The 70,914-nt window shown below is 43.1% G+C and overlaps 3 protein-coding genes across 7 annotated transcripts; 1 reads left to right on the top strand and 2 right to left on the bottom strand.

The window, feature by feature from the left end:
- Nucleotides 1-6,210: 6,210 nt before the first annotated feature.
- RBX1 (ring-box 1) lies at nt 6,211-16,267 on the bottom strand (the record flags this gene model as incomplete). Of its 2 annotated transcripts, XM_082758327.1 has the most annotated exons (5): nt 16,138-16,267; nt 14,679-14,757; nt 8,624-8,694; nt 7,231-7,316; nt 6,211-6,373 (listed from the first exon to the last, which is right to left on the bottom strand). In XM_082758327.1, exons 1-5 carry the CDS (start codon nt 16,213-16,215, stop codon nt 6,361-6,363), a joined length of 327 nt encoding a protein of 108 aa, XP_082614453.1. In that variant the 5' UTR covers nt 16,216-16,267. The 2 variants fall into 2 exon arrangements, with proteins under 2 accessions (XP_082614453.1, XP_082614454.1); XM_082758328.1 differs by lacking the exon at nt 6,211-6,373 and having other exon boundaries at nt 7,227-7,316.
- A 14,986-nt stretch (nt 16,268-31,253) lies between these two features.
- Nucleotides 31,254-50,345, bottom strand: XPNPEP3 (X-prolyl aminopeptidase 3). Of its 4 annotated transcripts, none has more exons than XM_082771410.1 (10): nt 50,047-50,345; nt 48,409-48,525; nt 45,561-45,968; nt 43,099-43,301; nt 42,550-42,612; nt 39,682-39,795; nt 37,378-37,463; nt 36,519-36,702; nt 34,888-35,008; nt 31,254-34,031 (listed from the first exon to the last, which is right to left on the bottom strand). In XM_082771410.1, exons 1-10 carry the CDS (start codon nt 50,093-50,095, stop codon nt 33,865-33,867), a joined length of 1,512 nt encoding a protein of 503 aa, XP_082627536.1. In that variant the 5' UTR covers nt 50,096-50,345; the 3' UTR covers nt 31,254-33,864. The 4 variants fall into 4 exon arrangements, with proteins under 4 accessions (XP_082627536.1, XP_082627538.1, XP_082627537.1 ...); XM_082771412.1 differs by having other exon boundaries at nt 50,072-50,345; XM_082771411.1 differs by having other exon boundaries at nt 49,973-50,072.
- Nucleotides 50,346-50,460: 115 nt separating this feature from the next.
- ST13 (ST13 Hsp70 interacting protein) lies at nt 50,461-70,655 on the top strand. Its single transcript, XM_082777606.1, has 12 exons — nt 50,461-50,687; nt 53,998-54,055; nt 55,343-55,412; nt 55,508-55,578; nt 56,160-56,226; nt 56,715-56,799; nt 60,156-60,266; nt 61,610-61,712; nt 63,631-63,747; nt 64,434-64,497; nt 65,498-65,598; nt 68,849-70,655. Exons 1-12 carry the CDS (start codon nt 50,578-50,580, stop codon nt 68,975-68,977), a joined length of 1,086 nt encoding a protein of 361 aa, XP_082633732.1. The 5' UTR covers nt 50,461-50,577; the 3' UTR covers nt 68,978-70,655.
- Nucleotides 70,656-70,914: the final 259 nt, after the last annotated feature.

The raw sequence follows: 70,914 nt of genomic DNA, 5'->3' as shown, positions 1-70,914 counted from the left end.
CTCTCCACAGGCAGACACCGCATAAAAATGCACTTTCCACAGAGCCTTTCACAAGCAGTTGGAGCTTTCTGAGCCTACTTTGTCCAAGAAAAAAATAAAATAAAATAGATCTGGATCAAGGAATTTATTCCAGATCTTTTTCTATTTTGTATGCAATGTTTTAGATCTGGCTCTGCCCTTGCCAACATTATGGGTTGTTATTTTGTTGTCGTTCCTGCTAATGAAGTAAATAGCTTTGCGTTCCAGCTCACGATAATAACACAGCTATATCCCTAGTTTGTCTTGGCCAAGACAGGCTATTAAAATGAGTTTTGTTTTGTCATGTTTCATTTTCTGAATCACCTTCAGCAGGAGAAGAGCTGCTGGAAATACACCAAGCAGGCTGAGAGTCAGAGGGAGGAAAAACATCTGAGACCAACCCGCGGCTCCAGGCTCCGCTGGGACAAAAGCAATAACGCTGCTCGTTTCCTACCACGGCACAAAGATGTGTGTGTGTGTGTTGGGATGGGATGGGGAGGTCTCTGGGCTCACCACGTGAAGCTGCCACCTTCTGCTGTGCTAGGGATGAGGAAGGCTGGAGCCCACACCCAGCACGGGCACCACACCAGGTGCTCTTCAGCCTCGTTCCTCCACCTTTGTGGGGTTGCATCTCCACCTGGGTCCCTCAGGACCTCGGTACAGATCCAGCATCATCACATAGGTAAAGCTTTTTCTGAAAGGGACCTGCAAATTTTAGGGCAGCCAGGAAAAAAAGGCCTTCTCCTCAGCAAAATAAGCTTCTGAGAGGTTGCCAAGTAGCTGCTGCAATAGCTCGTGATGTCAGGTAGTGTTTGAAACCCAGAGATTTATAATCCTGTGTCACGTAAGGTCTGTGGCAAATCAAATCTGTGTTAGGAAAAAAAAAAAAAAAAAAAAAAAAAAAAAAAAAAAAGCAGCCTGTAATAAAAAGATTCAACACAGGAAGTCTGATAAACTGTTAATTTTACCTAGGATAATTATAGTATTTACATCTAGGTAGCGCTGACAGCTCAGGGCTTTGATATACTCTAATGTGATTTATGGGCAGCAGAGAGGAGCTGGGCTGAGGTCACCCTCCTCGCCCCAGGAATATCAGCAACCCGCGACTTCAGGTGCCTCCCATCCAGCGCAGGCTGCTTGTACACTGAGCCACCAGTGAGCACAAGGGAATGAGGCAAAAATCGTGGTGATCCTGGAAGAGGCAAGTGGGAAAGGAGGGAAAAAAAGGAGGCCACGTGATTTTCCGGGAGGTGCTTTTGGTGCTTCAGAAGATGGTTCTCCAGCAGCGGCAGCAGCCCTGGGTGTAAGGAGGCCGCTGTCAGCACCCGTGGCTCTGTTCTGCCAGCGCAGCCTGCAGCACTGCACTGAGGGAACAGCCACAAAACGAGCAATGGTTGCAGCTCTAATGTTGGTTTTCAGCAGAAATAATGCTGCTGCTGCTTGGGAGTTTGAGGATTTGCCGTGTCCCCTCTCCTGGACATCATCCTCCCCCTCAGAGGCCTCCAGCTCTGAACAGGACCAGCTGTGTAGGTGAGGTGCTGGGGGTGGCAGCAACCCAGGGCAGAGATACCACACAGCGGTTGCAGAAAAACTGCTTTGGGGATGTTTTTATGCTGTATGTGACATAGGAGCAGAATAAGGATGGGTTCTGTTTCTCCACCAGCAGTAGGAGCACTTCTGGGTGTCAGGCTCAGGTTTTAGAGGCAGGTAGCGTATGGACCACAAAAACTAAATAAATAAAGAGTCTGCTGCTTATCAACAGCCGGTGACTGACTGGAGAAGAGGCCCCTGTTCATAGCAGACAGCAGGAGGGAATGGGGACAAGGTCTGGGAAATTCTCGAAAACTGAGGCAAGGCCAACACAGACCTCCCGTATTTCAGCCTCCTGACGGCGATGTCCAGCACACCGGTGGGGATCCACCTTCACCCCAGCCCTTTCAAAAAGATCTTGCATGGATACAGCGAGATCTGCCATAAGCCTCCTCCTCTGTGTTCCTAAAGTGCCTGAAGGAGGATGTGGTGTCTCACTCCTGCCTCCTTTGCTCCTGCCTCCTCAGCCTGCGCTGAGCTGGTGGCTGGCAGGGAGGTGAGGAGCAGGGGGTGCCCGAGCCTGGCACCCGAAGCCACCTCTCTCCCCTCACCCCAAACCCCGGGGTGAGTGAAGGATTTGGTGAGCAATGCAGTGCCTTACGCCCCGGAACTGCACAAAGCTGAACTTTTATAGAAAGGGCTGCAGCTGCTAGCTGCATTGTGGCAAACACACACCCAGCAAAAAAAGCCACAATACTGAAATTCGGGGGTGGGGGGAGAGAGGGAGGGATCCAAAGAGTAAAAAATAGAGGCTTTGCATTAAAAAAAAAAAAAATCATAATCTTTCTTGTCTAAAACATCAACATGATTCATTCCCATGCATCCGATGCTACTGTGAGGAAAAAAACGCTCCAAGGAAATGCCGCCTCTCAACAAGCGGATGGGAGACGAATGCCTGTTGGGGTTTGCGTTGTAGCTGATGTCTTTTAGGACACGGAGGAAGGATGAAAAGGGGAATAATCAGCCTGTTGCATCTGGAGAAGGCCTCCTTTAATCCCCTTCCCCAGCACCTACATACAACGGGGTACTCCTGGTGGCTTTTCAAAGGCAACTGCTGGGCCTTCTCCCGGCTTATGTGCTGGAGTACTGAGGCCAGGACTGACCTTGTGTGTGAGGAATGAGAAAGCAGGTGACCAAGATGTGGAAAAGGCAGCAAACAAGCAAACCACAGGCTGCTGCAGGTCTGGGAGTGGGTAAACACAGGCCTCAAAAAGGTGGGACAGCAGGCTGAGAGCCTACCCTCGTGGAGGGGGTAAGTGGTGGAGACACCAAAGAGACCTTCTGGTAACTTGTAGCTTGACTTCTGGCATCGGTTAAAGGTTTGGCCCAGGCGAGATAAAAATCTTCCCACCAACCCTCCCTCAGGCTGCAGAGGGTGGAAGGACACCGACCGTTCCTCAGGACCTACACGGGAACCAGATCAGAGGGGGGGAGAGTGGAAGATGGGGGCAGTGTGGTGGTGGTGGAGGGGGTGAGCAGCACAGGGAAGCGCCCAAGATGCCCCGTGGAAAGCAAAACAGGCTCGCTGCAAAACCTGTTGCGTAGGGGAAGAAAACGAAGTTAGACAAAGTGTGTGGTGGTGGGAAAGTAAAAGCAAAAGCAGAAAAGAGCCTGCTCTTCCCAGTTTTTTGTGGAGAGGAAAAGAATGGGGTAAGCAAGGCAGGGAGAAGAGGGAAACTTCATCACAGACATTCTCCTCAGCCCCTTCACCCCCTGGGAACCTGCTGTAGGAAACCACCCTCAGCAGTGCCATCTCCTCTGCTTCTCCCCAGCCGTGGCCTGGGGGGCTCCAAGGTGAGACAGCTTCCACCCAGGCGAAAGCAAACCTGGGGCACCAGTGCCCAGAGCAACGCGGAGCAGCAGGGGCCGTGCCAGCCTTCCCAGGGAGGAGCCTCTGCTCGCCAGGACGTCAGCTCGCTGACGAGAGCAGTGTCTTGGTCTCTGCCTCTGTCCTCTTCACGTTATCTTCTCGCCCAGTCTCTTTGTCTGCTCATTTTTAGCGATGGGAATGAACCACAGCAGCCGTCAGTCGGGGAAGTGGTTTCACTGCCATGCTCTGCCCTGATGTGCCCGGAGCTGGGGGTTCTTCAAAAGCAGCGCACGTCCCCCCACTGCCTCCACGGCAGCTCCCTCCTGGAAGCTCCATCTGCCCACACGGGCACTGTGTGACACCGATCCCACTCAGGTCACCTTCATCCCAGCTTTGCCGAGCATTTGGTGGCCCCAGAATACTTCAGGATGCCATTAGCTTCTTCTCAAGGAGCCAGCAGGGGCGGGCGGGCAGACTGCAGCGCCTGCTTGCCTGCACACACGGGTGCAGGAGGCTGCTCCTGCCTCCCCTCCCTGTATCACACGATCACACGTGTCTTTGGGGTCCCACCACCACGCTGCAGTCAGAGCAGCTCCCAGGGCTCCTCCACAAGGGATACGTGCCACTGGGATTCCTCTACTTCTTCACATACTTCTCATGTACTTCTCTCACGTGCACGTGCTCCCCTCCTACTTCTGCGGGTGTCTAGCAGGGACTACACCACCCCAGCACCTGATTCTGACACTTTTATGAATTAGCAGCCAGGGACGCGGTGCAGCAGGCACTGCTGATGCCGGGCAGCATCTGAAGTTCATTGCCTCCTCCCCACAGGATGGGAAAGGAAGCTGCTGTCTGGCCGCAGCGGCATGCCCCAAGCCCTCCCCGTGGGGCCCGCTCAGCACCGCAGCCGGCGACGTTGGGGAAAGCAGCAGGACAGCAACATCCCTGTTCTGCTGCAGGCCCATCGGCGATTTGTTTTCCCCTCAGCTGGACAGCTGCAGCCCTGTGCAGTTTGATCCGCCACCTCCTCCTGATTTTATGCTGGGTTCACAATCCAGACACGTTCTGCATTTACAGAGCGGGCAAACGGCACTGCCGTGGGTGAGTGGCAGCAACGGTTGCTTTAGGGAAAAAGGACAGCGGGGACGAGGGGGCCTTCCCCCTCCCACCACCTGCAGGGATGGGGCCATGCTGCCAAAGTCAGCACAGAGCGATGCAAATCATAGCAAGAGCCATGGAACAGGGCTCTGTGTGCCCTGGGATAAAACAGATCCCCCTTCCCTTCACTTTATGCTCCCCACAGCTGCTGAGATCGCTCACCGAAGCTTTTCCCTCTCCCCCCAAACACAACCTTAATGCACGCTACCAAAAACGGCACGGCTACGTGCTGGAGCTGCCTCAGGTCACGACAGAGCCCAGAGCTTCACCACAGGTGAACCAGTGGCAGGGATGCGTTGACCTGCAGCAGCTGGAAAGCCAGAAAGGAAAGGGAAATTCCTGGATGGGACATTCAGGTGGGAGTTCAAATCCCAGGGAACAGCATTTCACTGCCTATCCCACCACCTGGATGAATGCTTCGACCACCATTGAGATCATCTTTCCTCTCTTCTGCTTCACTCCTGTCCCCCCACCAAAACTACCTTGTGAATTCAGAATGAGCTTTCTGCCCGCTGAACCGTGTAAATAAGCTGTCTAGCGATAAAACTCCCCTGATTCTGCTCGTTCCATTTTCTTCTTCAGGGTGAAAACCAGTAAACCCTATCATTTCAGAGCGCTGACACCAGCTGGTAAAATCATCCCGATATTTGCTTGCCGCAGGTTTAAAAAAGCTCCAGCAATTACCGAAAAACCTGCAAGTTCTGCTTCCATTGATGACAATCCTTTCCCTATAGCCGTAGTACATTCACGTTTAACATCAGCCATCAGATGTCCCATCCTCAATAGCGAGGAAAAACGTGTGGATGAAAAGGTAACATCACAAATAACACAAAAAAATTATCATTATTACTGCTGTGGATGTGAAGGGACACAGCCTTTTGTAGCAGGAAGGATTCCTCTGACCTTGTTCAAATCCCTGGCATCTGCTGAGGCTGTCAAGATGGGAGCTAAATTTTGATGCAGCGAAGAGGACACCAGTTGGCACAGCAGATACCGAACAAAACATGGTGCAGTTTTCAGAGTCACAACATCTGGCCCGTAAGAGCTGTGGGTTGGGAAAATACCAGTAAAAAGCCAACCCAGCATGAGTCTGTTCATACACCGCTTATTTGCAGCTCTGCAGTCAATCTATCGGGTGAATTTCCCAGGTTTACTTGCACCTGACACACAGAAGTGCTTTATGACCACTGATAAAAAAAAATCTGAACATTTAGTTAACATTTCCCAGGCTCAATAGATGGAACTGCAAACAGGTACTGAATTTTTCCTCTGCAGGGGAGCTGGTTTAGTCAAACTAGAGAGCCGAAGCAAGAGAGAATAACTTCTAAGAGTGACACAAGCCCTAACTGTACAGATCACCATTTCAGCCCAGCCGCAAGAAGCAGGTCCACAAGAAATGCCATTTGCATAAATTACTCAGCCAGGCATGCCCCGCGCCCAGCTCGATGCTGACTTCAGCGGGCCAGAGGCGTGGTTCTGAGTCACGTGGGAGAGCGACCAAACCCGCAGTCAGGAGCTGGGCACGCTGACAGGAGGAGCTGCCCAGCTTAAGGGTTCCCTGGCTGAAGTCTACAGATAATCCTCCTTCCTCGTTCACCGACTTTCCGCTCACGAAAGGAGGGCACACTCAGACGGGAGGCTCCGGCAAGATTTTATTCAATGGTACACAACAGGGAGGAGTTGGGGTTACATGGCATACGCTGCTGATTTTTCAAGTTGCTAGGACAAACCCAGAGGGACACGAACAACTGAGGGTGACGACGTAAGAAGCGTGACGACCATCTCTAGTGTCCGTACCTGCAAGTATACAATAGGTTAATGCTTTTTTTAATAATAAAAAAAAAGAGAATCCTGAAGAGTTTTATTATGTTCTGCTTTGTTTTAATCTGGACTCTAGTTAGAATTAATATGCTTTAAAAAAGGGGAAGGAAAAAAAGAGCGTGAACCCACAGTTAAGAGATAAATGGCACAGGATAGGGATAAACGAAGCAGGTGACAAACTTACTACCCACTGCCAACATACAATTACCCCTCAAAAAACACCCGTGTGTTTCCCATTCTTAGTCTAACAAAAGACCTCCAAAGAATACAAAATAAAAAGTATAAATCACGAATAAATGGGTCAAGGCTGTGGCAGTGGCTATGTGGACACCTACAATTAAGACGCCAGGAAAGAGCTGTATTAATCTTTGATCCTATTAGAGTTACAAACCAAATTGTCACAATGCAGAGGGCCTCAACAAGACTTCTGGCATTTTGGTATAAATGCTTCGAAACAGAAGCTAAATTCAGGTCATTTTCTAAGCCCAAACAGCTCATGCAGCAGTATTATATTCACCTGAGGCTCCACTGTCAGTGAATTCCATTTCTCTTCTGCTCTCTGTTCTTTACAGAGAAGGTCGATAGGAATCGCTACTTTCTAACAACTCCCATGTACCCCACAGCTACTTGGGCTTCCTTCAGAGCTCCTCACCACCATGGGACTAAGAGAAGGTCACTATACAGCAAGGTGGAAAAGAAAAAAACCCTTTCCCAACAGCAGCTATGCCCTCGGACCCACAAACACGAGATTACCCTCATAAATGACATCATTACTTCCTATTAGCAGGAGGGCAATTAGATTTTTCATCTCCAAATCTCTGCAGGATACCTACTTTTGGAACTCCCATTCCCTGTTGTCCAGCGGACATACTTGGCGAGTTTTGAGCCAGCGAGAGATGCAGTGGAAGTGGAAAGCATGCTGGAAGAGAAAACGCAAACCACGTTATTTCAGAACACGCTAAGGCAGCTCGATGTGCAAACTACCACAGAAAGCATCGTGGTAAGAAAAGAGCAGCAAGCGTCTGCAGACAAAGGTGGGGAGGATGGATCCTCCAGCTCACTGGGAGAACCGAGGAACCGGTCTGCATTTTCAGAGAGAAATCAAAGGATTGAAATGGCAGCAGGCAGCCCGTTTCTCAGCACACGCAGTGGCAAGCAACTGACTTCTGATGAAGGAGAGAGCGCGGAGTTTAGCAGCTGCTAAAATTGGCAGAGCAGATGCTGATAAGCAGCAGCATCAGAAAGACAAGAAAGAGAGTTTCACAGCGAGTAGCAAGGACGATACATGTGTACACGCTGCCGCTCTCCAACAATCTTCTGGACAAACTAACACTTGCATAAAAATGAACTTGCAAAATTAGAAAGAAAAAAATAAAATCTCTGTTCTGTGCCTAGCACAGACACCCTCTTCCATACCCCAAATAGCTACTCAAAGCCAAGGTCCCATTCGTGGTAACTTTTGCAGGCAGAAATCTTCATTTTGACACCAGAATATTCTCATATGATTAAAAATTTGCTCTTGTCCTTTACAGAGGGAATTGGTACATTTATAATCCTATTTCAGCCTTATCTCACTGTAACTCGATCCCACAGCACAGCAAGGATGGGATGGGTGAGCAGGGAGTTACTCCATTATGGAAAAATATGTCTTCGAGCTCAGGTCCAGGCTAGCTAAGAGGCAGGCAGGTTTGAGTTCACGTACTACTGGGACCATGTACAAAGGAGCATTTCTGGCCACAAACGAAGAACTGGAGATTATACACTAGAACCAATTTGGTCTGCCTCCAAAAGGGAAAGCAAATCACCTAATTACCCCATATGGATTCCTTGAATCAGCCTGCATAAAGACAAATCAAGCATGGTGACATTCGATAATCCTATTATCTGGAAAGAAAAAAATTAAAAGGCATGGCCCCTACGCAGGACCTTGATCAGGAAAATCCTGCTCAAAATTAAAGATCTGTTCTGCTTCCAGAAATATAGGTAAAGGCGTCCCTTCCTCCCTTCTCTTCTGTGTCCTCCTCATACACCTCTTGAACTCAGTTTTTTCCCCTTCTCTCTCCTTTTCACACACTACTAAACAGACGGTGTTTAAAGTTGTGTGTGCGATGTTTTTTTTCTAGTGGATTATCTGAAACGTTTTAGAGAACTAGCTTTGTCCCAAGTCAAGAGAAAAAGGGGTAACATCACTGCATGTGAGCTCAGCAAACAAAGACTTTCCCTTACATTGCAGACGCCCCATGCAACTGTGCACTCTTCAGAGGTAGCTGACGCTTGGTTTGCTTGACATTCTATGCCTGTGGAAACAAAAATTCAACACATATATACAGGAGAAAAAGATGTACATGCAACACCAGCCAGTAGTATCCTTCATTACAACAGGGTTGTAATTGCATTTATTACATCAGAAAGTTTTGTTGCATTTATTACATCAAAAAGTGGCAAGAGCAGTTGCTCTCATGCATAGCGTTTTTCTAAAATTATTAGATCAAAACATATTTCATCTCATTTTCCTTCTCCCTCTACATTTTTAATATTCCGAAGTTCCAGATGGCAGCAGTACTTAGCTCATCCACCAGCGGCATGTGTCTGTTTTCCAAATTTGAAGGATAAATATTTTTATTTGGTTCCCCTTGTGTTTTAACGCATCTGTTCTGATTATCAGTCGCAGCAGAGCTTTGAAGAAAAGTTTACTGAAATTTCTTATCCAGGTTTCTCAGAATATAAATTCATTCATCTTGTCAGACGTTTGGTACCATTAGTTACATTTACAAATTAATTTGCTCACATAATGATGGGCTTTGTCTGTCTCCTTCCCATGGTCTTGTGACTGGTAAGTATACCGCCAAAAACAACACAGTAAAAAAAAAAAAAAGTTTAAAATGTGTATTTTGAACTCTTTGTACCTGACAGATGAGTACATGGGATGACCCCAAAAAGGATAAAGACTACTTTTGGCTTTGGGTTAGGTTTTACGTTTTGTCTCAGGTGGCATGGGTAAGAGACTGAGGAAGGAAGAACTGCTCTAGGAAAATAAATCCAACAACCTGATTCTCTGTTCTAAAGCTTGAACAATTTACTTCTGGTCCAGCTCAGGAAGAAATTTCAGAAGAATAAGAAAACACTTCCAACTCCTCCACAGGCAGCAGCACAAACCTGTGACCAACGATTTAATCTAGCTTTCTGCTAAAGGATGCTTCCTTTAAAAGTCAAGCCAAAATGGTTTAAGAAGGCGTGCTGATAGACGATCAGCTTAGGATTTGATACATGGGCTTGTTGCTTTCTTTTTTTTTTTTGCAGATCTTTTTTTCCTGGCAAAGATAACGTCTGAACGAGCTCCAATTTGCTGTTTGCGTTTCGTTTGCTCAAACATGCTCTGAGGAAAAGGAATCTGATTCACAAATTAAGAATTCAAAAAACTTTCATGCCCCACAGGTTTAGCTGAAAAACCTGATCTTTATTTTTTCCGTCCTATTTATCCCTTCCTCCGTTTTCTACTCTCTTTCAGCTGTGGAGATGAACGAAGTTAGAGAAAAGCCAACTTCTCATGACATGCAAGGGAGATGGGTTAACCTCAGTCACGGGAAGTTACTCACAGCAAGACTCAGGTCTAAGAAAGCTCAGTAGCAACAACCGTTCAGCACGGTTTGAATGAACCTCTGTTAATTGTGTTTTACATCTCGATACGATACACGACAGAAGGTCCAAAGCTCAGTCCTTGGCCAGCCCACAGAAGAGAACAAAACCAGTTCAGCTGAAAAGTACGGCTGAAAAGTCTGATGACTTCATGCCTTCAGCCGTCAACACATGCAGCAATAAAACTAAATCTGATTAAGAAAATGGAAGGCGTTCAAGAACCTTGAAGAGCCTCAATCACTTTGGTGAAACGTGCACCTTTTTACAATTTGCTGCAGAAATCTCACTGTTCCTGTGATACAGACTCGTGGTCCTACTGCTTATCCTACATATGTTAGCTTGAAATACTTGGCCCAAGTCTGTACATTAGTAGAAAATGGTGAAAAGATGAGTACTGAAAGACGGAGAGGAAATCCATTTGAAGCAAAAAAAAAAAAAAAAGTCAACTGGCAAGCAACCTTTAACTGCAGAAGTCTACGAAAGCCAGAAAAATATTGCAGCACACGGTATCCTTATTTTGTTTCTTCTCTTTCCCTGCTGGAGACAGGATACTGGGCATATTAGATCTGAAATCCATCTAGCCCATTCTTATGTCGCTTTGCCTTTTTACCCCCTATGTGGCCCTAACCTGTTAGCTGGGCCCTGTGGATCACAACCCAGATTTTTTTTTTTTCCAAGCTTTAAAGGATCCCACGTTTTGAGTGTGAATGAGGGGGAAGACAGACGGTTTAGGTAAAGGAGAGGAGCAGGACCGGAATTCATTTAAGCGTCACATGCTGACCAACAAGTGCTGTCTAAAATATAACAGTCCCAAAAGCTTAAGAGGACAGATGAACTTTTGCAGAAATAGCTGAAGAGGAGTTCTCTCACGGTGATGTAAGGCCCTCCCAACAAGGCAGCCAGATTTAACTCCCCCATCAAACAGGCTGGAGACTACTGCTGGCACTGCTACCTTCAGCTGCCAAAAAAAGAAATCCCTAAAGCTGAAGCACTTCCCGGACTCCCACTATCCTAATTTCAAAAAAGGGACAAGATATCAACTATGCAACCATACAAATGGACAGCCCCCAGCAGAAAATGAAAGCTGATGATTCTGGCTATGGAAGAAGGATGAGCTATTTTCTGGCTGCTGACCCAAAAGAAGCGATGAAAGAGAGACAGTGACAGGCACCGGAGGAATACTGAACTCCTCTTCTTTTGCCTTGCTTTTGGCAGAGTATCTGGAGCTAAAACTCGAGCTACCTGTAAATAAATGTGAAAGAGACAATGGAAGTGTTTCAACACTGGGAGTTAGAGCAACGCATGTTGCATAATGGCAACTTCTGAATCTCAGCATCTCTTGGGAACCGTCCCTCTCCATGGACTTCTCCTGTTGCAGAAACCTCCTGAAGGTTTATAACCCAAGTACCCCGAGATTTACATGTAGGTAGTCACAGTGGCAGGTATCAGAAGTCAAGCACACGCCTCCTGCAGCAACAGCCCACTGCTGAATTTGATGACAGAGCTCTTCAAAATGGCTTTCCCTTCAGCAAGGGCAACCACGGTACAGGTTCCCCCTTAACCTTAGAAAGCAAGGGGCAAAGAGATGCTCTGAAGGCACTGACTCACTGGGAAGAACAGAACAAAATGCACATACCTTGGCTGGCAGCACACATTGCTTTAAACCAGAGGCAGAAAAACAACAACAAAAAAAAAAGGCAAGTAAACTTGTACATTTCTTACTTACAAAATATTGACTGAGTTCTCCAATTGTTTTTCAAACTTCAGATGGTTTTCAGGACTTTCCCCTTGCAATTTTCTCCATTTCTTCAGAATTATCTGCAGGTTTTTCCAAATACTTACCCTAAATTTCTCCTGTCATATTGTCATGATTCCTTCTACTTATAGCCCCCTTGTGTGACAGTCAGCATTTCCTCTTAGAATCACACTCCCAAAATATTTGTACACAGCTATCACTTTCCACGCTCACTTATGACTTAGCAAACTATATATACATGACTTAGCAAACTTTATATACTTAGTTCTGTTCTGTTCTTCTCAGAAAGCCAAAACCAACTAACCTGATAAGCATCCTGAGATTCTGCTTTGGATTCTAACCAATTTGTCCATCCTTGTGAAACCAGACCATCGAATTCATACTTTGCATTTCACTACCAAAGAAAAGGACCACTATTTGGATGGCACATTTTATACGGTTCAAAAGTACACTGGTCACCTTACAAGACTGCATTCCACATTTCAGATGAGAAGGTAACCCAACCACAGAGTTTCCTAACACTCAACTTGCCACGCTGCAATGATAGCACCAAAGAGCAAACTTTTGAAGAAATCAGGAGCACTGCTTACATAAAATCTAAAGAGGAAGTGGGTCCCTCCAGAAAAGAACAAAAACACAACACTGAAAGTCTGCTCATCCCTTCTGTGAGCTGAAAATAAACCATATTGAGGGTCAGAGGAATCCTTTGTCCTTATTACCAACAACCAAGTCGTAACGTACATGCACTGGGAGGGCTGCATGAAACCTTAACATCGTTACATCCCAGTTTTAGATGTTGGATTTATAATGTTAACAATCCTCCATTAGCGTGGCTGACGGTACTTATCACTCTTTTCATGTTTGCCCTTTTAAGGTTTCCCTTCATCACTAGGCGAGGGAGGCATTTGTACCCTGCATTTTATCAAACCGAACCTTCTGTTGTTCTTCCCTGTACGTTCTAGTAATTTTTCCTCAATTTCCAACCTCTTCACATCTTATGTTTGAAAATCTAATTAAAGCGTTGCTTAACATCATTAATGACCTGTAACAAGGAAGTAAGTAAATCCAGAGCCAACACTGATCTCGGAACACCAATTTAGATACCCTTTCTACTCTGTATACTGTCAATTTCGGTCCACCATTTACAGTTCAGGCTTTTCATAATGTTGCTCATACCCTAACTAATAACGCGTTATGCTTGAACAACTCAAAAAAAAGATTGGAAAGAAAGGAAAAAGAAAAAACCCTACTTTACCCATCTGCTTTTCCTTTGCTGTTTTTCCATAACCTACCTATGCACTTTCAACAGAATAAATTCACTACTGAAAAAGTAACATCTGTCTACACTCTTTCCAGCTTTCTCCTCTCTAATAAATCATAAACGTGAGAGACTAAGCTGAAGTCAGTGTCAACCTCAACTATTTTTCAGTGTGGTACAGGTTAGAGGTACTTTTAAAGTACATTTTTATGCCAAAGGATTTTGGTGTATTTCAATATCATTACTATCACTTGTTTTTAGTGTCATCATTCCCATTCTAATAACCAAGAATAAAGTGAGGGATGGATAGGAAGTAGCTGGCTCAAACTACAAACACAACTGCCCCATAACAAAGAAGTCAACTTGCTTAACTTAGTTTCAGCCCTGTTAGTGTGTTTTCTTTTTTTTTTTTCTTTTTTTTTCTTTTTTTTTTTTAAAGAAGAAAACACAACAAAAACTTCTGAAAGTAGTTCTGTAACAAATGTTTAATTATAATGTGAAATCAGGTGCATCTCTCTCCAATTACTACTATAAACTTTTTTTTTTTTTGGTTTCATATAGGCTTATTGACAGTGTTACCATTACCTGTGCTGAGTTTTGTTACTTTAACAAAGCTATCACAATGGAATTGTGCCTAGCCTTTCTCAGACATCATAGCTCTTGCTTTCTGGGGTCCCACAGTCCTATCATTTTAGTAACACAGACAAATTTATGTCTGGGGTATATTGAAAGGTATTTTGTCCCTTGCTACTGAAAAAAAAGTGGACAGTTATTGTGTAAGTAATATCCTGCCAAATTTTTGAGTGAAAAAAAATTGGTTTTGTACTTATTACGAATCCTTAACGGGACTAAAACCAGTGACTTTGTATATGCACACCTGTTTCACAATAGAAATGTTTGTACTTAATCCTATTATTACTTTATTTTCCAACACAGCAAGCATGTTTTTTTAGTTAACTGTCAAAAAATAAAATAAAATAAAATCAGTAGTAGCAATACTTGGTCTTCAGTTTTAATATTTGATTATCCTGTTTGTAAACAACCAGTTCATTTTCTAAGTAGTCATAAAATTCCCTATGGTATAACACAAACTAACTTCTGTAAGGGAGCTTTTGTAGAACAAGTAGTCAAAAAAAGTCACTGGTCTGAGCCTTTCCTGGCCAGTGGGACACAGAAAGCAGCACAAGATTTATTCCTAATGGTTGCCGTCAAAAAGTTGATACCTGTCCCAACGCCCACAGCCCTAACCTCTAACGCCTCTCTTTGTGAGCAATACCTGTCGACCCTAAATAATTTGACTTCCTACTGGCTCTTTATTATCACTTCCTTTCCTTTTGTTTGTGTGGATTCAAAATACACTCAGCACCATCAGCTCTTCTGCAGATACCGTACCAAGTGATTCTATTCTTTAGAAGATAAGGGTGAGGGAAGAACAGTACAGTGACAGGGGTCACAAAAAGAGATTACAGAACTTCAGCATTATGTAAAACAGAGCTTAGTATGTGCTCTGCCAAGACTTATTTCTGAGCTGAAAGCTGGATTTACTGAAATATAACCTGAACAGTGGAAATTTCAGCTGTGCGTCATGTACATGTCAGAACTGTCAGCTCTCTTCCCCACTGTTTACTTACATAGATCCATAATATGGTTTCTGCAAATGGCACAGTTGTCAACCACAATGTCCCATGCCCAGAGAGCTACTGCATTCCACTAGAGAGGGGGAAAAAAAAAAGAAAAATAAAAACATAATTTTCACTCAATTTATAGCATACGACAGTTCATGTACTTCCTAAAGATCTCATTTATTTCTGAAATGGAAACGCTGGGATATTTTAAAAAATCATTTATCTCCAGAGTAATTCTTTCTCATCAGTTGAGAAGCATTGCTGGAAAGCAGTGGTACATTGCCTTCACACATACCTCTCGGACCCAGTTTCAGAATCAGGTACCCCCCTCAGTCGCCCCCTTTTTATTTTTTGTCAAGCAATCGCAAGCATCTGCATTTCTATTCGAGATGTACAGACATGGATGTTCCTTGTGCCACATCCTCAGTTGTGATGGAAAGGACAGTGCTTTGGAAAAAGGCCAATTCAGATGCCATTTTGTTACGAGGAATTTCCGTTACTTGCACCAGTTCTTCCAGTAACGGTTGGGGCCAACAACCAGAACCATCGCTGACTTTGCCCCTCACCGACTCCTGACCCATCTCTTTTGCAAAAATAAAAAATCTCAAAGTGCTGCCAAATAAACCTTTCAAAGATAAAATACAGATGAAAAGAGGAATCTCTCTGTTCCATGCTACCTCAGCGGACGGGTTAACTAAAAAATTCCGTGGCAATTTTAGCAAACGGATTCAGAATGAGGTTGTTAACACCATCTATGCGGGGAAACATAGCGCCGTTTTATTCCTCCCTCCTCCCTAGAAAAATCCAGAATCGTGTCTTCTGTAAATTCCCAACACAGATGGGTTTGCCTTCAATGTTCAAGGCAACCCAACGGTATGTTGGTAGACGTTATGGCCTTCATTTACCGCTTACGTAGTCTGTGTGTTTTGTTTCTTCCTACGTTTTCAGTCCCTGACCCTATTGCCTGCACTGCCGTGTATTTTTTGTAGCGTGCTCTATTTACATGTAGCGTTTCTCCTCCATCCCACAACCTGTGGATTCTGAAGGAGGAGGCACGCAGACTCCCAAGTGCTGCTGAGGGCCACCGGGTCAGTACCAGCACCACAGTAAGCGGCCCTTATCGCGCGCCCTTATCGCTTCCCCAGATCCCAGCCCCGGGGCCAGCTGAGGCGCGGCGCAGCGCACCCCGACCCCGCAGCCCCCACCCCCGCCTCTGACAGGAGCGGCCCGGCGGGCGCTGACAGGACCGGCCCGCGCCCGCTGATTGGTCGGCTCCCCTCCGCGCTCGGCGGCCATTGGCTGGGACGCACGCCAAGCTCCCCGCAAGCCCCGCCCCTCCGGTGTGCGGCCGGGCGGCCGGCTCCGGCAGGGCAGCACGGAGCCGCCCCCGCCCCGCTCAGTGCCAGCGGGACCGGGACCGGCACCGACCCCCGGGCCCGCCGCGCCGCGCCCCGCCGGGCCTCACTTTCTTCACTTCGAAGCGCTTCTTGCCCGCGCCGCTGTTGGTGCCGCTGGGGGTGTCCACGTCCATCGCGGCCGCCATTTTGAATGCGCGATCCAGCCCTGCCGCGCAGCGCGCATGCGCGGCGGAAAGGGGGGGGGGGAGAGTTGCGGGAGGCGGGGATAGAAGGGGGCGGGGCTCCCTCCAAGCCCCGCCCCCAACAGGTGCGGGAGGGGCCCGGCGCCCAGGGCAGGCCGGGAGCTGGGGTCACGTGACCCGGGCTCTTAAAGGCGCCGCGCAGGGCGGGGCCGCGCCCCCCCCCCCAGCGCCGTTACCTCATCGCCCCCCCCCCCCTCGCGGGGTTGCGCAACCCGAGGGGCGGGGCCGCGCCCGGAGCCGGTGGGGGAGGGGAGGGGCGGGGCCGGGCAGTTAAAGGGACAGAGCCCTGGAAGGGGCTGGGGGAGGCGGCTCCTCAGTGAGGAGCTCTGTTCAAAGCGGGGTCGCGAGATTTTTAATAAAAACGCTCATTTCAACCCCAAATACACATTAACGTCCCCTCAACTCACTAGAGCCCTGGCCGTGAACAAAACGGGCCAAAAAAAACACCACAGGACACCAAGCGATGTGGAATAAAACGATGGAATCTCTCTCTCTCCGCTTATTTAATGTCTATTCACCGACACGCGTATACCTGCACGTAACACCGGCACTGGCAGCTGCGTTAGGCCTCCGTGTGCCTCACAGCACGAAACCGGTGGCGGCACTGCCCAGTCCGCAGCAGGAAGGTCTGAGCCGCCTGCTGCAGCCTACCTGGAGTAACGCGTTGTGTGCTGGTGGCAGTGCCACCTGTGATTGCCTGCCCCTCGGAGCACTGCACCCCCCCAGACCCGTTTTTCCCCCCTTCAGGCTGTGTGGTGGGGAGGTGGCGGCAGCTGCAGCTTTGAGGAGCACCAGCCGCAAGAGAAACGCAGCCCCAATGGCCGGGGATGCCCTGAAGAGGGGCTCGTTTGTCAAAGCACCGGGACGTGCAGGGGAAAATGAGGAGACTGCCAAGCCGAAAAGGCAGGGAGGCAGGCAGACTAGGTGGCAGATGACAACTGCTCTGAGTGCGGTTACTCCCGATTAAAACAAGGCAAACTCCCTCCCCCAGTCGTCACAAACTGTTCCAAAAGGCAGGGCACCAACAGCCTCATGGCTTCAGTGCAGTTACCTTCCAACCCCCGTGCCTGTTATTCCGGTCATTGTCATTCCCCTCTATGGTCCTGTGTTTGTCTCTCCCTTATTTATTCCCCCCTGCAGCCACTACCATTTCCCTACAAGGGTTTTATTGGCAGAATGATGCCCCCATACACGTGCATTTGGTCTTTTTCCACATGGACCACTGGGGAACCATTCATGAGGGGCAGCCACTTGCAGGCCTGGCTCCCACAACTGCCCCTATACAGGTGCCAGGCAAGGGCCTGGGGGCTGTACCAACAACACTTAACCCTCCAATGTACTGCAGCAGAGAGATCCACACAGAACAGAGAGGAATTCCCCCCAAATTAACTGAATTTTAAGTTTAATGCTGACAGAAAATGTTGCTCTTCTGTCCTCGCTGCCTCAGCCTTTACCACTCTGTCAGCCTCAGCACGCACACCGAGGGGGGTCTCTCTATGGGGCCTATGGGGTCTCTCTGGGGCCCTCAGGTCACCCTCAGGAATGAAAATCTGACAGAAAACAGAATTTAAATACTTTGAAACCCTCTTTAGAGCAACACCTTTCCCTAACCTAGTCGTGAGAGCAGGGCTGGGCCTTCCAAGTCAGTCAGGAGCAAAGCGCAGGGAATAGGGGGAGGCAGTTCTTCGCTAAGGGCTTACAAACCTCAAGTTTACTTTCATAAAATACTTTTGCTGTTGCATTCCTGTGCTTCGCCTTCACCTTCTCAGTGCTTAAGGTGTGTTTTTGATGGTGCCCTAAGCAGGAATTACCTGGTATATGAGACTCATTTCTGTTCTGTGGTTGCAAACCGAGGAGTGGAAGTCAAGCATATTTTATTACTTTTTAAATATCTGTGGGCCTGGCTGTTTGCCCTCCAGCTGCTGATGCCATTAAAAACATTTGATTTGTCTAAGTTGGGATTTCTAGCACCATGTGCTTTTGTGGAGGCCCAAACAGACAGCATTCACAAATGTTGATTGGGACAAAACTGAACCTACAGTCTTTCCATGTTGCCTCAAAACTTCTCAAAGTGCATGAAGTGAGCAAACAACCTCCCACCAAGACTCTGTAGCATGACCCGCTAATCCAGAGTGCTTGGTAAAATAAAGCTGAATTCAAAGAACAGGGATTGGGTAAATTAAGCAATATGTCCCATAGATTTTTGGACCAGACTATGGTTGGTTTCTGCATAAACCCAGCCCCCCTGCCTCTGTGCATGTTTTCCAGATGATGGTCATGTTATACCCCTGTGTAGTACCACTGGCTTTGCAATCCAGTACTAAAACCTCAGGAGAGAAACGGAGCCTCCTACCCCTGGTAATCCAGCTAAGAAGAACAGATGAGATTTAGAGAAGGGAGCAGGTTGCAGCCTTTCATGGGATGGTGACTAATTGCTGCTCTTCCTTTCTCATGGTGTTTCACCTCAAGCTGCTTGATAACTTGCAGATAAAATAACATCCAACCGTCATGACTCAAAACCAGCCTGCAGGCTACCAGATGCTTGCAAAAGCCATGGTACTTAATGACTGTGCCCAATTTACTGCAAACAGCCTTTCCCCACACGTGAAAAAGAGCAGCAGGGAGCGTGGTTCCAGGCTCAGCAAATAAACCCATCCTCACGGTGGGCTCCTCACCCCCACCCCATGGCTGACCATCAGCTGCTGCAGAGAAACATCACCGGGACAGAAGGGTCCCCGTGCACGACAGTGAGGATGTTGGGCAGATTCCAAAGAAAGGTTTTGGACCCATTCCTCCTGCCCCTCGATGCTCTCCATCCTTGGGAATGGTTTAGATTAGGTGTCAGGAAGAATTTTCAGGAAGGGGTGGTTAAGCACTGGAATGGGCTGCCCAGGAAAGTGGTGGAGTTGCTGTCCCTGGAGGAATTAGAGACGTGTGGATGTGGCACCTAGGGACGTGTTTTCGTGGCAGACTTGGTCTTGTGGTCTTGTTGGGTGATGGTGGTTTTGGTGATCTTACGGGTCTTTTCCAACCTAGATGATTTGATGATTTGAGCACTGGGTCATAGTCTGGATGTCCCTCGTTGCTTAGGCAAAGTTTACAAAGCACCTTTTATCCATTTAGTGAGGATTTAAAAAAAAAAAAAGAGAGAGAGAGAGAGAATGTTATGATAGCTCAATTCAAGTAGTTATATGCATCTACTACTGCAAGTAAGCAACAATGTAAAAACTAGCAGACTAATTAATAGTAGCCAGGAAAAACCACAGGAGTAGCCAAAGTAGTAACACATGCTTGCCTACATATAAATCAATGAACTCCTACTGATTTGGGAAATCCATGAACACTCGGTAACATGAGGAGAGGCAGTTCCAGACTGGTGTGTGGGAGACACTGAAACACTGTTTACACATATTCTTATCTACAACTACTCTCGACAGTCTTGAATATGGCACAGCCACAGAGAGGGAATAAGCAATAAAATCAGAGAAAAATATTATCAGCAAGGGTGGTCTGGGAGCTTCCTCCACAGGGTCAGTGTGGAGTGATGCTGTTTAAAAGGAGGTGAGAAGCTTCAAGCCACAGCTTTGCATTTGCCACCCCCCACTTGTCCTTTTTCAAAAAATAAAAATAATAGAGGATCCCTCCCAATTCCTGCAAAGAAAGAGGAAAAAGCCATATTTGGCTGAAGGAATACTTTCCCACCTATCTGCTGTTTCAATATGAGTTAAGAAAAAGAAGGACAGGACATGATGCAAGAGCTTCAGGGAGGTTTTAATGAGACACACAGGAAGTTCTGTATTGGCCCAGAGTTTACTACAGCTGTCAAGGAGATGACTCCTTTACCTCATTGTATAGAAATACTCATCAGTTTATCATCAAGGAAGATCCTTATATTCAAGTTCACTCACATCCCATATCCCTCTTTTTTGTGTGTCTGCGATCATTCAAGATAACTGGCTGCACAGGTCTGAATGGGAATCTGATAAGTAATTCTGAGGAATCAGGGAAGCTGGGAAAAGAAGAGGCCAGAGGCCTGACAACACCACGTGCATACAAACCGTCACATACCAGACTCTTTTAATTCCCTGGAGTCATAAAACCAGTGCCCTGTTCTCCTACCTTCCTCTGGTCACATGAAGTGGGACAAAGTACCCGCATTTACATACATTTCTCATGCTGGGGGTTGGACTAGCAAAGAAAGCTTCTTCAAAACCCCCACTGAATAGCAGCCTTTGGTTAGAAAGGAGCCTGCAGCTCAGGAAGATTCCTCCTAACTCATCTTTCATATAGCGAAACTCAGTTAATTAAAACATTATGGAGAGTAGAAGAAAACTGTTTCTCCTTCTTGTCCAGTTTTAGGACAGGGGAAAATTGAGCGGATGATAGTTTATCTGGGTGGGGGAGGTTGAGGGACCAATAGCCCCCAAAAGCTCATGAGTGAAACTCATTCTTAGCTGATTAATAATTAAGGTAGTTGCTTATGCTGAACTAGCTTTCCCTCAGTTTGCCTTGCTATTTCTTTCTATTTACTCCTTTCTCCCTTGCTGTCTTTTTTATTGTACGTGTATTTTACTTCTTTAAATTTAATCGTCAAAACCCAGGTTGCGGGTTTATTGGCGTACAGAAATTATCAGGTAATCTGTCCCTTCCACAAACACATTTCATTCCATCTTACCTGCATTGAGAATCATTACGGGGTGCAGTTCATTTTGCATCTCTTCCTTTTTATACTGTAAGATCAAAATGTCTGCAATTCCCCTATAGAAAAAAAGGGGTTTGAAGACCAAGGAGCTTCTCTGCAGCCCTGCAAAGGTCTTTGGTGACGCTTTAGGAGAGAGGAATAATCTGCTCCATGAAAACACCGGGGCTGCTGTGAAGGCAAGCTAAAGGCTGGGTATCCCACATGTCCCAGTTCCCAGCAAGCGCGAGCTGATTGTACTGGGGGAGGATTTCCTTTAAACTCTCTTCAGATGTTTTTTGCTGCGGGATGGAGACGACCTCCTCCTGGTGGAGTCTGGTGAGCGGTGGTGTCCTGATGCCACCAGGCTTGCTCGCTGCAGTTAGAGCTGCCGAGAGAGAAGAGCAGAAAACAGATGGCCATTTGACAGTAAGGAAAAGGTTGGCATGCCACTTTCAGCTCAACACTGGATGTTGTTTGGAAGCTCTTTGCAGCCGTGTTTAGTCACCCCTTCATTCCTGCCCGGGCTGTGTGGAATGCACTCAGCTCACCACATTTCCCTCGGGTTCTCTTTCAAGTTAAAGAGAAAGTTTGAAAGAAACAACTTTGAGGGCACATTTGGGACTCACACACACAGCACAACAGCGGTTTGTTTGCAGCTGCTTAATTTAAATTGGATTTCACTTCAATTCGTTGAACAGCTGAGGAACCCGTGTGGACACACTTATTTGCCTTAAGAGTTTGCTTAAAATCAGTTCCTAATTGATTTAAGCTCCACTGATCAGATTTAAATATATATTTAAAAGGTCAACACAACCTTTTGCATCGATTTAATGAAAAGATATTGAAAGCAGCGCTTGAGTGAACTGGTGCAACCCTGTGTAAAAAGCTGTTTGAATTAGTATAGTATGGATCTTCAAAAGATGGAAAAACATTTCTCTCCCTCAAAGCTTGCAAATTCAATCTCTTGATTGAATACTAGAAAGACAGAGGTTGATGGACCTCTCCTCTGATGGAGCTGGGCATCGATTTTATCATTAGATATACAAAACAAATACCTAATTCGGTAATAGGCACATTTTATGGCATCCCTTGATGGTGCTCATCTTAGTCTTGCATATATATATATACACACTTTAGCTCAAAAATCACAAGCCTTCTCTCTTCAACGTGAAAGTTCAAAATTCAAGCCTGTGAATGCTTTTGAAATTATAATATTTAAAAGATTACAGTCTGGAGAGGACCTTTTTAAAATTTAGATAAATAGCAGTGCAAAAGTATCACTTATGTCAGAAGCCTATTTCACTGTTTAACAGGTGCAGATATTCATCATAAATTAAATCTCATTTGTGCTGAGAGGTTGAATTGCTGAGGAATCACTTTATTGGTATGCGAAATATTTACTATGTATAGCTGGACGGCTTCCCAGGAATTCTGATGAAATATATTAATGCACGAGAAAGCACATCTTTTCTTCACAAGCCTTGTGAAAATGTAAGCTTTGCTCCTCTCAGTGTTTTATACAGAGTTATTAAAACTGTCTGAATTGTCCATACCAATTTATGTAGAATAACTGCTAAGAAAGACCTTTTTATCTAGAAAATTCTCTCTCTGTTGAGTAAAGCTGCCGTCACAAACATGAATGTACTCCTTAAAATAAAACACGCTTTTCTTTAAATGACATTTTTCTTCACCCTATTTAGAAATTGCCTTTTTCTTATAGAAGGGTGAGAAACCACATGTTGCTTTAAACAAGTTCAGATGCCCAGAAGAGAGGAGTGATATTGGGATCACTTCAAAAAGCACATGAACTTAGAAGCCAATAAGTAACATTTGGCTGGGAATTGTTTGCATGTGTCCTTTGAATAAGAGGCATTATTTGCTAAGAATGATTTATTTAGACAATTCAGCTATGAATTTCTGTAGCTGTGGTACAGCCGAAATATGGTACAGAGGTAGAAGAGAATTCCAGTTACTGTCTAAGAAGGGTTCTTGATTTCCATCTGTAATATGAGATCTGGGTTTGCAGTGTAGAATAATTGATCTGCATAACAAATACAGACAAGGTTAGCTCTTAGCTTTAACACTCTTAGAGTGTTAAAATATGCAAGAAAAAAAAAAAAAGACATCAATAGCAGGTTTTGTGCACAAACAGGAAAAGCCTCAAACAAGCGTAGACCACATTCCTAACAGCTGAGAAGCCACATAAGTAAATAGATAAATAAATAAAGCAGCAATAAAAGCCAATAAGAAGTGTAGCATATTAAAAAACTAATACTGAGAGCCACGAAAGCTCAAGAGTTTACATGAGCAGCGTATAAAATGCTAATGTAACCACCACCAGGGAATCTTGTAGAAACCAGCCCCCTGCAAATCAAAAAAATATATATACAGATTTCCAGGAATAACAGATGGATACCAATTTGCAAGGTTGAAATTTGTTCTCTGTCCCTGCTTCACAGGCTTAAGGTGCCACACTATACAAACACATGCTCAAGGATGTTCATCTCTGGGACAAAGGTAAGTCCTCTGTCCTACCTGCTACACACCACGACGTGGTTTAAGCCATGCAGCCAGAGCACGAGCAGTACAATTTCATTTCCATTCTCCAAATGTTATGGCCATGCAGCGTTCTGCACACGATAGCCCTCCATCCTGCCCTTGACTAACTCATTCAGACTAAGTTCTTTTATCTTTGTTTTTGTGCAGATACAAATTTGAAAATCCACACTTCATTCAGACATACCGGAGATACTGCAGTGATCTCGGAAACGTTAGAAGAGACAAGGTGCACAAGGCAGCGTGTGTATGTGTATGTTGTGGTTGACTCTCGAGTAGGGACATTTTGTGTTCCAAATCATCAGTGGAGTAGTGTGAAAAAAGAGCAACGGTTTTTGATTTAGCTGTTACAATGCACAGAAAACTGCTGGGAAGCAGTCAAGGGTCAAACCTTTCAAGTCCTTTTTTTTTCCAATAAGATACAAACTCCCAACACAAGGAGCAGATGAAGTGTTTCTCCACAAACAATGCGTACATCAAGATAAAAGCATTGTGCTAGTTTATTTTTAAGCTAAAATCGCAGAATAAGTGAAGTAATCATCTCTTTATTATAACATCGAGTATTTTAATTAAAAAGGGAATTGTGGCTTCTGCCATTAGTGCTAGCACATTCCTACAGATCTCCATAACAAACCCGACTTTCACAGGCAGGAAGTTTCTTTCTGGCTCCACACACAAGCTCATAGAGCTGGTAGTCTTGCCACATCCAATTAATAGAGCAGCAGTCACGCGGGGAACAGTCCTTAGAGGAAAGGAGCAGCCAGATCAGTTGGGAGGAATTTTTTCCATAATCCGAACACATCATTAATACGTAATGTTTTAAATACTCATTAGAGTGTGGCAGAGAACATCAGTCACTTCCATCAAGGCTGGAATCCACAGAAGCAGAAGTCCCATCCTAACAAGCAAAACATTGCTGGGATAGCTCTGGAAACACTTGCTCCTATTTCCATAGGCTCAGCAATACTTCAGCTGGCCGTTTTATGAAGACCAGCTGAGGGAATGATATGCAAGAGCATACAATACAGGAATCGTACTTCAAGTCAGAGGCTGGAACATGCCAGTTTACTTCGAGACCTGTCTAATCTCAATTGTCTACTCAGGAGTATTCACACTTGGGAGCACTGAAGAAGGTACTTTAAAACTTTTTGTATATTAAACAGTTACAAAATTAATTACAATTCATATTTATAACATTTCTAAATCAGTTCATTTCCTAATTAAAAATTTACTTTTTTTTTTTTTTTTAAATAAATATGTTCTTTGAATAAAAAAGCTAGAAATAGGAATCATCTTCAGTTTTGCCCAGACCTTTATATTCCAAAAACGTATTTAATCTTTTAATTTATGTAACAATTTAGAAGCTGGGGGAAGAGGATATAATATCTGCAACAAACATAAATTCCAAGAATGCCTCTATTTGCTATTTGTCAGCTAAATAACATTATTTAGAAGAAGTAATAAATATAATAAAGAAGATAATGCAAATTGTTATTTCTTGACACTGCTGTCTACTAAAAACTTTCTGAAACAGTTTGTTTATCATCAGTTCAGCTGCCTCCAGATACAATGAACTAATACTTTGTTGCACAAGCAGGTTATGAGAGGCTGCATGGAAAAGCCTGATTAGAGTAAAAATCAAAATGGAGCAAAGCTCACCAAGAGCAAAATAACGATACGGCTGACTTGAAAAGAGAGAGGAAATAATGGGTTCGAAATAAGCAATAGAGACTCTCCACCACTGTGTGTTCAGTTTGCAACTGCTGCACCATGTGGTCTCTTCTCTCAGATTAATTACAGAAAAGAGGAAGATAGGTATGTTTCCACCTCACCCTATTTGAATTGAAGGGCAAGCATGTAAAGCTTGCGGTGCTGAGCACAGCTGGGTGCTCATGGGCTCACACCCTTCTCCTCCAGGCGAGGAATAAAGCTCTCGTGGAGGGGCATCCTCCTGGTCAGTGCTCAGGGCTGGGAGTGGCTGCCTGGGTCAGTCTCCTCCAGGCCCTCTCCAGACTTTTTCCAGAGCAAATCCAGCTTCTGGACCCTGTAAGAGGTCACCCCTCCTTTTACTACATTCAGTCGCATTCATACCTTCCAGCATGCAATATGAAGCAAGTTTTCCAACGCAAACGGATGTACCGTGCTGAAAAATATCACATAATGGGAAATGTGAAAACATCTCCTAGCACTGTGTGCCTGGTACCTATTAAATGTTTTAGCTGGATCAATACAAGTTTACCAAGTGGAATGAAAAAAGTTGGAGGTACATGAAATTTATATTGTGCCTGCTTGATTTCAAACGTGAAGGAAGAACAACAAATGGATATTGAGGGTTTCAAAGAGCAACCTTTGCTGTTGGGGAAGTTAGAGTGATCAAATGTAAGAGAACACAGACAATGCCAAGTCTTTCCTGCAACATCAAATCCCAAGTTCAGAACGCAACTGAAAAGGCAAGGTCGACTCACGGCGTACTCAGCTCTCTCCCTCACACTTACACTTCAGGACTGGGTTTTCCTTTTACTTTGTGTTGGCATGAGCTGTCTGAGATCTGTACAGACAGGTCGTTCAGGAAACAAATGGCAGACCTGGATAAGCTCTGGACCATGCTCATGTCTCTCCCAATCGCTTATTTTACTGGAACAAACATGGGATGGCAAAAAGAAGGGCAAGCCCCAATTCAGTATGGAAGCAAACCAGAGATGCCACAGTGCAGCCTCTTTTGTAACTTTACATTTAAGTTTTGAACACATGAAGATTATGTTTTGTACTAGGGAAAAAAGAATAAAAAATGAAGAGGCAAAGTTCATAGTTGCAGGCATTGTTTTGAAAGTACAGCCACAGTTCCCCTGTCAAGCCTACAGTGAACTCAGAGCAGGTATCTAGGCTCTTCATTAAACAAATTAAATTGCTGCTTATCCTCCCTATAATGCCCCTTGTGGAGTCCCAAAAAAAGTTGCATAGATTTTTAATGATAGGGGTGGTTCACAGCTGGAACAGAAGAGTGAACGAAATAATTTTTTCCTCTCCCTTCCTCAGTGTCCAGATTAAGGCTTGATGCCTTACCGAGGGATCTGCTGTAGTCACACATGAGCTACCAGGCACTAAATTAAACAGGTAAAATGCAATGGTTGTAATAGGAAGGCACTCAAACTACCCGATCAAAGCGTGCCTCCTACCCTTTCATTCTGTGACTCCGTTGACTGAAAATGGGCTGTATTATAGAGGATTTTCATGCCAGTCCTCTGTTAGCTTATAAGACACTAAAAATGGATTCCTTAAGAAATGCAGCATTTGGTCCTTTTTTTTTCTTAAATGATCTTAGAGAAACAGATTATCAGTTTTATAGTATATTATTAACATTCACTACAGTTTCAGACAGAGTTGCACACTGGAGGAAAATAACAGCTCATATCTAATTGCTGAGATTAATATGCAGTTATCACTATATTAAGAATTTAGGTTTGCACTACAATCCTCTTTTTCATTAATTGCTCCATTTGTTCTATTTCATTTCTCTAAATAACCAAGTTAATTGGGTTCAAAACTCGCATAGTTCTGGGTTTCAAGAGTAATAATCACTTCTTTCAGACAACACACTCTCGCGTTTTTTTGGAAAGGCACTCACCAGGTGAGAATCACAGAGAGCTGTCTCCTCAGAAGCCTCATACACCAGGGAAATTACATTATACAATAGGAAAAAAAAAAAAAAAACAACATGAAGATGGAGGCAATGTAAAGGCTACGTGGTGGTGATTTACAGTAAAATATATTACAGAGATAATGTAATTATTCAAACCCCAAGCATTATAAACCTTGGACAATCTAAGTTAAAATTAAATTTTACAAGAAATCCACATAAAGCGTAAAGGAACACAGAGTCAAAACATCTAAACAATCTTAATTATGCTTGGTGAAAAGCTCTTCTTTAAGAAGCTCTATCTTTAAGTAGCTAAAAGGCACAACATTTGTGTTTGTAATATGTGTGTGTTTATATATAAACTAATACACATATGCTTTTGAAGATGAATCATACATTTCCACTTTATAACTGAAAATTCATTAGAAACCTCTCTCTGTTCTGCAGGGAAGGGCAAAAAAATACAGCATGCCTTTAGAAATCTCCTAATCGTATCCAAGTCCACAAATGTAGAACCGTCTCAGCGCGAACTGTATGTTTTTGCCTGGTTACAGTCACCACAGTAACACCCATGTAGCTGCTAAAAAGCTCACCTCCTGGAAAAAAAGAGCAGGGTAAAGCATAAATTAGGAAGCGATATACGTACCAGATTTATCTGCAGTGCATCAGAGGGACCTCGTTGGGACCTCATGGAATCTGGCAACAGGCAATCGGGCAGTGCAACGAGCTGGGGGCTACAGCTCGTTTGGCTGCAGATGGGCAGCTCTGAGCCTGGAGGGACAGTTGGGGGGACAGATGGAGATGTAAGGCCTCGGTGACAGGGGCAGCTGCCTGGGGATGATAGGAGTGGAGATTCCAGAGCTGTCCGTAGGGCCGGGTCTCCTTCTGCCTGTCCGAGATCAAGAAGGCGTGCGCGGCTGGGCTGAGGGAACGTGCACGGCGCGTGAGGAGTCAGCAAGACCCAGCTCCACAACAGCTTCAGGCCCAGGATGGGAACTGTCCTGATATCAGATGCTGTATCAAACTTCTGTCTAAGAGGCAACATTACAGATGTTAAGCAGATCAAAACTGGATCCTGATGACATGTTGGGACAACAGCACGGGCATACCAGCACAAATGATGAACCTCACCTGGGCCACTGTGTAGAAATGGTCAGTCTGTGAAGAGGTGGTAAGAAACGGTTTTCACAGGCAGCATCAGAAACACCAGTTTTTGTAGCCTGGAATGAGATCTGCACTGACAAAGCTTAAAATTCCACCCCTCCTATGCTAATTACAGATGGACTTTATTTGAATGATTTATGGTGTCCCCTCCATGGCCACAACCGAGATGTAACACTGGTCATTGCAGAGGTACTGGCTGTGGCTCCCATAGGCAAACCCAACATCGTGTGCTGTACTCTATGTGCATATCAGACTGGAAAAAAACAGGGTACACTTTCCCCAAACTCAAAGCACTACCTTTATCATGTCAAGGATTCACACGGTACGAAATTGCCTGACACCTTCGAAGTATTTCCTGGTAGAAGAGTCAGGCTGCTTGATTTTGACTTGGATCAGCAGCCCATCCCATTTCACATTAATCTCTCAGAAGCGCACATAAGAGGCGGAAGCTTTGTTCTGCCGAGGAATAAAAAGAAGCTGAGACTCTCTCCCCCTCACACAATATTGTTCATGTTGGCTACATTTACTGATAAAGACAAACAACCAAAGACAGTGAACCTTTTTCCCTGGAAGGAATTGCATTTCAACCAGTTTATGCTGGACTCCCAACTTCTCTCAGTACCTGATTGATAAACGACAGGCTGAGTGTTTCCAGACAGTTTCTTAAAAATCAACAACACAGATTCTTCTTGGTCTCCGCAGGAGAAAACCAACACAGAGCTTCAGATACTGTGTGTCCTGGCCCAACAGCGCATGTCTGAGACCAAGGAGCTCCAAAAACAGGAGCTCAAAAAAACAGGAGCTCCAAAAACAGGAGCTCACTCAACCCCGTAGGGCTATTTGTTTCTTCAACAACCAAATAAAGGGAACAATTTAAACCCTAACCATTCTCATTCCTGGATCTACAACCAACTTTTTTTTTTTTTTTTACTTTTTTTTCACTCACAGCTCTGGCCATCAGGCCTACCCAGACAGGAACTGTTTTTTCTTTGCCACCGTTAATGGATAACTCACTCGTGGTAGTTCAGAAGGCCTGTGTGGTATGAGACAGCAAGAGAAGGTGACACACGTGGAAGACCTGGCAATTTTTCCTCGTTCCCTTCTGCCCGTCTTCTGAAGAGTCTGGTTTTGGTTAGCCAGATTTTGGTGGTGCTCTGGAGAAACAAGCAGGTGAGAAAGTGAGCAGGTGACAAAGTGAGAAGGCAAAAGGAACTGAAGGGAGAAACTGAGCCTCACTATCAATTTCTGGTACAAATTCTGCTTTAAAAGGAAACAGGATTAATTTTATAAGTCCAACCCACTTCTGGAGCCAGTGTTGCCCAAACCCATGATTTTTAATTAAGATTTTAGAGGCTGAGCATGTGTGTAGGGAGCACAAGTATCATCAGAAACTGCAACACAGTTTAGGTCTGTGCACTGATGAAAGATGCCCATATATGTTTCTACACAACTCACTTCAAAAGAAATCCAAACCCATCAATTTATTGCAGTGCAGAGTGTCATTATCCAGTTACACAAAGTACTAAGCATCTCATCATAATTAAAGTATTTTGGTCATTTATCTCGTATGGATTTTTTCTAAGTTTAACCTTAACTCTTTCTGCTTTACAGAAGTTCTTCTGGGAGTAATTACTAAATTTCCATAGTAGCAATTTGGGTAGCATAAGAGTATGTAACCTCAGCCTTGCTCCCTCCATCATAATGAAGATTTTGCCTAGAAACGTACTTTTCCCCCTGCACATTACTTAAAATATGACACATGATCAATAACATGAAACTGCAGGAAACTTTCTTATAGGATAATTCTATTGATTTTTAAAAGAAATAATTAAACTAGCTGTTAAGACCAAGTTCATCAATACAATCTGACTCCTTTCCTCCCCCCTCGAGCAGGACAAATCAATCAGGGTCTCCCAGCTAGCATAACCAGTTTCTCAGCTATGGTGCTGCTCTGGCAAGGTACCGAATATCCTTTTTACACCTGGACGTTGTCTCCTTGCTGTTACATCCACCTGCACAAATCCCCCTGGCTCTAAATTACTCCCTCCTCCTGAATCTTCTCTTTTGCGCTGTACGTTCCCAGAAGCCTCCATCTCCATTCCCTCTTATGTGCCCCCTCGGTTTGCTCCTCCTTCCCAGACCATCAGGTTGCTTTGCAAAATATCAAGTGCAATTTTAGAAAAGACATATTGTATTTTTTCACAGATAACAGAGATTGAATGCCAAACTGTGTTAAATGCCAAATTTCCACGTTGATGACAGAAGCCTATCTGCAAATTAACGTCTCTGCTCAGACTGTACTTTAACACCAGGACTTTACTACCAACTAGTTACCTGCAAAGCAGAGCAGGCCTCTGGTAGAGTATGAAAAGGGAAAGCCAAGAAAAGCCTCCTGGGCTTCCTCTGAAAGCCAAGCAGCTTCTCCATGGGGATGGCTGGCTCTGATGTGAAAATTTTATCTCATTCTCTGATTCCCTTAAGGCCCGTGCCGTAGTTCCGTAAAATCTCTCCCCAAATGCACTTGCATATACCTCAGTTTCTGCTGGCTCAAGAAGCCCAAGAAAAGACGCCTTAAGGTACACATAGTCGAGCTCCTACGAGCCAGCAAAGAGGATTCGGCAGCAAGGGTTAGGAAATGGATTCACCCTCATCGAGCAGCCGACAACTCGAGCGGCCACCGAGAGCGGCTCCTGCACCCAAGTGGTGGGAGTGAGGAACCTCTGCAGTGGCGGACAGGCTGGAAATCCGGCAGTATGGGAACGGAGATCTGGGAGGTACGTCACTGTTACAGGCAGTCAGAGGAGGAATTCTTTAGACTAGTTTCTTGGTGAAGGACGTGTGAAACGTTCACAGATTTGGTTGTATTCAAGGGATGCTGCATCATGCGCGTAGGTACCAGACGACACTCTGACCGTCCACTTCTGCAACAACTGAGAAAAAGCCTTCAAAAATGTAGGTTGGTAAAACTCAAATTTAATACATTCTGCAAAATGGACTCTCGCGGAGCAACAGATTCAAAACATTTGCAGCAGTTTATGCAGAAGAAATGGCTAAACACTCTGAAAAAAAATAGAGAAACTTCGATTGCTCCAGCAATTCACAGCCTAAATCAGGTACACTTTGCATGTCAGGGCACAGCAGTCCAAGCAGACCAATTACTCCTCCAGCAGAGTCACAAACACTTCTTTACTGACAAGAACATTCATCCTCAACATTCCTAAAATCTACTGGTGTGTGCAAGCTGCAGGATTTTCCTGAAAGATAGGAAGTAGTGTGTGCCTATATTTGACAATGTACAAGATAATTTATAAATCTCCCTGAAAAATAATGCTTTTCCTGGAAGTGCTTACATCAATTCAACAGCCATGCAACTTGATGGCCCAATAAATGACTTTCTAGAAAATGATTTATCTTAAAAATATTTTTATATGTATTCCAAAGGCTTATTTACAGTAAGTATAACCATTAACTCTGCAGTTAAGTACCTGGGCAGATGTGATCAGCAGACACATGTAGCGCCCAGGTTAATGCTATTTTAAGCTGCTTACAAAGTTCAAAAATCCAAGATTTTTCCTTGTTCATATGGTTCTAACATGTGTAATTGGAACAACAAACGTGTTACAGATCCAAAGAACATTAAAAGTAACAGTCAGATCTGTGTCCACGCTTGACAGGCCTTCCATCTAACAATTTACACTGTGCTTCTCACTGTAACGCATGGGCATCTAAAAAAAATGTCTGAGATTAGCAGATTCTCTTCGCTAGGTGAAACTTGATACATGAAACTCTGTAAAAACATTCACTTTTCATCGTGTTTAAAAAACAAAATTACAGCGTGTCTTGGCTGCCTTTCAAGTGCCAAATTCACATGCTGGTGGACACACCCAGCTCCCATTAAAAGCAATGGGAGCTGCGTGACACTGGCTGGCTGGCCTTCACTGAGTGAAATGAAGCAGAAAGAAAAGGAAAGGAAAAAAAAAGAAAAAAAAAAAAAAAGAAAAAAGCAGATTTTGCTAGATGCTACACAGCAACAGAGCCAGAAGTCATACTCGAGAACCCTGATTACCATCCCCTACATCTACTGTGGGGAATTAAGGCAAAAAAGGGAAGAGACAATGCCATTGATGAGAAAGGAAAGCAGGCACTAGGAAGCAGTGATATGGTGTGTCAAAGTGAGTCAATATTGGAAGAGAAGAGAATAAAAAACTGAGAGGAAAAATACTGAAAGCTACAATCGGAAAAGACAAAAGATTATATGAAGCAGAAGTAAGCAGAAATAACAGGAGATACATTGATTAGAGGCAATTTTCACATGTTAAACAACTGATTGTCAAAATATCTTTAGGAAATACACAGACACCACGTTTGCCTCAAGTAGGTATATTTACTATGGCATACAATGGCTTGAGTTGTAGTTTGATGCTGACAAAAGACAAGTCTCTTTACTCCTCATCCATCCTGGCCACAATTCACGTTTGCAGCTGCCTCAAAAAATATAATCACATAGCATTACCTACTGACACTTGGCAAAACCCAAAAGGCAGCAGTGATTATGCCCTCGGTGTTCTGAAAAGCAGAATTATTTCACAAAAGCTGTAAAAAGACTTGTGACTTGCCATACTGCAGTCTCTTGAAAAATGCACCGCTAAAGTTGCTGGCACTTACAGCATAAACCAGAAGGGTGCCATGACTGTCCCAGAATCGAACATCTCACATTTGGGTGACAACCAGCAGCTTCCCGGTGGAGCCCAGCACAGCCAACGTGGCCCTAGCTTCCCAGGGCAGTGGTGGGCTCCAAACAGGAACCTGGAATGGAAATTTGGGATAAAAAAGGGGAATGTGGAAGACAGCAAGAATGGGTGTGTACAACCTCCTGAGCCCTACTAGTACACTCTAAACTTTCCAAACACTTCAAATAGCTGAAGGACCAGATGAGATGTTTTTCCCTGTTGTTGGCCCATTTTGCATCTTCTTTAACAGGGTCCAAGCACGTCCTTACCCTTAGAATAGTAAAAGCATTCTGCAAAGGCTTCAGGTAAAACTACCTCCCAACCAAACCCATTTTCCTGACTACCAAACTCCCTTCTTCCAGGGCTCTATAAAGTCAAAGGTGTCTGACACAGCCTTATTGCCTCAAAACAGCATTTTTCAAAGTTTTAAAAAACTGACTGGTGTGAAACTACCACTAAAGGGCCCTCAGCAGTTGCACCTATGCATACATAGAGGGACCAGGCAAAAGCCCTGGTGGTGGCACTCACAAAATCCATCCAAAGGCACCAGAACCGATGGATCCACATATTGAAGGGATGAATTCACCCCCATGTCCTACAACAGCTAGAAGGAAATCAGAAGGAAAATGCAGACAGAAAAGATTGCTTTGCTTTTCAGCCCTCGGTGCCTAAGCCTCTTGCATTCTACTTCCCAGCCTCAGGTTTGGGAATAGCCATCAGCAGTCCACACCTCCCATCACTCGACAAGTACAGCCAGTCACAGAGATCTGCACCCCTGGAGGCGTGCGCCCCCCAGGAAGGATGCAAGAGGCAGAGGAGGGTCATCACGAGCTGCGGCCACAAATCTGCTCGATGTCGTAGATCTCCTTGGGACAGTCAGCAGACAAGATGAGAGGCGAATCTTCTGCTATCACAACATCATCCTCAATGCGCACACCAATGCCACGAAACCTCTCCGGGGCATTCATGTCATCTTCAGGGATATAAAGGCCTGAAGGAATTAAAAAGGGAATTAAAACATGCCACACTCTCCAGAATAACATCTTTCCCTCACCGCACCACCATGAGAACAGGGTCAGACTTTCAGCAATATAACAGAAGTTGGACCCTGAAGAAGTTTAATAAGGGAAGCCGCTCTCTTTCCTTCAATCACAGCAGCTGGTAGAAAAAGAAAGGAAAGTCTCTCTCAGTGCCTGCAGATGCTAGCATGTCGATTAAAACTTCCACAACTACAGCTAGTCCTTCTGCATTTCTTGCTCTCAATGCTCACAATGATGATTTTAACAGTGTTCTGAATAGAAAGAGAGAAGAGCCGAGCATTAAATACCAGTTTTCAGCTGACAGCTCCAAATCCAATGACAAGAAATAAAGATTCATCGTGAAATGCCTAGTTTGCAAAGACAAGTTGTGAATGCCTGTAATTGCAGGCTGCAGGGTTCACGAGACTTACGCTACCAGTGACTGGTAGTAGTTTAGTCACAGTCACACAGACCACAACACAAGTGAGTTTACTCTGCTTCTCTGCCCTGCAATTCACCTGTGCTGCTGAGGGTCAAATGCTAACAGTCTGAGTCTGCTCTGCCTTATGCTGCACAGACACTTTCTGAGAGTTAACTCCCACAGTTTGTTAGCTTGGCTATGTCTGGGAGGGAAATACGGTTTTCTAATACTGTAATGACTTTGTGAGAGGATTAAGTTAACATTTTCAAACCCTGTAATCATTCCTAATTTCAGCAAGAAAGGACCTGAATGCTTTGGTCTAAGGGACCAACTAAATATTCGATGCAATACTGTTATCCTCAGTGTTACCTGGACAAAAGTCCACCACTGACTGTACATTTTTTTACCTGGTTCAATGGTTATCACCATGCCTGGCTGGAGCGGGAGAGATCGGGATATATCTGGGGTATCATGAACATCCATGCCCAGGTAATGGCCCACATGATGCGGGCAGTACTTTCGAACAGCCTAGCAGAAGACAAAACAAGTGTTACGGAGGTAGTTAAACACAGGCCAACCCGTTGTTCCAATGCAAAAGACTGGAGAGGAGAGAGAGCAGAGTTCTGTGCTTAGCAAGCAGTCTCACTGCAATGACTAGGTCACTGGGTCTTCCAGGTATCAGAACTGGAGGGCCCTCAAAACCTAATTGTACCAGCTGGCTGTTCTGAGCATGTTGCAAACTGCCTTTCCTCCTCCCTGGCAAGAACAGCCCGAGCACATCACTACCTCAGCAGGACAGGCAAGACCTCAGTTTTTGGCTCGCTGAACTCTGCTGCCCTGACCCTTTCCATCCCTTACGCATCCAAGCCCTGTGTTGCTCCCATCATTTGACCCTGACAACTGGCAGCAGCTGCACCAGCTGCTGTGTGATGTGATGAAGCAGCCTCCTATGCACGACAGAGAGGGTGCTGTGCCAATTTCAGTCAGCAGCTACAGCAGGATTTTAACCCACCTCTACCGGGCACTGTTACTGCCTCCCCTTGCATCATCCCAATCCCCTCCCTCCAGAGGAGCTGTGTGTCAGGGGGAATCAAAGAGCCAATTCCTCCTCTGCCCCACGCTCCTCACATTCACTGGGGACTGAGCTGCAGCCGCTGATCTCATCTGGCTGTGCTGCCGCCTGCCGAGAGAAAGCGGCATGGGAGCCTCCGGTCAGGGCCGAGAACATGTGCTGTTATTGCACTGACACTGCAGGACAATTAAATCTGGCAGAAATCTGTACTGCTGCCAAAGGGATAGTTCTGCCACCTGGTTCCTGCCAGCCTTCTCGTATCTGCATCAGCAATCACACCGGTTTGCAGTGAATGGGACCAGGTGAACTTTTCCAACTGCCAAACAACCCTGTCTTGTCTGCAGGTTCGGCTCCGCAGCAGAGCAGTTCCCCAGTCCGTTCCCCAGCTCATTCTGTGAATCCCAGCAGTGACACAAAGAGGTGCAGAAGAGGCAGCAGGTGGAAAGACTGGGAAAATGGGCTGCACCTTTTGGTAGAACTGCAAATTTAGGCTATTTTAAAGCATGGAACTATGACTAATTACCTGCTGTCAGCCCTTGACACAGACTTCTGCATTAGTGCCAACGTTTCTATAGGTCCCTTCAGACTGCCTGTATTCTAAAGTATATCTACATTAATATGTAGTGCAGGCCACTGGGAATGGATCTGCAGAGTGAAATAGTAAGTGCCAAGGGGATAACATCCACACGATGCACGTGTAAGACTGAGATTTTACTTCAGATCAAATTGTGGGCTGAATGCCCATCAGGGGTTGAAACACAACTTCCAAGTTTAGCCTCATCTGAAAAAAATCCAGTTCTGTGCTGAGACCAGGCCACGACATTAATTAAAACATATTAAGTAGGGGCAATTAAAAGATTGACTTCAAAAGCACACTCCTGATCCAAACTAAAGCCCGTAATATAGCCTACGGATGCAATAGTCAGGCCTAGCGGGGAGAAGCTGGATTAAAAAACCTTCAAGTACCTTGAAGAATTGGCTCTCAGTGACACTGCTCTTTAGGATCCCCAAATCTTTCAGTTTCTGTCCAATAAGGCTCAGCATGAGGCTGTAGATATTTTCCAGACTCACACCTGGGGAGCAGAGGCTCAGACAGGACTTTTGGATGTCCAGGACAGCCTGGTATAGTTCTGCTTGAGGTTTGGTGAACCTGCAAAACATTGAGAAAAGGACCAAAGGGCATTTCTCACAATTAAGTCAGTATCTCACAATATCTCTTCTGGATAGAGATCCAGAAGCTGTTTTAGGGCCAGATTCAGTTCAGTGATGGAACAAGGAAAGTCAGAAAGGAAAGTAACTGCCTTCTTATTTGAAATACCAGACAAGGCATCACATTGGGTAGAGGCAGGGTTTCAGGTTGACTTCTTAACCCCAAATCAAATCAAGGCAATGCTACTGCTGGAAAAATAACACACTTGAGCTAAAACATGCAGGAATCAAACATGTAACCACATGGCGCAGTAAGCAACACCATACCAGCAAATTCACAACTGGCAAAGTCATGCAATTGTAAACTAAATTTCTGTTCCCCTACACACAACCAGGGTTAGCAGCAGCTGAATGCACAAGAGCCCCCTCTGCACTTAAGATATACCATAACAGTGAAAATAGCAGTGATCCCAAATATTCATGCAGTAATGAATGAGGCATCGGGGAATATAACTTCTCATACTGCCAGATTCACTTATGCAATTTGATTACTCTGAAAAACCACAGAATGGGACCTGTTCAAACTGTTCAGGAACAGGTCACACACACACATTCAAACTGTGAATTATTTAAGAGCTTCTCATATTCCTTCAAAACAGCCTCACTGCAGCAATACCTTCCATTGACGGGCCAGGTTCGTGTGATGTCACTTACGTAGCAGGAAGACTCACATCCACCGTCTAGCAAGACCAGTTCACCATCCTGGAGAACAACAGGAAAAAATGCTGTGTGGATCAGTTGCTATTAACTGAATTGATTTCTCTGTCTGAGAGCAAGAAAGGAAGTTATACAGTTATTCTTGCAAAGCAGCTGCAGAGATGTGAATCCCGTTTGCAGAACAACACCCCAGGTGCTACTGTTTATAAATAGACTACTCCAGTTGGACTGTTTCTCTTCCAGTAAATTGTGCCAGTGACTCCTTTCACTAGTGAAATGTCTCAGTGACTGAGACAGAAGTGTTTTGCAAAATAAAAAAAGTTTTTTTGAGTTACCACCATGATCACTAACAAGTAAGAAATTTAGCGTTGTCACAAGACTCAGCAAAATAACCTCTGGCAGTGTATGTCTGCTGTAAAAGCACTACTGAATAGTTTGTACCATCTTCTTTCTCTTCTGGGACCTTCTTGACTGCTCTCAAATATACTTCTGAATCTACCTGGTAATGAAAAACGGACTTTTGGAGATGTGAAACTCCATGTCAATCAAATCACTGACTGCCCATTTTCTAGAAAACAATGCAAAAAAAGAGAAAGTGCCAGGAATAAAACCAGTGCCTTGCTTTCCTCCCTTGAAGGGGCTAGCAACAACTGGAGCAATCAGAACTGTACAAACTTTGGATTAAATTCTCTACGGATTTACACTGCATGTAATTCAAGACCTTTTATAGAGATTCATTCCACAGACCAGACTGTGCCAGCAGCCACAATGTGGCATGACAAAAAATAATTCTAGTGCATTAAGGGAAAACCAGAAGCGGATGGCTTGCATTGCTTCCAGTGCTACTATCATTATGTGCAGATAAGTGCCACACACACTCACAACGTAGATAAATGAGCAGTGAGATTGTCTCACTATCACACATATAAGCCATTAGCTATCCATTTAAACTCTATTTTCAACTTTTTCAAAATAGTTGGTTCAATTATTTAAGTAAAATATGAAATTGTAGCACCTGTCCTTGTCCAAGCAATTAAACAAGCTGAGTAACAATTTACTGGCTAAAGGAGTCCAGCCTGTGTTTTCATTGTTCGGTGAGTGCCTTCTTATGTTACACAGCTTTTTCTCTTTTTTTAAAGAGGAGTCTACTAAGCAGTGGACTGTACACACCTGGCCATATGAAACCTTTAGATTCCTTCCAAATCAGATACCTTGTCAGCCTATTTGGCAACAAGAACTGTAAGAGGCAGCTCACAAAGGAGGAGTCAAGTTTGTGTGTTTAACCTCCTACTTACCTGTTTAGAAAGAGCAAGTGACAGTATCTAACAGAACAACTTTAACAGGAGCAGCTGGAGTTACGTGTGCATGCCTGACCTTGGATGACAGTACAACAAAGCTTCTTTCTGCCCCAAACAGCCTGTCATATCTTTTGTATGTGTGTCCCTGCAGATCATTTCAAGGTCTGCTTACGTGCCAGCTTCAAAACAAGACAATGCTAGCAGGAAAAGTTTCCTCCTATATTAACATTAAGGGAAAATATGCTCCACTGAGATGAAAATTGTGAATACAGCAGTGGGGTTACACTGCTTCTCAGAATACTTCTCTGAATCTAGAGCTGTTTTATCAGGAGAGCTGGAAAGGGTTCAGTTCAATAGTAGGAATCTTCAAAATAAGGCAGATTCATTAATTTACCTACAACTATTTAATTCACCTCTCTCAAGATTTAATGCTAGTCCTTTCCTTCCTTGTTCCTCTTCCCTGCTTTTTTGGCCTACATGGAGTCTGGAATGCATTTCAGCTTAGCCAGAGAAGGAAGGCATTTTTGCACCTTAGGTTGCAAAGCAAGGCCAAGCAATGCAAGTGGCAGCAGAAGGCCCCGGAGTGCCTTAACTCTCTCTGCTGCAGTGGTCCCTCTCTTCTGTGAGGCTGCCAATTCACCCAGCACTGCACACTACAGGACAGGAACATGGTGCAGGAGCAGCCATGCTTGCTAAATGAAGTATTTGGAAGCTTGTTTTCAAGTCCTTGCACTCTGCAGAAAATACAGCAGCAAGTGTAAAGAGGAGAGAAAGAGACTAGAAGGAGTGAAGTTAATCTGTCACTGTCAGTAAAGCTTACCAGGGAGAATTCCTTTCCCCTGCTAACTTGAAAACATTTAAGTGTTTTGATCTGCTCAGCCAAAATGGAGATCAGCATGGGGATGCATATGGGGACAGCGTGTCCCAGAAACGCATTTAAAGTAACTGGACAGCATATGGTTTACCTTGATGAGCTGATTGTTCTTCACATAGTGCAAAGTGTTTGATCTATTGCCACCAGCTACAACAGGGGGGTAGGCCAAGATATCAGCACCACGAGCCCGGCACTCAAATTCAAACTGGAAAACAGATTCAGAGAGGAGAAAACAGTTAGTGCTGCTGATTACTTGCCCTGGGGCTATTATAATTCACGTCCTACAAGTCTTTTCTTACTTTGTATGACACAAAGTGACATTGCAGAGTGAATTCATTACATGAAAACAGCCTAGAAGTTTTCCCAGAACTCTGGAGAAAATAATACAGAGCTATCCACTTTTCAAGAAGAGGTTTTAAACCTGCATCCAATCTCATGGAAGCTCTCGATGGTGCAAGTTGTTCAATACAGTATCAAACATTCATGATGTTGCCATAAATCAATGCGAGGATTTGCTCTGCTACAAGATAATGCTCTTAGTTGCCATACAACTTTGCAGATCGACTAAGATCCTAAATGCCAGCAAGACAACAGGTGTGTTTTGCTGTTGTCTTTTAAAATTACAGACTACCTGCATATTTACAGCAGTATATACTTTTAAGACCCTGTCCAATAAGAAGGTTAAGAAAGTATGTGCTAGCTGCATCTCTGAGCAATAAATAAGTAAATCTTTTTCTTTTTTTTTCCCCCAAAAGTTCAAGATTTTTACCTTCCTTCAGTGATGAAGCAGATGAAAGCATCAAAATGAATAAACTTATGTCTATAAAGCCCCTCTATATCCTCAATATATTACTAACATATCACTAACAGATCTTTTCTATAATTAGCAAAAACACGTGGGACAGAGCACTTCAGGATTCCTATATGTAGTAAGGTAGATTTTACTATCCTGAAGAAGAGTGAAAAATTGAGCTGTGAAATCCATTTAAACTAAAATTATTTTCTTTACACATTAGACATACTGCTCATTGCCATGTCAGCACAGGCCCATCTATGTCAGAATTGAGGGTCAAATCCTGCTGATGTTCCTCAAATACTCATCTCACTGCAATTCCTCATGTGATTCCTTAGCAAATGTGCAAGCAAATTAGTGTTTATTTTGTAACTGAGAGGTGCCTACATTGCTTAAAGACAGTTGTGGTAATCCAGTGCAGTGAGAGGCTACAGTCAAGAGGCGGAGGCTTTACAAATAGTTGTTACACCTCCTTATATTTTGTACAATACAATTGTTTTCTAGAATAAGATCATAACTATCTCTGATTGTTTAGCAGGTTTTGTAGTTAAATACATTAGAAAAAGATATCAATAGCAGATAAACTTTGACAACTGATACGTTCCTTCAATAAGGGTGGGAGAAGTACTGCTAAAGAATTCCCCATGCTGACCTTACTCTGAAAGCTGCCACAAAAGCAGACACCACAGCTGCTGACAAGCTATACATTAATTAGATACGCCCCTCTCCAGATGTGGAAGGTGAGAATGTGCACAAAAGAAAGAAAGTTCACTAAAATGGTAACGCACAGTCATTGAGACAAACAACCACCCAGGAAGAACTCCTTCAGTAATTGAAAGTTAGCTTTTTTTTTTTTTTGTTCTTCCACGCAGCTCCAGCTTTTTTATCACAATTGCCTTGGTGATAGTCTGTAAAATTGTAAAATGGACAGTAGAAAACAGGCTGCATTTGATTTACATGGTTAACAATATCACACACCTTAAAGAAGTAACTTCTTGAATCTCACAATGCTGTATTAAGCAAATAGCAGATAATTGCAACATAAAAGTATCTTATCTTACTACTTTTCCCAGTTATTATCTGTTGTATGAATTGTCATCTACAGCAAGTTATTTTTCTTGCAGATATGTGCATAGTCTCTTTGTATGTTCAGCAAGGAGAGGAAGATCCAAATTCTAACTCAGGGTAAGTGGAAATGGTAAAAATAAACAAACAAACAAAAACTCTACTGAAATCTTATGTTCAAGCTCAGGATTTTCCATTTATTAGCCTAGTATTTCTCCAGAGCAATCAGACTGCTTAGATAAGGCACACTTTGAACTCTTGTCCATGAGATATGCTCACAGCTCACCCAAACACAGCCGCAGCCAACCTCTCTTTTACAATTATTCCGGAATTAGTTGTTAAATTTTGTCTCCCTTTAACCCTTCTCTTCAGTCCTCCTCACTCTTCTCCCATGTTTTTTTGTTTGCTTTTTCTTCCACATTGCAACTTCCCCCACACCAACTGTGTACTCCTTAAATCAAATTTTCACTCAGTAGCTTCCCGCCATCACTGGTAGAATTACTTTGTGCCTCAAGATGCTCTGAAGAATTAGGCCAGCATATTCAAAGAGGCTAGAGAACAGCCTTACTTTTCAGTTACTTTAAAACAAACAAACACTTTTCTTTTTTATGCCTTTAAAGGCACATTAACCCTTTCTGGAGCTTTGGCTTCAACTTCACTGCTCCTTGGAAATAAAGATAACAAACAAAAAAGACCTCCAGGAAGAATATTTTATCCTCAGTGTCAGAACACTGAACACTGGGACCAGTCCATACGTGAGAGTAAGAATCTAATATGGCTACATGGTACAAGATATATATCCATAGGGGTGGAAGCAAGTTTTTATTATTATAGGTCCCAAATTCAGAATCTGTTGACATCTCCCAGCACACTCGAAAACAATCTGCTGCAACACTGACTTAGGTCAAAGGAGTTGTCCAAAGAAGACTGCAGTTCCAGTTTGAGGAGAGTCCAGGGAGTCTAAGGAGATGTGAGAGTTGGGTGAAGGAGAAATATGCTACAGTGGGAGGCACATCATAGGGAGATCTGAAATTCCTAGTTTCCTGGAAGAATAAAAATAATCTGGTCCTTCTATCTCACTCCCAACAATGACATACTCACCTTTGCATACAGAAAGGCTTCATCCACCAGAGATTTGCTGGCAAACATTGTCTCTATGAAAGCCTACAAAAAAAGCAGGGCCTTTCGGTTAGTAAAGGAGCCTGAACTTGAGAGAAATTCTTTTTTGTTATCCGTTCTCTTTTGGGGAATGCCTAAAATGAGCTGATTCCTTGAAAACAATGGGATAAATGGGGAAGAAAATGTCATAAGAAGAGTGGAAGCTGGGGAGAGAGTATAGGGCAACCCCTGTTCCTGAATATATAGTACTTTAAAACAGTCTAACAGCTACTGGCTCATCTTGGCTTACACTAATTGAAAGAAGTTCCATTAATTGAGAGAAGCAAGTGGTCCAAACAGTCTTCCTGTTTCTCCTTGTCATGTGGAGGGAGCTGAGCTCAGCCAATAGCTGAGAGACAGCAGCTCAGTAACTAAGATTAGACCTTATCCTTCCAACCTACCTCACCCTATCACCACCCCTCTCCCCTTTCTAATTTAAAGGAATGCATTGGTTTATTTTGGGAGCAGTTCATTTTGAGCACAACTGCATACCTCTGCTGTCACCCGTCCAGCTATCTTCATCCTTTCAATCTCTGCAGGAGATTTGATCAGCCGAAGGTTTTGCACTAGACGTCGGATGCCCTGGATATGATTTTTGCTGCGAGCTTTTATCTCAGCCAGGGGCTGCATATAGTCAGAGTGCAGCTCTTTATGCACTGGTTTAGTCAAGTCGTACCACACCATGCTTGACTCACCTGGAATACAAAACAAAAGCTGACGCAGAAGAAGATAAATTTAGAAATTTCCTCCCTACTTCCTCCCTATACTGAACAAAATCGTTCCTCCTAAACTAGACCTGTTGCTACATTTGAGAAGATAATTTCCTTTGAATCTGCATTTATAGGCCATATATATCCTTTCACAGAAGAATAGAGCTCTCTTCAAAACCTGGAAAATTAGCAATGCATAACATGTAAGATTTGACAAATCCCCACTTGTATGCAAATACTGGGTTTTGTGATCAGCACGGATTTTGTATGGATTAATTTAGGATCTGTGTATCAAAGCCGCACTTGTAGAGGTAAGCAAGCCGCCGCATTGCAGTGGCGCACACTCTGAATCATTCTCTCATTTAGCCTGTCCCCTCTGCTGCAAGGCACGTCACCCACTGCATGGAATCACGGTCGTTATCAACCATGCTTCAAAATATCTTTGGGGAACAACTGCTTATTTCAGCCATTTAGAGATGAACTTACTGAGGACAAGCGCATTTACCAGTGTGAAAATTTATTTAGAACATCAGAGCTCGCACCCACATTGCCCCACAGGAGCATTTTAAGTGGGAATGAGTAGAAAAGCCACACAGAGTCACAGCTGAGGCCCACCTAGACCCTCTATCTTTGGTGACAGTAACCATTAGCAGGTGCTCACAAAAAGTCTCTAAGAAACAGGGTATTAGTGGAAAATTATTTCTCCTAGCACATCCTCCTTGCTTTTGGTCTCTTCACGTCAATGCTCCATCTTCATAACTGAGTAACTGCTTTTCACGGAACTAAAAGCTTTTGACTCCATTTATACTTCTGATGCTCCAAACCTCTCATGAATGATCTACAGTTTAAAACTTAAAAGGTGCGAAAACCTGCCACCTGACCATTTCATTCAGTGTTCCCTTTTGATTGTAGCTAGCGTAAAATAGTGACTAATCATTCCTACTCACCCTCTTTGTGCTTTCTATAACCACACACCTCTCACACCTTACACATTGTTTTCTGTTTCAAGCAGAGCAAGTTTGTCTACTGTCTATCTCATAGAGAATCCATATTTATGATCATTCTTGTTGCCCTTTCTGTGTCTTTATTTTCAATATATCTTTCTTTGAAACAAAATACCTAGAATCAGAGACAGAATTTAAGACTCCAGCACTCACTAGTCTGTGTAATCCCCCAAGCTCTTGCCCTTTTTATATTGTCATAAGCTTCCAGCTTCATTTCATAATACATACAAATTCACCCTGGGTTGTAAGTATTGAGGCTACATGGTGACGTAGGATGCACAAGAACACATCTAAAGAACAGTAATGTTTGTGTTTCAAGAATACCTCAACAGCTAGCTAACAAAGGTGAGGGGACTAACAAGATCTTGTGATGGATCATTTTTCAGAGTCTATTATGAACAAAATTCCTTTAAGTTTCCCATGCTTCATCTGGTTCTGGCTCCATCAGCAAAAAGACACACCTAAAACAGTAACATGGCCTGCCAGGTTGTCTTGTTTATTATATTCCTTACTTTTCACCAGCAGCCACATGGGTACTCAAGAGGTTTAGAGTGGAGGAAAAACTATTATTTTCAAAAGTATGTTTCCATTATTATCTCTCAAGAAGCTAACAAATATTTGGTTCTGTAATAAAGATGGGGCACAGCTGAGCTCAGTGTGTTCAAGAATGCTTTGAGAAAATGAGATGGCTTAATACTCCATTTTTCATAGAGGAATCCGATATGCAGTGACAAGACAACCGCTCACACAGCACAGACAGAACCTGTCAGAGAAGCTGTTTTGCATCACCTCACTGGGATTACAAAGTAAATGTAATGTACATGGAAGATGCCAGCCTAAATGAAATTTTCTATGAACAGATCAAATACAGAATTGGCAGAAACAGCAGAACAAGCCTCCTACTTGTGCAGACCACCTCTCCATTAGCAATTATTCTTACTGGGATTATGTGGGACAAAAGGTGGGAAATTCACTGTGGCAAGCTATAGATGTCTAAGTTAGATGCCTAACTTAAGAACCTGCAACTTTTCTACAGTCAGTCAACACAGAGAAAGTATCTTAAAGCACCTACAGGAAACCCTCCTCTTTTCCACAGACACTAGCAGCAATACAGGCTCCCTAATTGGGTATTCAAGGGAGATGCTTCACCTAGTTAGTACCCAGATACATCCCAGAACTGTTACGATGTTCAGACCCTGCAACCCATTTCTCACCTCATCCCCCCTCCATTTTCTGTTACCTTTCAGCTTGGCCACCAAGTGCCTGAACTCCTCTATAGTGTAAGCTTCATCTACTCCTGTGAGAGCAACAGCCCCATCTGTGCCTGACCTGGGCCCGTCCCACAGCTCTCGTCTCGGATCTCTCCGGGGCACAAAGAGGATGGCCTTGTGGGAGGGCAGCGCTTTGTCGGGAAGGCTCTGCAGCACCAGGATGCTGTCAGGCTCCTGGAAGCCGCAGAGGTACAGGAAGTTAGTGTCCTGGTGGAAAACATAAGGGATGTCATTGCTCATGTAGTACGTGGGATTTGATAGCAGAATCACTGTGTGGTCCACTCCTTCACAGTCCTGGGCTTCCTTCTGGATCAACGCCATCAGTTTGTGTCGGCGAAGAGCATATTCCACCTGTGACAATCCTGGGGTTACCTCCCCTGTGAACAAAAACCAAATCAGACCAAGAAATTCAAGGCACTTATGATATTTTACTAATCGCAATGCCTGTTTCCTGACTCCTTCCTGATGCCTTTCATACACATGGCTTCATTGTGGCCCTTTCCACAATCAGTCTTTCCATCACTGTCTCCTACACCACTTCAGCTCCCATCCCTACAGCACATCCTCGCTCATTCTGCTCCACCATCATGCAAAGGGAGAGACTTATTTTAAACAGAAGCCAGATTTTCTGTTTTATGTTTCTGTGCAAAGGCAGAAATCACAGAACCTGGTAGATTTAGACAACCCAGAGCATTCAGTGAATAAAACTTTGGAAGAAACAAATTTCAGATAGATAAGGAAAAATGGGGAAGGGACAAGGCAAACTGAACTTTGGCTGCTGAAAACTGATGTTTTTTTTTTATGGCATCTGGACATTGAACAGAAGATTACCTCCTCAGGCTGAGCACAGATCTCCTCAGATAAAGCCAAAATGTCTATTCAAATACACGCTAAGTCAACTCACAAAGTAACTAGTTCTAAGCTCTAAGGGGCAGACTGTTACTGGGAGGTGATTCAGAAACACAGAGGTTGTCCCTGCAGAGTACAACCAGTCACAGGATTCCAAGCAGAAAGAAACCACGACCTGCAGGCTGGCATCAGAACCTCTGATTAAAGGAAGGAATCTTCTCCAGGGAAGATGCAGCTGCTCTCGATAATTAACAATTTGGATTTTTCAAAAGCTAAGTACTGTATTTCCAATGACTCTAACTAAACAAATCATATTTTAGATGAAGGTATGTTTCATATTGCTCCAGTTACAAAGGGCATGAAGTACAGCCATCGAAAGACTCACCAAAACAAGACTGAAGTCAAAAAAAAAAAAAAACAACCAGCAACAGACTAAGTATGTATTTTTTTAAATGTGAGACTCCTTACCTATGCTATAAATCAATGCATGAGCCTTAATCGGTGCTTTGGCTAATATCTTATTTTAGCATGGATTGAATTTTTATACTGTTAAATTCTAGTTTCATGTTATTTAACGTATTGACAATTCTAGAAAAAAAAATGGCTTGTAAATGGATTCTTGCAGAAGTGGGGTGGGAAATAAAGTTTTATGCAGAATGTTTTTCTCTGACAGAAGAGTTTAAAGAAAACACATTTTGTTTGCATTACACTTTACACCTTGGTATTTGGTGTAAAAGTAATTTATTTATTTATTTTTATCTGTAGATCTACAAATGCCATAGAACACAGAAGCTGTTTTAGTGGAATCTGATCCCACATTTCATTACGCTACAAATTTCCTAGCCTCCACTGCATGCCAGCCAGCTAACTACTGCAAACAGTCCAGTCAAGTTTAGAAGTAGGTTTCCTTCCAGTTGAGAGGCGTGGAATTCTCTTTGCCTTAAAGACATTTTCTTTTAAAAACAATAATTACAATAAATCAATGTCTTATTATTTTAAGGAAAACAACACTCCTTTATTAAAAGGAAAATTACTATGAACAGCTAGGGTTCTTCTCTGGTATTTCAGTTCTGAGTACTTTCAAAGTGTCTCATTTACTGTGAACTGTTCATCGGTGCCTTGAGCAACCTGATCTAATATTGAAGTTAGCTCTGCTTTGAGCAGAGAGTGGACCTGGTAATGTCCTGAGGGCCCTTCTGACCTGAATTATCCTACAACTAAACATCTAAGTATACGGTTATATACTCATCTGTTCTCTCTGTATACATACCTATGAAAAAAGAACACAAACTCAGAATATTTTCCTGGACATATTCAAGAATATATTTTTATTTTCAATTGAAAAAAATGTTATCACTGTCACCTCATATCTACAAACTCATTTTCACTACTTCATAAATGTGCACAACCTCACCGTCTGTTTTATTGCTACCTTTTAACTTCATAGAGACTTGTCTCTTTTTCTTCTCTTCCTCACAGTTTGAACACTCTTCTAAAGAGGACGTTCTTTAGACAACTGGTGACCAGCTCTCAGTAAGTCTCTCCCCAGTCTCCCTTCATGAATAGGGGCCTTTATTTTGTGACTCACAAGACATTGGATATGAATTATTCTGGTTATTTCAGCTTACACAAAGAATTCTCCCTTCTTCATATAAAACAGACTGTATTTGCAGGACAATGAGCTCACAAGTTGCTGCTGCCGTGAAAGATCTACAGGACTTAAGTCAGTGATGACAAGCAGTCTGATGAGAAGGTAGAAAGCTAACATGCAAAGCCTGTTTTTGGAATCAGTATCACCTCAGACAATGAAATTAAATACTAGATATAATTACTGCCTACTGAAGCTAATCATGAACATCTGAAATCACCCATATGATGCAACGGATCAATGCTCTGTCCTAGACATCTCAGAAAAGCAGAGAAAAGACAAAATGCCAGCGATGAGCTGATACTGAGAGTGAACCTAACCTGGTTTGAGAAGGTGTGGGTGTGTGAAGGGGCTGGGCTGGCCCAAATACCGGTTTGGAATCTTCTTCTGCTGGGCGGGCTGGATGGAAAATCTTCGGAGCGCACATGACTTGCAAACTAGAGGAAAAGAAACGCACCGTGTCAAGGTAAAAGATCTTTCCAGGCAGCAAACTGCAGAATTACACTCCAGTCATCTTACTCTTTGTAGCATTCATTCACCTTGTATCACAAAATTTGCCTCAACTTTTGAATCTGTTGCATACCTTGCGAGCTTACAAAACAACATGCACAGAACTCAACTAACGACCAAATATTTGTAAAACAGATTGAAAGAAATTAGCGTAATGACAATGAAACCTGGCACTCCAGCAAGAAAACAGAAAGCGGTGTTACATGCACATGCCTGCTCTTTGTGCAGAAGATGCACCCAGCACCGTCCCCACCCCCTGCTTCCCTCTGGCAGCAGAGGGCTCGAAGCGATCCTTCCCACCTGCGTATCGCTGTTTCTTGACTACACCTTCAAAGATCGCTCTGAACATGAATGTGTTCTGTGAACGTGGAACAACTGGGGGATTTTCAAGGCCTCTACAGTCCTTTTGTTACTAACAACGCCACTAAGACGTCACCAAGTTGCAGATATTTTGTTCCTGTATGAAGGATGCTTGAGGTTCCGTGTTCCTGTATTTAATTGACGGTAGCAGCGGCCAAGTTGAAAACGGTTCCTCAGCAGTGTCGCTGTGTATCCCATTTCCACTCCCACCAACTGCTCGTGCAGCCAAAGCAGGCAGTTTTTAAAGAGAATTTGGGAGCTGGGGGAGCACACAGCAAGACAAAAGCTGCAATTAAATACTGGTGTCACAAACTGCACCGACTTCGGATTTCTCAGTCCCACAGCTTTCTTTCACAGCTGAAGAATTGCTGATGCCTAGCTGCAAATTATCTAGCACATGGAGGGAGATGATAGTGGGTTTCCTAACATCGAACAGCTGATGCTTCAGACACTGCCTTTCATGTCACTTGCCACGTGCCTACTACAAAACCAATTCACGCTGCCATAGCGTAGATAGTCTTGGATTCTCAGCACAAATGATAATCAACTTTTCAGTAGCAGAAGCAAGCATAAAGCATGGACATGAGCTGAGCAGCTGCCTGCCTCTCAGGGCGATGGGACGTGGGTCTGTGGCAGAACCGTACGCCTTGGGAGTTGTGTGAGCTGCCTAGCCACTAATTGGGTATTACTTACACAGGACAAATGATAGGCACAGCATAAAGCATTCAGTGCGTGATGATTGACAGGAGGAACAGTCTGGGGCTGCAGGCAGGGAGGGCTGATTACAGTTTTAACGACAGAAAACGAGAGGTTTTGCAGAGACTCTACCCCCCTCCACCCCCCCAAGCAGGCAGCGAGCTGAGGGACCACAACAGGCACTCAATAAAGCGACACCCTCAACAGCTGGGGCAGCTTTCCAACGTGGTGCTTTATTTTCCACACAACACCCCGTTCCCCCGGCGGGCCCAGGGCCACGTCCCACGGAGCCGGGACCTGAGCCATCCTCCCCCTTACCCCCTCCCCACCATCCTCAGCGCCCGGGGCCGGCGGCAGGGGCTGGGGGGGCTCCGCATCGAGGACCCTCTGACCTGGGGAGCCGCGCCAGCCCCTCACCGCCGCCCACAGGAGCCTCCGCATGGCCGAGGGCCGGCACCAGCGCGGGGCTCCGCCACCCGCCCGCCCACCAAGGGGCCTTCCCCGCCGCGTCGCGGCGCCGTCACACCGCCGACAGGCGGCCCCGCACCGCCTGAGGAGCTGCCCGCACGAAGGGCGCCCGGCGAGCGGCGCTGCCACAGGAGGGCAAGCAGCGGGGAGCAGCGCGGCGGCGGCGGCCGCCCTGAGGCGCAGCGCTGCACCTCAGGGCGGCCGCCGGCCGTTTAACGGCCACCCCGCTTCTAGAACGTTCCGCCCGCCGCGCGGGCTTGGTCGGCGGAGAGGGAGGGGGCCGGGCTTGGGTCGCGGAGGGGGCGTGGCCTCGCGGAGGGGGGGCGTGGCTTGGCGGCGGGCTGAAAGCTCCCGCGGCGCCGCGCGGCGGCCGGCCGGGGGAGTGGGCGCGTGCTCGCGCGCTCGTGCTCGCGGCCGCCATCCCGCCTGCTCGCTCCCGCCCCGCCGCCGCCGCCATGGACTCGCGCAAGCTGGGCGAGCTGCGGGCCTTCGTCAGGCTCTGCAAGCAGAACCCGGCCCTGCTGCACAGCGAGGAGCTCGCCTTCCTCCGCGAGTGGCTCGAGAGGTGCGGGGAGAGGACCCCGGGCTCCCCGGGGCGGGAGGGGGAGAGGGAGGGTGAGGGGAGGGCTGAGGGGGCGGGCGGCCGCTTCAGGGCTGCTCAGCCGTTAACCGACGGTTAACGAACGGGGCGCCTCATCCGCCCCCTCCCCGCGAAGTTCTTCCTCTCCCTCAGGTCCCCGGGGGTTTTCCTCAGGTGTTTGGGGGAGTTGCGTGCCCGGAGCCGGGATTTGGGAGCGTTTTTCCCGTCAGGATTGGTTTTTCACGTCAAAATGTGGCAGCCGGGGGGGGGTCCCGGCCCCCTCAGGGCTGTGTGGGGCGGGACGGGACGTGCAGCCACCAGGGCTGCGCCTTCTCGGGGAGCTGCGTGGAGCTCAGCACAGCCTGGCCTCAGGTCGGGGGGGGAACCCGGTGGGTTTCATCCCATCCCACAGCCTCACCTGGACCTGCAGCGCCTGAGTGCTTCATCGCATCTATCAGGCTCACCTGAGCCCAAAACTCAGAGGTGTAATCACCCAGGTGGGGTTGCATATGGTTTCAGAGCAGTGAGTAAAAGGTACTGAAACCCGTTCTTACGTTTCTGCAACCAAAATTCTGAGCAGAGTTTTGTTTTAAAGTTAACGTTTCCAACGAAAATTAGTCAGCGTTTCAAAATGACGCTAGCCACTAGTAGAGTCGGAGCGAATTTCAGCTTAATTAATAAGTCAGCCTGATTTCTGGCTAGCTGTTAGTGTTGCATCAGAAGCCTTAGATCATCTCTGCTGTTTTCACGCACTTATCTTCTGGCCTTTATTTTGTCTAGCTGCGTGGAAAGCATTTGCTGCTGCATGATAATGTTTGCAAGGGAGTTTGACATCCCTTTTATTCAAATCACTTTTTTTTTCTTTTTCGGAATTGCGTGCAAATATAAATGTTTTGACGTGAATTGGTACAAAATAAGCTATTTAGGGGAATGTGCTTAAAAAAAGAAACAATGGTATTAGTGAAAAGTAAAGCACAGAACCCCTCATTCACATACCAGGCTTTTTGCCTTTTTTGTTGTTGTTCTTATTGTTTTGTTCAAGTAGATTTTAACCCTGTTGTTAGTCTGTAAAGACAACTTTGCTGTGAGTGCCAAAAGTGGGTGCAGAAGTGACAGCTGCAGTTCTCCCAACAAGTCATAGCAGCGGTGCTTCTCGTCACCGTGATCAGCAGAAGGCTGGAGTCCCTGTTGCAATGGAGTCCTGATGGCTTCCCAGGAGTTGTCACCAGGATTGCACAACTGGTTCAGCAAAAGACTCGATTCCAAATGTTGTTGTGCACAATTTGTACAGCTCAGTTTCTCCTGAGCTGCAATTCAGTTTCTCCTGAGCTTTTCCTCCTGAAAAACTTGCATTTTTCTCCAAGAGTATCCTGTGTATCTGTATAGTATTGAGGTTAAATAAAATATGCAAACTTTGCATATCCTTACCATGCATTTAACCATTGTAACCATCTACTGTTTTAAGGAAGGATTTTAGAGGAACTTGCTTTAGAATTTTCAAGGACTATGAATAAAACTGTTTAGCCTCAGTTGTTCATGAAATAGCATAAATATATATGCATGTTAAAAAAAAAAAAGGCATGTATATAAGTGTACATGTTTAACATACATCCACATATCTCATAGCCTGTTTTAAGCTTTGGAAAGGGTGCCTTTTGGGATGTGAAGAGAGTAGAGAAGACTGACCAGGTGATTTCAGCCTTGAACAAGGTGCCAGGCTTAAAAATGAGCTGACCTCCAGACCAATAATTTGGAATTGCTCTGAAACTTAAGTCCTGCAGGCTTTTTGGATGCGCAGCAGAAGAGAAGTTCCAAGGCTCCCCCAGACAGCTCCCATTTCTTTTTCTTTCTGCAGTTATGGCCAACTTTTCTTGAACTGCCTGTTCAGAAAGCTAGGATGAAAATTTCTTGATTTTTACAGAAGTGTGGAGAGTTGTATGCCTGACTGGCAGCCCGCAAGAGTAAAAATTAGAAGGGGCAGTTACTATGCATGCAGTATTTTTTGCTTAGCTCTCTAATGGTTTATCAGCCTGGAGTTGTTCAGTCCTTGGAGCATAACATAGCTAAAGCAGTATCAACGTACCAGGGACACGTGTAGATTTTCTAATAGCTTCAGAAGATGCCTTTAAAAAAATAAAATGAAACTTGTGATATTTTTTTTTTCTTGATATCTCTCCTGATGTAGACTAGAAGTAGCATAGTGCTGTTTGACCTGCCCTTTGCTGCAGGTCCTTGTGCCAGGACCTGTGAATCCTGCCACCTCCCCTTCCTTCTCTGCAAATTGTGTGGTTTTGGGTTGCAGTCATTCCTGGAAGCAAACATTCCTGGACCCTTCCAGTTTCTCCTGCCTATTTGCCCACTTCCTTCCCTTCTCCCCTGCATCACATCGAACCAGTTGTGTGGTCAGTGACTTGGCTGAGACTGAGTTGATGGACTCAAGTGTCGTCATTCTTGTTGTTGTGTTTTTTTGTTGTTGTTTTTTTCCTTTTGGAGTGTGTAGGGGCAGAGCAATTGAAAACTATCTGTAGATGAGAAAGTGGGGCAGAGAATGGATGGGAATGGTAGTCCTTGTGGCAGCCTGCCATTAGATATGATTAGATGCTACATGAAACAGCTGGAGAATTCAGCCTGCACTTCTTCCTGGCTGCTACCCAAAGTTGATAGAATATAGAAGTTTATTCTATATTGAGAGAATGCTGGCTATACAGAGAATGCTCTTAAACGTGTAGTGAAAGTACAAGTGCTCTTCAGCTTGCAGTGAAAAGGCATGGATATTGCAATGCAGAAAAAAAAATGCTGCATAGAGAACAGCATTTCTGTTAATTATATAAGCATTTTAGACCCCCAAAAAATCAGGATAATAGACATTTTTTAAGCCATTGGGGTTCTGTTAGCTTGTTTGAACCATGTTTAAAAAACAATTCTAGTTTTAATAATAGCTTTAATAATATCTATTTTGGACTTGAAATAAAACTTATATTTTAAGGGAAAAAAAAAAATCAGTTTCTGCCAAAAAGGCAACTTTTCCTTGTGAAAAAGGATGGATGGGTGATGTGTCATGCACTTGAGTACAAGTTACAGTGCAGTTTTAGGTGAAAGAGCCAATGTGTGTTATGTTACATTGTGAAATCGTGGATGCCGTGTGCTATTTTTATCACTTTTACAGTGAATTGGATCATCGTGTTTTCTGTCATAACAGAAAGCTGAGACTATCAGCAGGATTTGAATCAATAAAATATGGCCCACTATTTTGATAATCTGTTTTCTTTTTTCTCTTCTCTGTTTTGTTGAAAAGCATGGGAGGCACAATACCACCTGCTCCAGCCAGCACCTCCACAGATGAGACAAGTAAGGTGAGGTATAAAGAATTTTCTAACTGCAAGATAACTTTTGCAGGGTCCAAATGTTATTGGGTATGAAGAGAGAAACAAAAATTACCATCAAACTTCACTTAAATAGTGTGGGTGAATACACTGGGGTGAATAATTTTGACAGTTCAGTCTGAAGCCTGCCCATTGGGTGTCATAGACAGTCATTTGTTACAGATGGCTTTCCAGTTTGTTTCAATTGTTACCATGCTCCATTTCCTTCATCCTGAATGCCTGATGTTCTCAGCAATGCAAATGGCAAACACTCGAATTTCTATTTTTTAATGTTCTCATGGTCTGTTTATAGACCATTTCTGCTGTCATTAGTGGCTCAAATTATAATCTCTGCATGACAAGAAGTACTGGAAGCACAATAGGTAATGAAGTGAACAGTTAAATTGTCAACTTTTTATGACAGCATTGTGGAAGAGGTGGGTGTGGGTTGTTTGTTTCTTATTGTTTTAAGGGAGACAATAAATCAGGCTTATAGATGTTTATAGCGGGATTTTTCCAAGCTTGAAATTATTATTGGAAAAAGCAGAAGAGATTTTATTTTGCATTTAACAAGACAGTGGTTGCTTGCAATACTGGCTGACTAGAACTCTGGGGCAATTGTGTGTAAGTAGTGAGTATAGTCCGCGACACGGAATGGGAAGGCAAACAGCTTGTGTCTGTGATAATGGAGGGTGTGCTAAGTGGTGGGGTTCAAAGGAAGGTAGTGAAGTAATTAAAAGTTGATAGGAAAACGTGGGAAATTATTCTAAGTATGTATAAGTAGCAAAGATCTCTGACCTTGACAGATAAAGAAATATTTTAGTCATTGATGCTAGCTTATTGTTCCTTGTGAAGGACCTTAGCTTAATAGTACTAGATGGAGTGAATTTTTCATCCAGAGAATGCATCGGGGAGGGCAGGAAGACTGCAGTGGCTAGCTAGTATTCATTGCAACACTGGTTCTAAAGTATGTATTATCTGGATCATTGTGTTTGGTCATTGAATTATACAGTTTGAAGGACAGGCTTTACCAATAATATAAGTTCATGAGTAAAGATTTGGGCTCTGAATTACTTGTGTGTGTGTGTGTGGCAGACTTAATCTCAGAGGAGGAAAAAAGGAAAGGAGAATTCTGTCTTAAAAATAACTGTTCAGCTGCAGAGCAGTCATATGCTTTGCAGATTCATTTTGTATTTTCTGATGCATTGCTATTTATTAGATTGGGAGTAGAATATCAGTCAGAAATAGTGTGTGCTTACAAATACATTTCTCTTTCAGGGCAAAGCAGAGGAACAGCCAGAGGAGCCAGTTAAATCTCCTGAGCCAGAAAGTGAAGAGAGTGACTTAGGTGTGGAAAGTAGATGGCATATCACAGTTAAAATGTGAGTCTAGAAATCTCTGTTTGTGGATGGAGTCTGAAGTTGATTTTTGCTTTTCCCCCAGAAATTGACAATGAAGGAGTGATTGAACCAGATAATGATGCCCCTCAAGAAATGGGAGATGAAAACGTGGAGGTAAGCACAATACCTTCAATGGCTGTGGCAGTAGGAAAGGAGAGAGGTTTTGAGTTTAGTTGATAATAACAGCTGAGGGGGAAATTTGGACTACATGGTTAGGTACTCAGCTGTAGTTCTGGATCTCTTTGACCTGAATGGAAAACTTGCTGGTTTAAAACAACAATCTTTTCTTTGTCAAGAGTAGTCCACCAAAAAGTTGAGTGAGGAAAAATAAGGTCAGAAAACAAAAACAACAACAGCAAAAATATTAAAATGCACACGAAAACTAGATCTGTAGCAATCTGTCACGATTCAACTACCAGAAGGTATTTGAACACTCTCCTGAGTGCTGTTTGGCTGAGTTGAACACTCAAGAGAGCCTTTTCCAGCTAAAATAACGGTGACTAGTGTCTCCAAAATGAAAGCAAAAAAGATCATAGTTTTAGTACTGTGATTTAAACCTAAATTAAACAAAGGATTCTAGAGACAGAAAAGTGCAGCTGCTGCCTTTGGTGTTGTCTTTGGTGGTCCTTCTGGCCTGGGCTCTAGCTTTTGGGTTTTGTCTGTGTGTATGTCATTTTGTTTGCTTATTTTCTTAGGTAACGGAAGAGATGATGGATCAAGCTAATGAAAAGAAGATGGAAGCTATCAACGCTCTAAGTGAAGGTAATATTTTTTAGTTGTTTTCTAGTATATGTTAAAGGATATAATGTTTGGGGAAAAAAAAAAAGAAACAAACCTGAAGTATCTTGGACCTTCTTGGATATCCAAAACTAGCTATGACATAAAGGCTTTTTAAAGAACTGTCTTCCCCATGTGGCTATCGCTGGGGGAAGTACTGCAGCATCTTAATTATAAACTGACTGTTACAGTACTTCCCTACGTACTGTGATTAGTGTCTCTAGTGGTTTGTCTTAATGCAGTGAAAAGCTGTGTGCTTCCTACGTGATTGCATATGAAGTCAACTGGACAAATTTAACTTGGAAAAGTTCCCCTCCTCAACCTTCCAGCGTTCCTTGTGGAGTTTGTACGTCAATAATGTTGCAAATTGGATTTTCTTTTGTTGATTATCTTCCATTTAAGATAAGGCAGGCTTGGCAACTTGGATGAAATCATTTCCTAATGATGGAAACTTTACTGGTACTCATTTTCAGGTGAACTTCAGAAGGCTGTCGACTTGTTCACAGATGCTATCAAGCTGAATCCTTGTTTGGCCATCTTGTATGCCAAGAGGGCAAGGTGAGTCATCAGAAACTAGTGATTTATGTTTCTGCCTGTTACTCCCTTAAAGAGCTTAAATTACGCTGGCAAGATCTGCGTAAATTTAAAAGGAGTGAAGGGAAAGAAAAGTACACTTTGTGCATTTTCTCCTGTGTGTGATTAATGGAATTTGCGGAAGCAGCCATCTAAACAGCCTTGATAGTAGATCAAATAACAAAATCATGTACTAAAATACATTGTGGTAGTTTATGCCTTGTGGTGTGTTGAATTAGAATAATGCTGGATCACAAATGCCTGAAACATTTGAAGTTTCTACTACGATTATGTCCTGTCTAGTTACAAAGTTAAATGGATTAGGTGAATTCCCTCCCTGTTGTGCCTGCTAACTATGTTTCTTGACAGAAAGAAGCAGATTTCTTTCTGTTCAGCAGTCCTATGTTTGAGCAGAACGTACCTAATTCTCAACATCAGCCTTATTTCAAATTACATTTACCAGACTGCAGATAATGAGTTACAGGCATAATGTCAAATTTGATTTGTGGTAGCCCTTGTCTATGATGCACCAATGTTTATCTTCCTAAATCTTGTGGAAGGCCAGGGATGTACGTGTTAGAGAAGCATGAGTTCCCATGGATATTTTTTTTCCTTTACTTTTTGCACATAAACAAGTCACTAAGCATGGATGAGTTCATAATTCAGTAGATCATCTTTAGAGTAAGATAAAGTTCAATCTGTTCAATTTTGATGACTTCCACGTGATTGCTCAGTGTCTTTTAGCTCTTCTGTTCCACTACACCTCACTGGTAGATGGCTGCTTCTTTTGTATGTGCTATATCCGAGTTTTTGTGTGTACACTGTGTACCTCAGTACTCTAGTTTTTGCTATTGTTGTGATCATAGTTAACATTTTAAAAACCTCTTATGGTGCTGTATCTTCTCAGGGCTGGGATTTTTTAGCAATGAGAAGTGTAAGCATCAGGAGAAGTTTAAAATTGACCTCCATTTCCTCTTTTACAGACATGAATAAACTGTATACTAGGTTATTGTAAAACTTAAAGTGTAACAGCTGTGAGTAATGAAGTGCTGTGAGTAATCCACCTGTCATTGGTGGACTCAGGTTTTGTTTTTTGTTGCTTAAGGGTTTGTTTCTTTGTTTTTGTTTTGTGTTTATCAATATTCTAAGACTGCCAGTAGCATTGGAGCATCTCTTATTGGTGAGGTGTAGGTTTGGGATAGTTCTTTGAAATGTCCATGTGTTTGTTACTAGGAGAATGTGAGAATTTATTCTTGTTTTATAGCAAGCTTTGATGAAGTTACAGGCACTCTGTAATTGCTGACACCTTTTTTTTTTTCTCCTCTGAGTAAATGTAAAAGGGCAGATGTTCTTACTTGGAGTATCTTGACTACTGAATACTCAGCCAATTCAGGAATGTTTTCTATTGTTCCATACAGAGATGAAGTATGAAATACCTGAACCTCTTAGACATAAAGCCCTAATAATTAATCAGATATGCTTGTACATTGTAAAACTTGCAGTTATTAGCCTTAACTGAGAGGGGATCAGGCTAATTTTTTGGGTTTGTATGGTTTTTGTTGTTTTTTTTTTTGTTTTTTTGGCTCTGCTATTTTCAAAAGCAAAAAGCTCTTGATAGCAATTAATAACGAAAAACCTTCCTTAACACAGAAAATGAAAATCCCAGCTAATCCTTCATTCACAGCCAGACCCTTAAAATTAGGATAGGCTTCTCATGGCCCAGCACTGCTGGGAAAGACAATTTCACAATTTACAGTCCCAAACTGGAATCAAGCCTTTGTTTTATTAATGCCTTTTGCATTTGCCTTTTGGATCCATTTGAAATGAGCTTGCTCTTTGGTAGGGTCCCCTGAAACTATCAATACGGTGCATGTTCATGTGTCATTAAAGTGTTGTAGCAAATACAGCAAGCCAGTGATTGTGTTACTTCAGAAACCAAAGCCAGCAGCTCTCCATGTGCTGCATGTTCTGTTTTTTGTTGTTTTTTTTTTTTTTTAACTACTTGTCCTAACAACTTGTGATCTGGCAATGGCCATGTCTGATAATGAGTAGTCTTCCGAAGGATAGTCCAAGTCCTAACACAGAGAGCAGTTGTATCAGGTGAGCTTAAACAGCCCACATCATCCAGCATTCAGTTTCTCTTGGTAGTTGACAATCCCAGGTGTCTATGAACCAGTAGTATATGAAAAAGGGAACTGAGATGATAGTCACCTGTCCTGTTTTTTCACCCTTTGGTTCACAACTCATAGGCTTACTTATTTAAAACTGTGTCTTTATACTTAACATGCCAAACATCAAAAGTTACTGTTTTCTTTGTCTTGGTATGATTTTGAGTCTCCCACTGAACAAATACGAATTAGCATTTGCAGTGCTCTGCAGCAAGGGTTTTTGAAATCTTAACTAAATGAAGGATGTGATCCTTTCTTTTGCCTCTGCTACCATTGTTTCCTTTGTCTGGTGGTTCTTGTATGTAAAAGAACTGTCAGTTGCTAAAGAATCCTTGTTGTTCCCCCTACTACTTGTGATTTTTATAGACTCAAGTTCTGGTGTTTTCTTGGTTTGTTTCTGGATGTTTTCTGTACTAGGCTATAGGGTCCTAACCTGTTTCCCTTTATAGGAGGGAGCAGCTCTGCTTTAAAGATGCTGCATTTCTTGGGACCTTTCTCAGTTCTACTACCCATCTTTGAGATGGAGGAGCAGAACCAACATTTCACAAAGTATTCAAGCTGAGGTCCAGTGCAGATTTAGACATCAGTGTGATTATGTTATATTTTGATTACTTTCTTGATTGCTGTCTTTGATTTTGTGCTTGTTGACTCCTCTGTATGGAGGAGCTTAAGGAGCAGGCTGCGAAATCAGCTGCAGTACAGTGTTTCAAGGACCCCCAGTTACATGGGCTGGGAAGGCATGAAAATGGTAGAACCTCAGTGTGATAATTAGTGCTTTATTTCCTTACTGTTACTTTAAAGACAATGTAACATGGAACATGTAATACTAGCTTCATTTTGTTAAACTTTGTTAGTTGCCATTGGCTATAGACCGCAAACAGTGTGAAATCAAACTGCTTTTTGCACTTATCCTTTCCTTATGCATTAAAGTTGTTCTTCTAGGCAAGGCTCGAGTCTGAATGTTGAATGCTTGCACTTTTTTGCTAATGATTCACATAGCATCAGGGGGGAAAACTAAATTTCACTGACACTGTTATCACTACAAAATCTTTTTTGAACTCAGCTTTTCAAATGTATCTCATTAGCTCGCCTGTTAGTCATCAAAAATTATTTCCATCTTAAGTTAGTAACTTGGCATTTTAACATGTACAATAAATGTTCTTGTTCCTGCAGTGTTTTTGTGAAACTACAGAAGCCAAACGCTGCCATTAGAGATTGTGACAGAGCCATCAAGATTAATCCTGACTCGGCACAGACCTACAAATGGAGGGGGAAAGCGCATAGGTAGTGAACTGCAAACGTTCTTGATACTCTCTTTACTTAACTCAGGAGGGAACAACTTTGTCTATGCTTTTCTTTACTCTGTTTTTCTGTGAACTGTCTGTCTTGTATGTGAGAGCAGTGCTCTTGAGCCTAGAAACCATTATGCTAAGTATATGGATTAGAAGAAAAAAGGACGATGGTGACTTAAGAATAATCCTTCTGCACTCTTATTTTTTCTCCTCTCCTTGATAAGCCATCTTCTAATGACTTACTGTCATACTGTAAAGCATTTTTTTATCATTTGCTAAAGATTGTAAGCTCTAGAATAGAGTGGGTTTTATTTTGGGGTGCTCTTTTGTTTGTTGCTTGGCTCAGTTATAATTTACTAACCTATAATTCTAAATATTTCTCTGCTGCCTTTATTCCATAGGATCCTAGAGCTCTTTTACGTAGCAAATTAAACTGTCCAGTTATTAAGGGAACCAATTGTTGAAATGAAGAGTAGTATTAAGTGAACAGTATAATTATTTAAATTGCACTATGTCAGCAGGATTTCCCCCTAACTGTAGTTAAATTATTTCTGAAATGAAAATACATCAGCCAAAGAAATAAGGGGATGCTTCCTTCACTCTGTATAAAAGTGGAAGGAGTAAGTGTTAATAGAACTCCTAATTAATACATGAATTACTCTGAACAGTGTTTATTTAATAAGGGCTACAATTTTAATAAACGGTGTGAAGCCTAAGAATGAGAAAGTTGCAGTGTAGTCTGGATTAATCCCCCGTCGGTCATCTGAAGTGCTTTGACCCCTTATCATTCACTTAAACCTCTGATTATCACAAGTTTGTTGTAATGAATAAAGAAGTAGTGCTGCACAGTAGCTTTTATTACCTCTTCAACGAAGACCTGATGTAGGCAGTTACCTGGGATGTGTAAGTGCTGAGTAAACCAGGTGCATGTAAGCTTGATTTAGCAGTGGGGTAGAGTTGTACAGAACACTGACCTTGTAGTTTCACACCGAGTGTTCACCTGGCGATGCAGAACATTTATTAGTGTGCTTTGCATGTTTATAGACAGGGTACCTTCTCCCTGGTAGACTGTTCTTGTTTTTAGCAAAGAATGACAGTAGCTGATTTAGTTTTTCTTGATTTTTACCTAATGCAACAATTACTATGGAGGTATAGAAGAAGCAAGCAAATATCCTCTATAACATTATAAATCACGTGTTACAGAAAACACTGTGATTATTAGCTTGAAACTTCTAGAAGTCTCCATAGCTGCAGAAAAAATATTGGACGATACATGGTTGTAAATACCCTGAGCAATACCTAGAGTTCAATTTGCTTTTTTCTTCTGAATTCCAGACTTCTGGGTCACTGGGAGGAGGCTGCTCATGATCTTGCATTAGCCTGTAAACTGGATTATGATGAAGATGCTAGTGCCATGCTGAAGGAGGTGCAACCGAGGGTAAGTGGGAAAGGATAGTAGAAGTCCCTCTCCTATTTGTTTTAGAGGTGTCTTTGAAATTCTTGTGATATTCATTGTGACGTAGGATTGTCCACGTGTCAGCATCAGCATTCATCTGACACTTCAAACTGAGTTTATAAATGCTTCTGTGTCTTCAATCACAGCTGTTTATGGCTCTGTTTGCAAATTAGGTCTCTGGGACTAGGCATGTAACTGAACTATGAAACAATACCTTCCTTCTTAATTGAAAAATCTGAAATAGTTGAAGTTCGCCAAGCATTTTAGAATCTAGGCTAAAAACGTTTTTGTTATCAGTGTTCTCTTGCTGTTTTGTTTTTTTTTCTCCCAAAATGTTTCCAAACTGATCATAGCTTCCTCCTAATTGTGTTTTACAAAGTATTCTTGGCTGTGTTACTTTCATTAGTCCACCCCATGAGGGCAGCATAATCTCTGTGAGACTGGTTTTCAGCTTTTCTCAGGTGGTTCACTGCAGCATTGTTCTGATGAAGAACATCTGTGTAACACATGCAAGATGTCGTAGTAGGCTGTTTTTTCATGTCTTAAATATTCCTGTAAAGGCATTCATGGATTACGTATCGCAACTGCTGCATTCTGTTGGGTTTATGTGGCAACATTTGCGGGAGGGTGGGGCTGAGGGGCTGTAGGGGTGGCCTTGGTGGGAAGAGACCAGGAGCTGCTCCTGTGGTGGGCAGAGCCAGTTCCAGCCAGCTCCAAAACAGACATGCTGCTGGTTAAAACTGAGCCTGTTGCACTTCTGTGATGACAAATTTAAGAAAGGGCTTTAAAAAAAAATGCTGTGCGGCAGCTTGTGAAAGGAGTGAGGAGGGGGAGAGGTGAGAGAAACAATCCTGTGGACACCAAGGTCAGTGAAGAAGGAAGGGAGGAGGAGGTGCTCCAGCTGCTGGAGCAGAGATTTCCATGCAGTCTGTGGAGAGGACCATGGTGAAGCTGGTTATCTCCTTGCAGCCCATGGAGGACCCCCATGTCACAGTAGGTAAATATGCTGTGAAGGAAGCTGAAGCTGCAGAACAGAAGAGTATCTGTGTGTAAGAGAGGCTTATAGCTGTGATTTGTAATAGTATTTCTGTTCCTGGACTTCGATTTATTTTTAATATATATGTTTCTATTTATGGGAATGTCACAGGGTACTTGTCATGTATGGTATTAAAGCTCTGCAATTTGTAAAATTACAAACTTTCTTTTGCAGTGTTATATAAGGATACGTTCTGGCTTCAGGAAAATAATGCTGCAGTTAGTGTTCTATTATTAAAGTGATCCCTGATTGAGGAATCTTAGGGAGTTTGTTAGTCTCCTCCATGGGGGCTGCAGAGTTGATACCTTTGAGGAGATAGGAAGCTAACTTGCTCTCCATCTGCCATCTCTTGCTTTGGTTCAGGTTTTCTTTGGTCTGCTTGAGTCCAGTTGTGTATGCTGCCAAGGCATCTGGAACAGCAAAAGCTCTGTCTAACAAGTCTGTCTGTGCAGGGGGAGTTATGCTTCCTGTTATTGTACCAGGGAAAATTCCATTCTCCGTGGGCAATTCTTTGGTGTTAGCCCTGGAAAAAATGATATTTCAGCATAAAAGCAGGAAGGACTGTGGAACAATGTGTTTAAGTTCTAACTATGGTGTAAGTCCTGGAGCTGTGCGGGAAGAAGGTACTAGACTAGAGTGCCTGGGTCTGGTGAATCCTGCAAGGGCCTAGTATACATTAATAACAGACTGTGGTAGAGAGGAAATAGCATGTGCACCCTGAAATAAGGGGGCTTTTAGGATGTGAACTCAAATCTTACATTTAAGAGCTAGTAAAAACAGTTGGTTACACTTGTGTATTTTATATTGAAATACGTTGTGTGGTGTACTAGAACGTACCTGAAATGCTGCTATTTATTGTAACAGGCTCAGAAAATTGCAGAACATCGCCGAAAATATGAACGGAAGCGCGAAGAAAAAGAAATCAAGGAAAGAATGGAAAGAGTGAAGAAGGCACGAGAGGAGCATGAGAGAGCACAAAGGGTGATTATTTAGGCTTTAACATTAACAATGTGGAGAGTTGCATAGTGTTTTTTTTTTTAATTAATTGCACAGGAAAATTGATTTTAAATCTGATATTTTAGGGTGATATTTTCTGTCTGTGTTACTTGACCAATAATGAATACTGGAGATTAAGGCCTTGTACTGCATCTGTTGTTTATGACAAAGACAGGTTCTGGTATCTTTACTAATCCAACAATTTCAAGAATTCAGTTACTGTTTGACTATACCAGAATAGTCTTAACTTAATACTCATGTCTCCATGTCTCCCAAAGTAGGAGTTTTTAATTTCAAAATAACCCTTTGCTTTTCTTCTTCACTTCCTGACAGCATTGACTTTTTTTTTCTCAGCTTTACTAATATATTTTTGCAGCATGTGTTATGGGTGGGAGTGTTTTGTAAAAGTTAATGGGCTAAAACTGATCATTCAGTTCATGCTTAGTAAAAACACACTCTGCATAACTTATCCAAAGAAACGTACTAAAGTAAGTGTAGACCACTATTTCTTGTCTGAAGTACTGCACTACATACAAAACCACATTTGCTTATTGCTGTAGCCTACTCCCATGAAGCAGTCTCAGCTATTTTTCTTCCTGAAACCAGTTGATAAGTAGAAAACAGGCTGCAGTTCCATTGCTTCATGTGGAATGATGTGCTTTCCTTTATAGGAGGAAGAAGCAAGACGACAGGCAGGAGGAGCTCAATTTGGCGGTTTCCCAGGTGGCTTCCCAGGTGTGTATTTTTAAGCACCATTTACTTGAGGTAGAAGTGACTGTGGTTTTTTTTTCCATATGCTGTATTATAACCACAGTTCATAGTATTTCTTCACAAGACTGAGAAAAAAATGTTCTTAAGTTTAAAACTTGTCTACAAGTAACTGGAGCAGTAGTGGGAAGAGGGATCAGATTATTTCTCTCAAATAGCTGGGTAGTTGCTGGGTAGTAAATACATGAAGACGAGTCAGTCTTGATTAACAGAGTGAAAGAATTTAGGTCTGAGAAAACAAAGATGCAGTGTTTGCTTAATATGTGCTGAAAAAAATAATATAAAATGTTTTATAAATTACTCAGCGTGGCTTGGAGCTGTCTTGCTTAAGAACAATAGTTTTAAGGCTGAAAATTGGTTGAGTGTTAGGGAAAACTGATGTTTGGAAGCTATTGTTGAAGAGGATTTCTCAAAGGAGGCAGTGCAGTTTTTGAACAGTTCCACGAGGAATAGCCTTTCTGTGTTATTTTTTAATATAATAAGTCAGGGAGAAGCAATAGCTCCATGAGGATCGCATTTTCATATTATTTTTGAGTATAACAAGTTGGGGAGAAACAATTGAAGTTCCAGCTTAAGTTGGAATGAGCCTAGGGCAAAAGCAAATCAGTAGTAGTAAGTCCTGAGTTTGTTCACCTCAGGCACTCAAAAATCTGTTTCTTAGACTTGGGTTGTACCTGATTTAAGTTAATTAGAAAATCACTGCATTTGTGTATAAGGTGATAGGCACTCACACTAATTACAAGCCTCCTATTTCATTGGGTTAAAAATATGTATGAAATAAGATGCAGGTCCTCACACACAGAAAACCAATGCCCCTGCTTTGCATTCAGTGGAGCAGCTGTAGCTTTGTGGAAGACAAGGTGTTGGAGGTGTGGCAAAGCAAGTACGTTTTGGTCTCTATCAGTGAGCTCCTGTATAGCTGAATTAAATGTTTTTCCTCGTGCATTCTTGTGTCTTGGGTTTGCAGGTGGATTTCCTGGGGCTATGCCTGGAGGTATGCCAGGAATGGCAGGTATGCCAGGTCTCAATGAGATTCTCAGTGATCCAGAAGTCCTGGCGGCCATGCAGGTGAGTATTTGATTAAAATCAAAGCTAAATGCTTGGAATGAGGGAGGAACAGCTCCTGTGAGCTGAGGGAAGAAAGATGTGACCTTTTGGAGAGCGGTGGGGAGTGCTTGCTTATTTCTGTTGTGAAATTTTCTTTCTGTGCATGTGTGGCACCAAACTGTCTGGAATCTGTTAACTATTTGTCAGATTGACAGGAACTTAATTAAAGGTGTCATGTTGTGTCTCCCTCCTTTCCCCACCCGGTACTTGCATACAAGAGACAAAACTGTATGCTGTGAGGAGTTTATCTTTTTTTGAGTCTCTTGAACAGTTATTTTGTACACAGTATACTTCAATTGCTCCTTCTTGAATGTGTACACATCGTGGTGAGATAATTATGCGCAAATTACTGTTAATATAGTTGCAATGCAATATATTGCAGTAATGTTGAGAGGAGAATTGCCCAAGTGTTTTTTGCCAGAGGCAAAATAGTATCAGTATAGTTCTACATCTGGCACTTTCTGAATTCATGCTCGGAAAGTCTACGTCCCCAGTGGGCTTGATTAGTAGCTCAATTATTTAATTGCTAAGTGTCATGACTAGTTTTACACAAGAAAAGTATTCTAGCAGATTGAGTAGAATGCATCTGACAGCATTAGGTTGGCTAGGCAAAAAGTGAGCTGTGTTTATTTGCATTCTAATGTGGTCTCATATAAAAGCATGTTGCTGTGTTTTTTTCTGGATTGCTCTGGTTAAGCTAGAGTTATGTGATGTTCTCAGGTCATTGAGCAGCTATGATAGCCATTTAATAAAAGCATCACGAGGGACTGTTACTTGGTATGCCCTGAAATCCTTAAAAATGCATCACTTTCTATGCCAAAGTTTATGGGTTACCCTAGTTTAGTGGTTGCTGGTGTTTGGAAATGCACCTTTTACCTGAGCTGCTATGGCAGCAATGTTGTCTTGGATCCAAACCATCCAAAACAAAAAACAAACAGAAAAATGCAGTTGCATTCATTACCTGACTCATTTATGCTGTAGTACAGGCCTTTGAAATGGGAGTTGCTGAAAACAGCTTTGAAGTGCAATTAAATGTTAAGTGCTTGCCACATGCCTTTAAAAAGGCTCCGTTGCATGCTGATTATGGATACCCTGAAATACTATAGTACTCTGTTGTAAGAACATGTGTTGGCAGTGTTTTTTGCAGAACCTGTTAGCTAAGCCTTGAGCGTCTCATCGACTTTTGCACAGACTTTAAATCTAGCTGTGATTTATTTAACACTTGACCTATGTGTCTGCACTACCTTTTTTTCCTGAAATGTCTGCCTATATTCTTAGCCTCTCTGTATCAGCAGTGCAGGATAGAGTCTTAAAAGCCAGGAGTTTTTACTGCTTGACTTGCTGCTGCTCAGTGCAACTATGGGTTGTGTTTAAGGATGATGGTAACTGATAGCTGTTACTGATGCTGTTTATGAGGTTTTGAGGAAAAAAAAAAAAAGATAAGGATTCACCCTAGTCTGTCCCAAGTCATTAATCTTAAGGTGTTACTTCAGCTTACCATGTGTAGGGGCTTTTCATGGTGAGTTACTGCTGAAACTGTAGTATTGAGGTTAAATCTCTTCTGAGTTTGTGACTGTTAACTCCTCACCTTTGAGACTGCTCACCTTGAGCTTACATTGAAGCATGCCCAAGTTAACTGGGTATGCTTTCAAACTGAGCTTACCTTCTGTAGAGGCAACCAAAGAATTAGATATGGCTGCTTATGGATATATTTACAGAAGTTACTGTTTATTCATATGCAGGTGGAAAGACAGATTTAACAATATAGCATGGTCTTTATAGTCTTCTAGCCTACTTTGAATTCAGCAGCTTGGGAAGTTTGGGTTTGTGAAAGCCATCTGTTTTCATACGAATCATGTAAAGTGAAGGAAATATATCCAGTGCCTGATTACTAAACCCTACCATCCTAGTTTTCATAGACTTTGCAGATCCTTTTTGAAAAGGGAGATAACACACTTGTAATTCCATCTAACAAAAGATAAGTCTTGACTCTTTCAGTTCCCAACATGTATATAAACATGACTGAACCACATGGGTGATTTCACTGCAGTACACACCTACTAAATGCAACTTTTGGACCAGACTTGTTAAGCAGCTTTTGTCTGTGTCTGATGCTACAACAGATATGTGGTGGTGTTATTGTAGCACAGACAGCTCTGCGGACACCACTTGGGTTTTGATGGTTTCCAAATAATAATTTTGCGATAGCAATAGAATAGAAGTCTAGGGAAGGTTGTGTCCTTTAGTGAAACTACTTAAATGTGCAAGAAAGAACAAGAGATGAAATTACAGTTATATACTGGACATAATAAGCTGCTTGTATTTTTGCTGGACTAAAGAAAACTTGAGTCTCTCATGCAGAAGTTGTTATCATGGAAATGTTTTCCCAGGCTGAGATATAAAATCAGCCCGTGTGGATTTATTGAAGGACATTGTTCAGAACACACTCATGTGAAATGAGCAAAAATAATTCTAATTCAATAGAGGCTAAAGGTGTACTAGAAATACAGAAAAAAGTATTAGCACTTCTCATACTAGGTGGGGAAGGTGACACTGGTCAAAAGAACACCAAACTTCTTTTATATATATATATGAATGTGTTTATTAAGTGCAGCACAGCACTGTGATGAGAGACAGAAGATTCTCTTCCAGTTGTGACTTCCCAGAGGAGGTGGAGAATGACTGAGAATCAGATGCATTTTAAAAAGCCAAATATTGCCAAATCATCTGTTCACAGTCCAGCAGGTTAAAGTTTCTGCTGCTAGTAGGAAAAGGGGTGAAAGGAATGAGTAGCAGCTATTGCATGGGGAGGATAATTACACTGCCATGCTTGATACACATACAGAGCTCCTGCTCCCTCCTTCAAGATGCATTTGAAGATACTTGAACAAAAATAATTCAGTAGTTGTGGCTACATTTGCTAGCTTCTTTTCTAGGCAAAAAAAAAAAAAAAACTCTCCCTTTTCTCACACATCATACTTTCACTGTAACAAGTCCAGTAATGGCTCTGGTATTTTCTGATACAGCATTACCAGCATACACTGCTTCCTTGAGTATTCTTTAGGAGACCTTTATTTATTCACTCTGGTTTAGACTTGCCATGTTAAAAGCAGAGCAAGACAAGTGGTTGTGTTGGAACCACAGAACCAGTAACTTTTGTAGACTTCTTGTTTAAATGCCCTAATTGTTTGCTTTTTCTGTTGTCCTGCAGGATCCAGAAGTTATGGTTGCATTCCAAGATGTTGCCCAGAATCCAGCAAATATGTCCAAGTACCAGAACAATCCCAAGGTCATGAATCTCATCAGTAAATTGTCTGCCAAGTTTGGCAGTAAACCATAAAATCCCTGGTTCATAAAAATCATATCTGGATGGGAAGGATTGATTTGGCTAACCAGTGTTGCAATAAAACAAACCATTGTACCTCTGATCTTCTCAAGAAGAGAAATGGGGTGTTCTAAGGAGAACTGCTCTCTAGCCCCACGTGTTGACTTTATTCAGTGATTGGTTCATAGCACTCAAATTATATTCAGGTGACCTAGTTTCAACCATGCCTCCTTGTCAAAGAGTTACAACCTTTTATTGTAAGTATTAAGACAGTTTCCTTTGAGTGAAAGCTCCTGTGAGAGATTGTAGTATTCCAGGAGCATAAAATAAAACCCTTTCTTTTTGGGATGGTGGTGGTGGGTTTTTTGTTGTTTTTAATTATTTTTCCTCAGTGAACCAAAAGGAAGGAAGTTTAACAGATGAAGTCTGTCTTAATCCAGTTAGGACAGAAATGTTGGCCTAGTCACAAGTAGCGAAGGTGGGACAAGTCTGAAGAATTAACTGGATAAAGGAATTGTCTGAAAACACGTCTTTATTTTTTTTAAATGAGTGACTGACTATATAGCTATTAAAATGATCAATGTAACCATGCTAGCTAGTTACACACTGGAACTTCTGGCAGTACTGCAAATAATGTTGTATTTTGATCACCACAACTGTGCAGCAAAGGTTCTGTCCTATCCTTTGCACAACCTGGCATGAAGTACATATTGTGGAGGCCACAGAGGTTTTGTTACGTGCTCAATTCTTGTCCAGCACCTTCATGTAACTTTTTTTTTTTTTTTTTAATCAGTCCTGGGTATGGGAGAGCAGCTTAATGTCTGTACTCATGCTCTTGGCCTTTCCCAGTTGGCAGGTCCTCTGGTTGCACTTGCCCTTCCTTGGGGCATGCTTACCAGGTTTCATTTATTTGGAAACTTGAGGGAAGGAATCTTGTTCCCATCACTACCTCTGTCTCACTGCATGCAAGCCATCCAGAACAAGTAAACACAGAGTTAAAAATCAGTGATGGGAAGAATACCCAACAAAATTGCAGCTCTGGGTTCTGAATCGGTTTGAGTCCTTACGTGCTTACAGATAAAATGTATTGGCCAAAGTCCTGCTGTCTGTTTAGAGATGGTGACTCTTCCTCCACCACATACCGTAGTCTTCCATCTTCTGTTGTATCCCTTTCTTTAAAAATAAAAAAAGGGGGGGAGTGGGGCTGTTGTGGTCTCAAACTTCCATGTTTTTGAGGCGTAGAATACAGAGGAAAAGGTGAGGTAATTGGAGCAGACAGAATGTTCTTCTAACACTTGTGAATTAACAGCATGGGTATCCTTCAAGCAGTTCCTGTGCTGCTGATGTTCAGTGGATTTGTCTCCCATAAAGACCATTGTTGCTTCTGTTTGTCTTAGCTAAAACGTTACCTTTCTGTGGAAAAATGATCATAATTGTCTGTTTCCCCCTTGAGTCGCAACCTTCACGTGTTACCTTTTGTAATTCTGTATCTAAAGCCATAACTGTTACCACTTTTAATTAAAAATGTGGATTGGTGTAGGAACTCAAAAACAATTGCAAAAAATAAACCCCCAAATGCTTTTTCTCATACTAATGACCCTGCAGAATGAAATGTGAATCTTTTTGCTTAAGAAATATAGTTCTGAATACTTCTAGTAGCCTTTAAAAATAAAGTATGGTTTTGAAAAATAAAGCTTTTTGGGTTTGTGTAACTTTCTGATAAACTTATTTTGCTGGAGTTAAATGTGGGAGTGCTTCAATTGAAGTGTATATATACCTTGTGATTTAAATCAGAACTAAGTGCTTAAGGGCTTGTCTTCATGAGCAGGCGAACGCAAGCAGTGATCGAGTGTTTCTTTGTGCCTGGCGTTTGGTCATATTCTGATCTCCTCTTCCCAAGGGGAGACACCTGAAGTAGGTCACCCCTCAGTATAGGCTGAAACCCAGCTTCT

Source organism: Aythya marila, assembly GCF_965140915.1.
Source record: "Aythya marila genome assembly, chromosome: 1".
NCBI lineage: Eukaryota > Metazoa > Chordata > Aves > Anseriformes > Anatidae > Aythya > Aythya marila.
The sequence above is the reverse complement of the archived record's forward strand: the minus strand, read 5'-3'. Positions and strand labels throughout refer to the sequence as shown.

Bases quoted from the DNA above. Each gene is read 5' to 3' on its own strand.
- XPNPEP3 (XM_082771409.1), bottom strand. From the start codon at position 48,947: ATGTTCAGAGCGATCTTTGAAGGTGTAGTCAAGAAACAGCGATACGCA. The intron at 37,464-39,681 runs GTAAACCATATG...GTTGTTCTCCAG, and splicing joins AGAACAATCAGCTCATCAAG to GATGGTGAACTGGTCTTGCT. The intron at 34,032-34,887 runs GTAAAAAAATGT...TAATTCCTTCAG, and splicing joins GGTGATAACCATTGAACCAG to GCCTTTATATCCCTGAAGAT.
- ST13 (XM_082777606.1), top strand. From the start codon at position 50,578: ATGGACTCGCGCAAGCTGGGCGAGCTGCGGGCCTTCGTCAGGCTCTGC. The intron at 55,413-55,507 runs GTGTGGAAAGTA...CTTTTCCCCCAG, and splicing joins AAGTGAAGAGAGTGACTTAG to AAATTGACAATGAAGGAGTG. The intron at 61,713-63,630 runs GTAAGTGGGAAA...TTATTGTAACAG, and splicing joins TGAAGGAGGTGCAACCGAGG to GCTCAGAAAATTGCAGAACA.